This window comes from Zingiber officinale, unplaced genomic scaffold, assembly GCF_018446385.1.
Source record: "Zingiber officinale cultivar Zhangliang unplaced genomic scaffold, Zo_v1.1 ctg199, whole genome shotgun sequence".
Lineage (NCBI taxonomy): Eukaryota > Viridiplantae > Streptophyta > Magnoliopsida > Zingiberales > Zingiberaceae > Zingiber > Zingiber officinale.
The window spans coordinates 26,206-98,294 of NW_024589882.1; the positions used below are offsets into that span (position 1 = coordinate 26,206).

The window sequence follows — 72,089 nt, forward strand, 5'->3', positions numbered from 1 at the left end:
TAAAAAGAAATTTCTATAATTTTAATTTTTCAACATGTGAATAATTTACAAAGAGAAAAATAAAATATCTTTCCAATCTACAAATAAGGAAAGAGATCTAATCTCTTTCTTTAATCATTTGTAGATCCTTTTACAAGAGATATTTTAATTTTAATTCTCTCCAATAAATTAAATCCTCCACATAAGAAAAATTAAAATTAAAATTCTTTTAATTTAATGGGGGCCGGCCACCTAAGCTTTGGTTCAAGCTAGGCCGGCCACCCATGAATCAAGGCTTGGTCGGCCCTAGCTTGAACCACAAGCTAGCTTGGCGGCCCCCTTATCATGGGTATGAAGGTGGGTATAGGTGGGTATAGTACTCTATAAATAAGAGGCTACGATAGGGACCAAGAGAAGGAATTGGTTTTGGTCTCCCGATAAAATTAAGCATCCCGTGTTCGCCCCGAACACACAACTTAATTTTATCAATAATAATTCATTCCACTAGAGAACTATTATTGAACTACCGCACCAATCCCAAATTATATTTTTGGGCTCCTTCTTATTATGAGTGTGTTAGTCTCCCTGTGTTTAAGATATCGAATGTCCACTAATTAAGTGAGTTACTGACAACTCATTTAATTAATATCTTAGTCCAAGAGTAGTACCACTCAACCTTATCGTCATGTCGAACTAAGTCCACCTGCAGGGTTTAACATGACAATCCTTATGAGCTCCTCTTGGGGACATTATCAACCTAGTATCTCTAGGACACAGTTTCCTTCTATAATCAACAACACACACTATAAGTGATATCATTTCCCAACTTATCGGGCTTTTGATTCATCGAACTAAATCTCACCCATTGATAAATTAAAGAAATAAATATCAAATATATGTGCTTGTTATTATATTAGGATTAAGAGCACACACTTCTATAATAACTGAGGTCTTTGTTTCTTTATAAAGTCAGTATAAAAGAAACGACCTCTAATGGTCCTACTCAATACACTCTAAGTGTACTAGTGTAATTATATAGTTAAGATAAACTAATTCCTAATTACACTACGACCTTCTAATGGTTTGTTCCTTTCCATTTTGGTCGTGAGCTACTGTTTATAATTTATAAGGTACTGATAACATCATCTTCTGTATGTGACACCACATACTATGTTATCTACAATATAAATTAATTGAACAACTACAAACAAATGTAGATAATTTGACCAAATGTGATTCTTTATTCAAAATAAATGTTTACAAAAGCTTAGACTTTCAATATACACTCCAACAATCTCCCACTTATACTAATGACTAAGCTACCATATCTTTTACCATACATCTTATTCCCATTCCCTCCACATGCCGATCGAAAGCTTTCGCCGGAAGGGCCTTAGTGAAAGGATCTGCCAGGTTATCTGCTGATGCAATCTTGGCGATGACAACTTCTCCTCGCTTCACGATATCTCGTATCAGGTGGTACTTGCGCTCTATATGTTTACTTGCCTTATGAGCTCGTGGTTCCTTCGAGTTTGCAACTGCACCGCTATTATCACAATAAATTGTGATGATTTTGGGCAAACCAGGAATCACATCTAAGTCCATTAGAAAGTTCCTGAGCCATACTGCTTCTTTAGCTACCTCAGAGGCTGCTACATACTCAGCTTCCATGGTTGAGTCCAAGACGCATTTCGCTTAACACTCCTCCATGCAATGGCTCCACCTCCCAAAGTAAACACATAGCCTGATGTAGACTTACTGTTGCCCCTATCTGATTGGAAATCTGAATCCGTGTAACCCACAGGGAGCAAATCGTTTGCTTGGTAAACTAGCATATAATCTCTAGTCCTTCTCAGGTACTTTAATATATGCTTTACCGTAGTCCAATGTTCTTGTCCAGGGTTACTCTGATATCTGCTGACCATGCCCACGGCAAAACATATATCGGGTCTAATACATATCATTGCATACATAAGGCTTCCTACAGACCCAACAATAAGGAACCGCTTTCATGTCTTTTATCTCTTTTGATGTCTTCGGAGACATCTCTTTAGATAGAGCTATTCCATGCCTAAAAGGCAAAAAACCTTTCTTGGAATCCTGCATGCTAAAACGAGCAAGGACTGTATCTATATATGAAGCTTGGGATAGACACAACATTCTTTTCTTGCGATCCCTTATTACTTTGATCCCAAGAATGTGTGCACAATCTCCTAAGTCCTTCATATCAAATTATTTGGACAACCATATCCTTACGTCTGATAATACCTTGACATTGTTGCCAATTAACAAAATATCATCTACGTATAAAATAAGAAATACCACCACGTTTCCGTTACACTTCTTATATACACAAGACTCATCCGGACTCTGAATAAATCCATATGACTGGATTACTTCATTAAACCAGATGTTCCAAGATCTTGAAGCTTGCTTTAGTCCATAAATTGACCGATTGAGTTTGCACACTAGATGCTCTTTGCTTTTTTCAATGAACCCTTCTGGTTGCTTCATATGGATGTTCTCTTCAAGACTTCCATTAAGGAAAGCTGTCTTGACATCCATTTGCCAAATCTCATAATCCATATGAGCAGCAATGGATAAGTGTCACGCCCCCAGAGGAGTCCTTACCGAAAAATTTCGGCAGCATCTCCCCTGTACGGGTGACAATCTGAGACATACATACATACAAAATACATCAACCACATACGGCTAGAATATATCTACACAACCACGCAGTTATATAATCAGCCCACTCGGCTGGAACAGAAATAAACACAACCACGCAGTTATATGATATATATTAATCAGCCCACACGGCTGTACTAAAATCAACGCAGCGGAAATCACAAACAACGATCACAAAACACAAATCAACTGACTGCGAGCCGGCTCGGCTTGACACAATAATATCAAACCAAATACAAGAGAATACAAATACATAAACAAGTACAAAATCCAAAATACAAATAACGTAAGAAATACCGAAATCGTAAGGTCATCCTCGAATGTGACGTGGAACTGGCGGACAGGATCTCCAGGCGACTCCATAAATCCTTTACCTGCTACCTGGTGAAATTACCAATATACGGGGTGATGAGTATAAAGACTCAGCGGGTAATAGACAGATAGTGCATGAGTATAGTAAAACAAACTAGAGATGCAAAGGTATACAGTCTCGTATAGAAATAGCAGATACTACAGTGATATCATAATAAGTGTTCATACCTAGAACCATATCCTAGGCTAGTAATAAAAGGTAAAGTGTAGCAAAGTCCTGCTACAGTACTGCTCATAACTACATGGTATCGTGTGAGGTATATACATGTCAACAGTAAGCAAGTCAGGGTCTAAACACATATCATAGGTATAAATCTCAACCTATGTAAGCATAACAGCATAAATAAACAACAACATAAGCTAATAACAGCAGCATAGATAAGCAACAACAGCATAAGTAAATAACCAGCAGATATAATAACAACAGCGTATGTACGGATGGTCACCCCGCCCACCTCTCTGCACCACGACCCCTGTATGGTCGAGAGGCTGGATCGATGACAAACTGTACCACCCAAAGGCCGCCACTACTCTCGAGTAACCGGATGGACAGGTGCATAGTAGCTGAATAGCTACGTCTGCGACGGGGGTCCCTGCTGCCCGCGACTCCAGCTATCACTACCCATGAGTGTGTGAGTGGGGGCACGACAGGACATGCGGCACGCTCTAGCTACCACTACCCATGAGTGGCCGAGCGTGCGGCCCTGGCCAACAACCGCCTCAACCACAAGGGAGACAGGATCGTCGGTAATGCATGCAATGACATGATGCGAACAATGCAACAGTCATCATATATATATACATGAAGCCAGCATACTCAGTAAGGTGTGTAAATAAACAACAATCAAAGCATGTAAACATGGCATCAGGTGTCTATATATAACCAATACCTAATATCTAATGTCTGGCATCTGGTATCTGGTATCTGATACCTAGTAATATAGTATCTGCTAAATATCATCGATAGCAATGAGAGACTGTATAGATACAGAAACGAGTAGCTCAAAGATTGAGTGGAAGTATCAAACGCAAGAAAAATAAGAGTGGAGTCAAGATAGATACAACAACTATCTGAACATAAAGCTCATGCACTAGGATCAAAATACCAAAGAGACAAAGTAAGAAGTACCCGCCTTTATCCGTAGATCGTTCCATGAGTTCAACGTCGAGACGCTCGTCCGAAACACAAGTCCTGCGATCACAATATGTATAACGTAGCTAATCAAGTAGGAACTAAATAACTAAATGTAATCCCTAATCTAATTAGGGTAATGCTATTCGAACATGATCCTGAAGTAATCCCCAATCAACCTTAATTATACTACAACCTAATTAGATTAGGTTTACACATGAATCATCAATTAATCCAATCATTTAATCCTTGAGTTTCTCAACTTCTTAATTAACATAAATCCATTAATTTATTTACAAGCCAATCCTAGCATCAATTATCAATAAACAACCAATCCATAATATACGAATAATGATTATGCGTCCATCTATATAACTCATTCACCAATCCACTACATAATGATATCAACTATAGTGACCTACTCTGCTAATCCCTTAATCCATGTCTTTAAACCACTAATCACCCATTAAGCAATCTACACAGGTTAGCAACCTCAATATCCAGAAATGAACCAATCCTTTGCTCACAACTAACACTTCCAACTTCAAAAAAAAATAGAATTGATCTCATATAACAAACAAAACAATGGATTTAATTGGGTACTAATCCACTTCTATGCAAATCTTACCTTAATCCAAAACCACCGCCAACTGGTTGAGGTGACTGCAGAGACTGGAGCAAAACTATGCCACTGCCTTCCAAGACAACACCCAGATCAGCGAGACAATTGCCTAAATTAGCGTCGTATAGAGATTTAAAACTCAAAGCCAACACTAGGGTTAACAATTACCTCAAAGGACCGGTCCAGATCCAAAATCACCTCTCGGATGGATGCTAACACCGCTGTGATGATGAGCCAAGGCAAGGGGACAGTGCGACATCATCACTAGGGCATCGAGGTGGCGCAACTAGTCCGTGAGAAGGGTGAAGAATCGAGGCAAAGGAAAGGATGGCGATAGTGTGTCATCACTCGATCATGCGACGATGCCGAGTAGAGCCGTGGCGAGGCGTCGATGAGAAGGAGAGGATCGCACTAGGGTGGAGGCACGCGGAGGCTGGTGTTGCTCATTCCTTCCGGCGACGGCTGCACTGGGTGACGACTGTACTCGGCGACGGAGGAGACCACAGAGGAAGAGGGTCGGCGATGAAGAGATTGGGAAAGCTCGTCAGTCGGCATCGCGTGGGAGGAGGCGGTGCTGCAGCTCCGAGGTCGGAGCACGTTGTCGGTGAGGACTTCACCGGCGGCGATCGGGAGGGGAGATTGGTCGGCGGCGTGAAGATGAGAGGGGAGGAGTGGAGATCGAAATGGGAAGAGAATGGAATCGGCGGAGAAAAGAGGAAAGGTCACTTATATACTAAAGGTTTAATCAATGTAACCCTAGTTTAACTCCTCAATCAACTCCCATTTAATTGGGACCCTAAAGAGGTTTCCCGTAGTCTAATAATTGATGCCCTTAAAATACGTCATACGAGCTCCGATTAAATCCCAGAAAATTCATAAAAATTCTGAAAAATCTACTAAGATTATTTTTCCAATAATCTTATTATTTAATTATTATTTGGGCACCATATTTTACAATAAGATTATCCGGATAGACTTAATCATGACTACCGGTGAAAAGGTTTCATCATAATCGATTCCCTCTTTCTGAGTGTACCCTTTCGCAACAAGCCTAGCTTTGAAGGTTTCTACCTTCCCGTCTGTCCCTCTTTTCCTTTTGTAGATCCACTTGCATCCAACGGCTTTTACACCATCAATTGGTTCTACAAGCTCCTAGACCTTATTAGAGTACATAGACTCTATTTCAAAATTCATCACCTTTTTCCAAGATGTGCATCTATATCTTGGAGTGCTTCATATATCCGGGGATCGGGTTCATGTTTACCGTGATCAAGTCCGAAGACTCTCCCAAAAACATGAATCTCTCAGGCTGTCTTACAGCCCTCCCACTACGACGAGGCACTGTCTGTGGTTGTGTATCTTGTGTGACACGTGTTGTAGTCTCTTGTGATACTTCATCTTGTACTGTTGGTACTAAGGTAGACGTGTCCTCTCTTAGTTCTTCTAAAATAACTTTACTACTGGGCTTGTGATCCATTATATAGTCTTCTTCTAAAAACTAGGCATTGGTGCTAACAATGACCTTCTGGTCTTTAGGACTATAAAATAAACCACCTTTCGTTCCTCTGGGATATCCCACAAACACGCGAACTTATGTACGAGATTCTAACTTATCAGCATCTGGTTTTAGCACATGTGCTGGGCTACCACAAATCCGAATATGTCTTGGACTGGGTTTTCGCCCATTCCACAATTCTATGGGAGTAGAAGAAACTTATTTAGAAGATACTAAGTTCAGAACGTATACTGCTGTTTCCAGAGCATATCCCCAAAACGAATTTGGTAATTCTGAATAACTCATCATCGATTTAACCATCTCCATAAGAGTCCTATTCCTTTGTTCTGCCACACCATTCTGTTGGGGTGTTCCAGGTGCAGACAATTGGGATTGAATCCCGACCTCTGATAAGTAATTCCTAAACTCTCCTAAGAGGTATTCGCCACCACGATCAGACCGTAGTGTCTTGATACTTTTACCTAGTCGTTTCTCCACATCAGCCTTGTATTTTTTGAACTTATCAAAGCACTCGGACTTGCGGCGCATTAGATAAATGTATCCGTATCTTGAATAATCATCTATAAAAGAGACAAAATATTCAAAACCACCTCTTGCCTGGACAGACATAGAACCACACAAATCAGAATGAACCAATTCTAACACTTCTTTGGCTCTATACCCCTTGGCCTTGAAAGGCCTCTTGGTCATTTTACCTTCCAAGCAAGATTCACAAGTTGGAAAATTTTCCAACTCTAATGAACTCAAAAGTCCATCGGCTATAAGCCTCTGAATCCTACTTAAGTTAATATGACCAAGCCTTAGATGCCAAAGATATGCTTGGTTCATTTCTGAAGGTTCTTTTCTCTTATTAGAGTTAGAAGATGAGTTATAAATTTCCATGTTTTGTTTTGTGGGAGAAATTAGATTTAAAGTATACAAATTGCCAACTAATGCACCAGAACAGATAATCACTTTATTTCTCTTAATAACTACATCGTTACTAAAGGAAACTGAATATCCATCTAAAAACAGTTTAGAAACTGAAATTAAATTCTTTCTAAAACTGGGTACATAAAGATAATTTCTTAAAACCAAATTTCTATTTCTACTAAAAACTTTGGAAGGTCGTAGTGTAATTAGGTGTTAGTTTATCTTAACTATATAATTACACTAGTACACTTAGAGTGTATTGAGTAGGACCATTTGAGGTCATTCCTTTTATACTGACTTTATGAAGCAACAAAGACCTTAGTTATTATGGAAGTGTATGCTCTTAATCCTGATATAATAACAAACACATATATTTGATATTTATTTCTTTAATTTATCAATGGGTGAGATTTAGTTCGATAAATCAATAAGCCCGATAAGTTGGGAAATGATATCACTTATAGTGTGTGTTGTTGATTATAGAAGGAAACTGTGTCCTAGTGATCTAGGTTGAGAATGTCCCCAAGAGGAGCTCATAAGGACTGTCATGTTAAACCCTGCAGGTGGACTTAGTCCGACATGACGATGAAGTTGAGTGGTACTACTCTTGGAGCTAGATATTAATTAAGTGAGTTGTTAGTAACTTACTTAATTAGTGGACATTTGTTATCTTAAACACAGGGAGACTAACACACTCATAATAAGAAGGAGCCCAAAATGTAATTTGGGATTGGTGCAGTAGTTCAATGATAGTTTTTTAGTGGAATGAATTATTATTGATAAAATTAAGTTGTGTGTTCGGGGCGAACACGGGATGCTTAATTTCATCGGGAGACCAAAACCAATTCCTCCTCTCGGTCCCTATCGTAGCCTCTTAATTATAGAGTACTATACCCACCTATACCCACCTTCTTACCCATCCCATAGGGGCCGGCCAAGCTAGCTTGGAGACCAAGCTAGGGCCGACCAAAGTTTGGTTCATGGGTGCTTCAAGGTGGTCGGCCCTAGCTTGGGTTCAAGCTTGGTGTGGCCGGCCCAAATTAAATAAAAGAATTTTTATTTTTAAAATTTTTCTTATGTGGATAATATTATTTAAAAAAGAGTTTAAAAATTTAAATCTTTCCTTTTATAAGATTCTACAAAAGATTAAGAGAAGAGTTAAATCTCTTTCCTTATTTGTAGATTAAAAGGATGATTTTAATTTTAGTAAAAACTTTCCTTTTAACCATGTTCATGATTTAAAAGAAAGTTTAAAAAATTAATAATTCTCTTTTATTAGTTTCTACAAAAGATTAAGAAAAGAATTTGATATCTTTCCTTATATGTAGATTGAAAGGAGATTTTAATTTTTAGATAACTTTCCGGAAATTATTCACATGTTTAAAGAAAGAATTAATTTATAAAATTTCCTTTTATTAACCAATCATGAAGGGATAAAATTATTGGAGAAATTTTTTTATAAAATTTCCGGAAGCAAATAAGGAAGTTTTAATTTGTGTTTAAAATTTTTATTTGCTTGGAGAATTTATGGTGTGGCCGGCCATTACAAATTGAAAAGAAAATTGTTTTTAATTAAATAAATTTCCCTTTTCAATGGCAAAAGAATTAAGGAAGTTTTTATTAAATTTTCTTTATTTGCCAAAACCAAGGATTATAAAAGAGGAGGTAGAGGAGCCTTCATGAGTGCAACCTCTATTCTTTTCCTTCCTCTCTTCTTTGGTTTTGGTGGCCGACCCTATTTCTCTCTTCTCCTCTTGGTGACCAGCCCTATTTCTCTCTTCTCCTCTTGTGGATAACATGGTTTTAAAAGAGAGTTAAAAATTTAAATCTTTCCTTTTATAGCTTTCTACAAAAGATTAACAAAAGATTTGATATCTTTCCTTATTTGTAGATTGGAAGGAAGATTTTAATTTTGAAAATTTTTTCCCTTTTTAACCATGTTCATGTTTTAAAAGGAGAGTTTAAAATTAAATATTCTAATTCTATATAAATATTAGTTATTGTTGGTTGCTACTCGGAAAACCTAGAGGTTCCACTGTACAAAAATATTAGTAGAAATAGAAATTTGGTTTTAAGAAATTATCTTTATGTACCCAGTTTTAGAAAGAATTTAATTTCAGTTTCTAAGCTATTTTTAGATGGATATTCAGTTTCCTTTAGTAACGATGTAGTTATTAAGAGAAATAAAGTGATTATCTGTTCTGGTGCATTAGTTGGCAATTTATATACTTTAAATCCAATTTCTCCCACAAAGTAAAACATGAAAATTTATAACTCATTTTCTAACTCTAATAAGAGAAAAGAACCTTCGGAAATGAACCAAGCATATCTTTGGCATCTAAGGCTTGGTCATATTAACTTAAGTAGGATTCAGAGGCTTATAGCCGATGGACTTTTGGGTTCATTAGAGTTGGAAAATTTTCCAACTTGTGAATCTTGCTTGGAAGGTAAAATGACCAAGAGGTCTTTCAAGGCCAAGGGGTATAGAGCCAAAGAAGTGTTAGAATTGGTTCATTCTGATTTGTGTGGTCCTATGTCTGTCCAGGAAAGAGGTGGTTTTGAATATTTTATCTTTTTTATAGATGATTATTCAAGATACGGATACATTTACCTAATGCGCCGCAAGTCCGAGTGCTTTGATAAGTTCAAAGAATACAAGGCTGATGTGGAGAAACGACTAGGTAAAAGTATCAAGACACTACGGTCTGATCGTGGTGGCGAATACATCTTAGGAGAGTTTAGGAATTACTTATCAGAGGTCAGGATTCAATCCCAATTGTCTGCACCTGGAACACCCCAACAGAATGGTATGGCAGAACGAAGGAATAAGACTCTTTTGGAGATGGTTAGATCGATGATGAGTTATTTAGAATTACCAAATTCGTTTTGGGGATATGCTCTGGAAACAACAGTATACGCTCTGAACTTAGTACCTTCTAAATCAGTTTCTTCTACTCCCACAGAATTGTGGAATGGGCGAAAACCCAGTCTAAAACATATTCGGATTTGGGGTAGCCCAGCACATGTGCTGAAACCAGATGCTGATAAGTTAGAATCTCGTACAAAAGTTCACGTGTTCGTGGGATATCCCAGAGGAACGAAAGGTGGTTTATTTTAGAAGGTCATTGTTAGCACCAATGCCCAGTTTTTAGAAGAAGACTATATAATGGATCACAAGCCCAGTAGTAAAGTTGTTTTAGAAGAACTAAGAGAGGAAACGTCTACCTTAGTACCAACAGTACAAGATGAAGTATCACAAGAGACTGCAACACGTGTCACACATGATACACAACCACAGACAGTGCCTCGTCGTAGTGGGAGGGTTGTAAGGCAACCTGAGAGATTCATGTTTTAGGGAGAGTCTTCGAACTTGATCCCGAGTAAACATGAACCTGATCCCCGGACATATGACGAAGCACTCCAAGATATAGATGCAGCATCTTGGCAAAAGGCGATGAATTCTGAAATAGAGTCTATGTACTCTAATAAGGTCTGGGAGCTTGTAGAACCACCTGATGGTGTAAAAGTCGTTGGATGAAAGTGGATCTACAAAAGGAAAAGAGGGACAGACAGGAAGGTAGAAACCTTCAAAGCTAGGCTTGTTGCGAAAGGGTATAATCAGAAAGAGGGAATCGATTATGAGGAAACCTTTTCACCCGTAGCCATGCTTAAGTCTATCCGGATACTCTTATCCATTGTTGCTCATATGGATTATGAGATTTGGCAAATGGATGTCAAGACAACTTTTCTTAATGGAAGTCTTGAAGAGAACATCCATATGAAGCAACCAGAAGAGTTCATTGAAAAAGGCAAGGAGCATCTAGTATGCAAGCTCAATCGGTCCATTTATGGACTGAAGCAAGCTTCAAGATCTTGGAACATCTGGTTTAATGAAGTAATCCAGTCATATGGATTTATTCAGAGTCCGAATGAGTCTTGTGTATATAAGAAGTGTAACGGAAACGTGGTGTTATTTCTTGTACTATACGTAGATGATATTTTGTTAATTGGAAACAATGTCAAGGTATTATCAGACGTAAGGGTATAGTTGTCCAAACAATTTGATATGAAGGACTTAGGAGAGTGTGCACACATTCTTGAGATCAAAGTAATAAGGGATCGCAAGAAAAGAATGTTGTGTCTGTCCCAAGCTTCATATATAGATACAGTCCTTGCTCGTTTTAGCATGCAGGATTCCAAGAAAGGTTTCTTACCTTTTAGGCATGGAATAACTCTATCTAAAGAGATGTCTCCAAAGACATCAAAGGAGATAGAAGACATGAAAGCAGTTCCTTATGCTTCGGCTGTAGGAAGCCTTATGTATGCAATGCTATCTACGAGACCTGATATTTGTTTTGTCGTGGGCATGGTCAGCAGATATCAGAGTAACCCTGGACAAGGACATTGGACTGCGGTAAAACATATATTAAAGTACCTGAGAAGGACTAGAGATTATATGTTAGTTTACCAAGCAGACGATTTGCTCCCTGTAGGTTACACGGATTCATATTTCCAATCAGATAGGGACAACAATAAGTCTACATCAGGCTATGTGTTTACTTTAGGAGGTGGAGCCATTTCATGGAGGAGTGTTAAGCAGAAATGCGTTTCGAACTCAACCATGGAATCTGAGTATGTAGCAACCTCTGAGGCAGCTAAAGAAGCAGTATGGCTCAGGAACTTTCTAATGGACTTAGATGTGATTCCTGGTTTGCCTAAAATCATCACAATTTATTGTGATAATAGCGGTGCAGTTGCAAACTCGAAGGAACCACGAGCTCATAAGGCAAGTAAACATATAGAGCGCAGTACCACCTGATACGAGATATCGTGAAGCGAGGAGAAGTTGTCATCGCCAAGATTGCATCAGCGGATAACCTGGCAGATCCTTTCACTAAGGCCCTTCCGGCGAAAGCTTTCGATCGGCATGTGGAGGGAATGAGAATCAGATGTATGGTAGATGATATGGCAGCTTAGTCATTAGTATAAGTGGGAGATTGTTGGAGTGTATACTGAAAGCCTAAGCTTTTGTAAACATTTATTTTGAATAAAGAATCACATTTGGTCAAATTATCTACATTTGTTTGTAGTTGTTCAATTAATTTATATTGTAGATAACATAGTATGTGGTGTCACATGCAGAAGATGATGTTATCAGTACCTTATAAATTATAAACAGTAGCTCACGACCAAAATGGAAAGGAACAAACCATTTGAAGGTCGTAGTATAATTAGGAATTAGTTTATCTTAACTATATAATTACACTAGTACACTTAGAGTATATTGAGTAGGACCATTAAAGGTCGTTTCTTTTATACTGACTTTATAAAGAAATAAAGACCTCAGTTATTATGGAAGTGTGTACTCTTAATCCTAATATAATAACAAGCACATATATTTGATATTTATTTCTTTAATTTATCAATGGGTGAGATTTAGTTCGATGAATCAATAAGCCCGATAAGTTGGGAAATGATATCACTTATAGTGTGTGTTGTTGATTATAGAAGGAAACTGTGTCCTAGAGATACTAGGTTGATAATGTCCCCAAGAGGAGCTCATAAGGATTGTCATGTTAAACCCTGCAGGTGGACTTAGTCCGACATGATGATAAGGTTGAGTGGTATTACTCTTGGACTAAGATATTAATTAAATGAGTTGTCAGTAACTCACTTAATTAGTGAACATTCGATATCTTAAACACAGGGAGACTAACACACTCATAATAAGAAGGAGTCCAAAAAAATGTAATTTGGGATTGGTACGGTAGTTCAACCCAATAATTTCCTGCTACTTCCTGTCAAAAGAAACAATAAAATACTATTGTTTTTCAAGCTAGAATGACTTGCTGATGGGTACGACAAGGACTGAAATTTTGCTCACCAATGCTCTATCATGTTTGCTCACATATACCTCCTTTCCTTGTGTGAACAAACTGATGAGATGTATTGATGATTATGTTTTTCTTTAATTTTTAGTTCTATCGAGTACTTGGAGAAGCAGGAAACACCAACAGGAGTTGAGTTTTCTAAGAATGAATTCATTCTTCATGTTGAGGGCACTTCATGGACACACAGAGTGGTGAGGCACATCAGAACAACTAGTTGGCCAGGTAATTTTTTATGGTTTCTCATTAATCTTCTGATCTATTGACACTATTTAAGGTGTTATCTCTTAGTCGTGATTATAAAATTTGTCATTTCTATTAATTTGATATTGTGTGCTAGGAAGATTTACCCTTACCAATCAGGCTCTCTACTTTGAGGCATCCGGAGTAATGTCATATGAAACTGCTGTAAAAATCGATCTTTCAAGAGCAGATGCTGATCAAGTTAAACCAACCTCAACTGGGCCATGGGGTGCTCCCTTGTTTGACAAAGCAATAGCATACGAGACGTCTGAATTGTAATTCATTTACTAATCTTCATTATGAACATCATCAGCTTGAATGTTATGACATATCTCTAGGACAATCGATGTAATCTTTCTATAACTTTGCAGATCAGAACCCTTGGTGATAGAGTTCCCTGAGATGACTAGTTCCACTAGACGTGACCACTGGCTTACTCTAATAAAAGAAGTCATCTTGCTCCACCGCTTCATATTGAAATTTGATATTCAAAACCCTATACAGGCATGGGAGATCCATGCTAGAAGCATTTTGGGGATCTTCAGGCTTCATGCAGCTCGGGAATTGCTGAGAATATCATCACTGTCTCCTGCAAACTTTTTGATTTTTTTGCTCTACGAGGAACTACCAAAGGGGGACTATGTTATGACAGAATTATCCAATACCATAAAGCAGAAAACTAGCCTAAGGCCATGTAGTGCAAATTCCATATTAAAGGGTTAAGCATCTACCATGTTGATTCCTTTTCCATGGAAAGAAGTCCTGAAGAAAACACGAACAATCAAACAGATTCTCTAATGTCTCTTGGGCCAACCATCAATCAAGGGAGGAAGCGAAGGAGGTTAGCGTAGCAAAAGCTACTGTTGAACAGATGAAAGGAGGAGGAATTGCGGATAGTCTTCTTGTTCTAGTTGTAAGATGAAAATTTGATATGTGCATGTGTCGACCATCCAGAGCTACAAGCTAATATTAATAGGGGATATTTCTTGTTAAATATTATTATTTTTCCTACAGAGGAGATGTTAAGTTCTTGATAAAACAATATTTGTTGAAGAAGCTTGTTGTTGTTAATTATCATAGTTATTTGTTGTTATGTAGTATTTATGGAGGCTTGGTTTACTTCTTGTAGTAAATAAAAGCAATTCTAATCATCTTATCGTTTACTTCTGGTATATTATTAACCTGACTTATGTCTTCTTGTAACATGTAGAAGAAAATACCAGAGACAACTAGTGATTATGCTGCTAATCATATGTTGATTTCCTTTTCTTCTATGCATATTTGCTATTTTTGCTAATCGAAACGATTGAAAAGAGCCATTTCAGATCCAATGCAGATTTGATATCATTAAACCTTGGTATTTAAATTACTTTGAGTCATTTCAGTGTATAGTATACGAGAAGCAGCCAATCGCAATCTAATTAAAAGCACTTTTATCTTAGCTTCTCAGGAAACTTGACTTATCAGGAGGATTGCCACAATCACCGATCGAACCAATTCCTAATATACAATATCCTCACATTGCAAGATAACATTCCGAACAGTCCAAATGGCGAGGGAGATATTTGACCCCAATGTTTTCGACGCTATCCTCACTTGAAGTTATTGCCAGTCATACATGAAGGTTATTTCCCTAGAAATCTCTTTATCTATGCTACTTTCTATTCAAGAGTTACTGGACTTGACAAACTCAATAATGATAGACAATACGGAATAACTTAAGAATCATATCTAATTTTTTAAGCTGATTTTTTTTTATTTTTCATATATTGATAATCATGGAATAAATTAGATTAAACACCTCAAAGTTTGTCTTTAAATTGTTTGCTAGAGTTTTAGAATTGTCAAACATATCTTTAGGGTACGTTTCGTTGAGAATTATCTTTGATAATCTTAATTATCCATCTAAGATTATTAACGAAAATCCTATTTGATTTGATAATCGATGATTTTTGAGTAATATTTCATGTTCGACACGTCAGCAAATTAAAGGAGCATGCACGGAAAATCTTGAAAAACTGAGATTTTTCTTAATTTCGAGGTTAACGAATTTTTTTTTATCCAAAATATATTCGGATAAAAGAAAAATGTGATAAAAATGGAAAACTTAAAAAAAATAAAAAATAAAAATTTAAAAAACATAAAAAAAGAAAAAGACGTTAAAAAAACATTAAAAAAATAGAAAAAACGTAAAAACTAATAAAAAATAATAAAAAGTGTAAAAAATAAAAAATAAAAAATAAAAAATAGAAAAAACATAAAAAAAATAATCATCATATAATCAAGATTATATATAATAACTTCAACCTTAATCTATTCTCTCAAAATATCATGGGCATTTTAAAAAAATAATAAAATAAAATTCCCCTAAAATTTATGATCTTCATTGATTTTTATAGTGTTGCCTTACTGTTTGTTTGTTTTCATATCTAATTTCATCTCCAGGAATCAAATGCATTAAGTACAATGGTCAATTTCTATTCCCCATTGCCTACGATGACATAAGGAAGTCAAAGCCATCAATTTGTGGTTGACCAAGTCGATCCGCACCTGGTTGGTATGTTAATTTTTTATACTTTTATTGTCCTTTTTAAAAAAAAAGGTCGTGTTATTATTTTTATACTCGTCAACAGTGTGTTTGAAAATATACATATATTTTTGCATCAGTAGCTAGGTTATGTAATAAATCAATATTGCCGTGCTATGGAACATTTTTTTTTGTTGGTAAAATTTCTCTCTTTACTTAATTTACCCTCGATTTTATATTAAGAAAATCATCAAAGTTTACATTTTTAGATTTGAAGTTCTGTTTTTTTTTTACCTTTATTTAAAAATTACAAAGAACTAAAATTGATGAATTATCCTCAAGTGCCTGGCTTAATTTTAGAGAGAGAATCTGTTAGGTTCGGAGCGAAGTGAAAGACATATACTAAATTATAAATTTTTTCATGATACATATAGTTTTATAAAATAATATAAAAACTTATCTCGAATTCTCGATAGGCTTGAATGATATCACAGACAGATAAAAACCTCACGTGTGACTCCTTTAGCGGTATCCATGTGTACTAGATCACGAACTCGATACGATTCGTTAGGTGCTAGCCTCTTAAATCTAAAACCTTGCAAGAAGGATTTCCAGAATTTCGATGGAAAAAAATGAATGTTGCAAAAAGAAGAGAAGAAATTTATCATTTGAATTTTTCCGAGAATGACTACTTATAATCTCTAAGAAATACAAAGAGTTAAATTATTAATTAATTCAACATTTATGATATTTATTATGATAACACTTAAAATTTTTCATTAATCATTATTATGATGATTTTTCGAATTCGTCAACTGAATACAAACTATATGTTTGTACTTTTGCGTCATCAATTGTTCATTTGATCTCTTAAACCGGCATATATTATTAATTAACTTCGACATGTTAAACAATGTATATTTTTATTGAGTTTTTAACTCGACGTGAGGCACAATTGTGTGCTGCTATATATATATACACTGCACTTGTTCTTCTCCTTTCATCAAATTAATTTTGATTGCAAATGATTCCATCTGGAAGTTGAGTCGGATGAAGGCGGGTGTTATTGTACGGAAAGTTGACAAAAAGTCGTTGAAGCCTGGGATCCCCCTCGAAAGGCTAGCACGACGGCTGACGAAGAAAGATGACCAGGACGATGACGCTGTCGCTCTGCACACACTCAGACGAGCCCACCAGTCGTTAGAGACCATAAACCAGGGAAAAAGTCCCCGGATTAGGCCCTCCGACGCTCAAGTCAGGTGCTTTTTCCCCAGAAAGCACAGAGAAAGGATGAAAAGTAAAGACTAGTGAGAAATGGTGAGTGAGCGTACCTGCGTAAGGGACAAAGCATCCCTTTTTATACTACAACGGAAGTTTCTGGGTCTGACGGGTGTCAGGGAATGTTGGCTGTCAGACTTTGTCTGGCGGTGGATGACAGGTGACATCAGGACAGATCCAGCATGTTGGTTAGTCCTAGGAAGATCGTACCGGTTCCACTGTAGAAAAATTTTGTACAAGTGTCGAACCTTTCCTAAATAATCTATTGTGTTCTTTAGAAGTTAAATTAGGAATCGCAGACGGAACTTAACATCATTGATTGCAAATTTAACTTATTTGTTCTTAATGGTTTAGATTTGGATCACAAACGGAACTTAACACTATTGATCCAAATCCACCTATGTTATAAATTCCATTAAATATTAATTTCCAAAATTGACTTCCAATACTGCATGACGAGACACATGGCCTTCTTGGGTATGGGAGCATCCACCACCGCCTAGGCAAAACCTTTTAAGGAAAACGAATATTTAATTTCCTTATATAACTCTAGGTTTAACCAAAAGGAACAATCGAATCACAAATTCAAAAAATAAAAAAAAACACAACTTCGAAACAAATCCGAAAAACTAGAATCTAATGCCTCTTGTGTTTGAAATTCTTACAAAGAGAAATAACTAGCATGATGCGGAAAACAATAATTAATTATACCTTCTCTTTGTATGCTAATAACCTCGAGTTCTTCTTCCGTATTCCTCGCCTCGCCTTGGACGTCGTGTGGGCGACAATCGTCCAAGATGAACACCACCCAAAGAACTTCTTCTCCTTCTTCTAAGTTTTGGCCACCACAACCACAAGGAAGCAAAAGAGAGCAAAGGGAAAAGAGAGGGAGAGAGGGGCCGACCACCAAGAGAATAAGAATTGATATCTCATGAGACCTCCCCTCCCCTTCTTTTATATTATTTGCCCAAGGCAAATAAGGAAAGACTTTTTACAAAAATTAAAATCTTCCTCTTGTTTTTCCTTGTCCCTTTTATTTTTCCTTTTCTTTCCTCTTGATTTAATCAATCACCAATCATTTATTGGTTTTATTTGATTGCCCGGCCCCTTCACTACAACAAAATCGCTCATAGACATCAGTGGAACAACAACAATTTTAAGCAAAAACCGATGTCTTTGAGTATTTTACATCGGGTTTTTCCAAAAACCGATGTCTATGAGTACAGATTTTCGCTAATAGACATCGGTTTTTTTAGCCGATGTCTATGAGCGCCTTTTTTTCATTAATAGACACCGATTTTAACCGCGGTTTTTAAAACCGGTGTCTATGAACTAAAATTCTGGCGGACTTTCTTAGCGCCCTTTCTTTTGGGTTTCTCCTCGCCTTGGATGAAGCAACCAGCCAATTTATCTCCTCGCCTTGGGTTTCTCCTCTTCCTTTGATCCCATTTCTCGCTCCCTCTTCCCCCTTCTTTTGTTCCTTTTCATTCCGTCGATCTGTTGGCCAGATGAAGAAAGGCCGAGTTCTGGTGGAGCCAGCGGCGGCAGTAGCGGAGACGCGGTTCCGCGACGTGCAGAAGCGGCCGTGGGGGCGGTTCGCGGCCGAGATCAGGGACCCCTGGAAGAAGGTCAGGGTGTGGCTCGGAACCTTCGACTCGGCCGAGGCTGCCGCTCTGGCCTACGACTCCGCCGCTCACGCGTTCCGTGGTTCCAAGGCCAAGACCAACTTTCCCCTAGCCGCCGCCGCCGCTGCGTCTCCCACCCCTACTCCTGCATTCCGCTGCCCTCCCTCCGCTGACCCAACCCTAGGGTTTTGATAAGATACAAATTGGAATTAAGCCGACCCACCTCATTCTACGCACTCATCACCGAGAGGTCCGAGACCTTGCAACAGCGGCATCGTCGTCTGCAAATCTCGAAGCGAAGATGAAAATTGTGGCGGCTTATCTCCTGGTCGTCCTCGGCGGCAACCCCAACCCCTCCGCCGATGATATCAGATCCATCCTTGAATCAGGTCGAACTCTCTTCCCTCTCATATTTATCTTGGTTTCATTTCGGTGATCCTTGTTTCTTGCTTGTAGTGGGAGCGGAGGCAGAGGATAAGAGGATCAACCACTTCCTCGCGGAAGTCAAGGGCAAGGACATAACGGAAGTCATCGCTGCCGGCCGGGAGAAGTTCGCTTCCGTGCCCTCCGGTGGCTCTGTGGCTGCCATCGGGGTCGCCGCCCCTGGTAGCGGCGGCGCGGGCGGCGCCCCAGCTGCAGAGGAGCCTAAGAAGGAGGAGAAGGTGGAGGAGAAGGAGGAATCCGACGAGGTGAAACTCCCTGTCTTTCCCTCCCGCAAATTTTCGTTTCCGACATAAATTTGTGGTTTTTTTTCTTTCTCGTTTCCAATTTCTGTTTTTGGAAAACACAAGCTATGGAGATTGGTTTGATTGCTATTTGTTGTAAGTTTTGAAGGTAATGGCAATCTTTTTTATTTTATATACTAGCATATCACTTAAACGGCTACAAGTATGCCACTTTTTCCAAATTTAATAGCACATGGTAAAGTCCTATCTTGTGATCAAGGTTCACAAAGCATATACAGAGGCATAAAGTCATGCAGACAAAGACTGAATATTGTTAGTAAAGTGCATAAACTCTCAAGTATTTGGATTAATTAGAGTTGAAGATGTAAGGGGTGGAGGGAAAAAGGAAATCTTTGTTAGTATTAATGATAAGTCGCCATGATGATTACCATTGTTATTGCTAAATTTGTTGATCTCCTATGTTTAACTCATACCTCAAGTATGTAATTAAATGGTTTAATTTCATACTTTTTCGTATTGTTGTGCATACGTAGGATTTTGTTTCTCTGCAGGGAGTTAGATGAGTGGTTTATAGACACCTAGTTGCATCTCTTATTTTCCTCTACATGTATGCACATTTTTTGACATCGGTTGGCAATTCATGTGTATTTATCTTTATTTTAACATACTTCTAACTTTTAACTATGACCAGTGCTTCTTGAATTATCTTTGAAGGTTTGGAATCTTCAACCCAGCAGTCGTGTATGATCACCTGGGAGAAATTTATTCAGCACTTATTCTGGGAAGCTTAGTGTTCTGCATTTTGTTATACTTGAAAGTGAGCTTCTGTAAATTTCAATCTAGCTTTTCCTATGGTTATTACTGTCCTTTGTTCCTAATTTGAGAGCAAGGAAAGGAGTAGCAACACTAAGCAGTTCAAAGAATTTAACTGCTACGAGAACTGTTTCAATTCAAAAACCATCTGTTTTAAAGGAGAAAAGCAAGTTGTCCTCTGGCCAACCTTCAAAAAATGCTAAGAATGTGACCAAGTAAGGATTTCGATTTTGCAGATATTCTATCATGAATTACCATGACATGTTTTTATCTATAACTGGTGTCCTGGTAGTGTTGCTGCAAAGAATATAACGTCTATTGGAATTGCACAAGAAAATCAAGCTATTAAAAGGCAAAAGCTGGATGATGGAAGATCCAAACAGGTTAATACTTTTGAAATATTTTTTCTAATAACCTTTTTTTACTTGGGACAGTATAATTATTAATATTTCATTTTGATATGGTCATAAATAGATACACAATTTGAAAAATAGAGTTCTACTCCATAAGTCGAGATTGGGTTTAGCTAGTGCTCCTGACGTGCACTCCTCTGGTGCTAAAGTTGGCCAGGGAGAGAAACCATTGCAGCAGGTACATGATAATATGGTCAACTTTATTCTTCTGATAATTAGATGAGTGTTGAAACCATTCAGTAAGACCTTCATTTGCTCATGCATCATCATCTTTAGGATGATGCAGATTGAGTCAAACAAAGACTCTCCTTTCTTTGCCCTAGCCTTTCCCAGAGGCAATCGAATAATGGAGTCTGCTTTTTTTTGGTTGTCTAAGGCGGAGGCGGGTATGGATATTTGCTGGAACCTCTATGGTGGATCGGGATGGTCACCAGTAAGCACCCTTTTCCTTCAATTACTCTCACCTTTCTTATTTTAATTTGTCTACTGGATTTTTTTTTTCAGTGATAATAGGTGAAATTGTGAATTTTGTTGCATACATCTTTGCCCCAGCTGTCCTTGTTACACCACTGGGTGCGTTGAGCATCATTGTGAGGTAAGAGTTGCCAAATTTTGTAGATCGAGGGGGCACATATTTTAATTAATGGTAAGAAATATTTTTCATGCTGAGAAATGGTGGGTGTAGTGCCGTTTTGGCCCATTTCATTTTGAAAGAGAGATTGCAGAGGATGGGTGTCTTGGGTTGCGTGCTCTGCATTGTGGGTTCGACAGTCATCGTGCTCCATGCCCCAGAGGAAAAGACGCCGAGTTCTGTTGAGCAAATTTGGGATTTGGCAACCCAGCCTGGTATTCTGTAATGATTATTATGTGATTGATATATTGTATATATAATTTAGATGCCTTTGCGATTCAATCTACCTGCTAGATTTTCATGTAAATGCGTATCTGATCCATGATATATTCCTTGTTTTCCCAGCCTTTCTATTGTATACAGCATCTGCAGTTGCAGTATCCCTGGTGCTCATGTTGCATTGTGCTCCACGAGTCGGGCAAACAAACATACTGGTTTACTTGGGTATTTGCTCTGCCATTGGATCTCTGACGGTAATGATTCTATGATGATTGTACTGCTATGTGTTTCTTTTCCTTGCTTTATTTAATTTCATTAGCTGTGCAGGTGATGAGTATTAAGGCCATAGGAATAGCAATCAAGCTCACGTTAGATGGCATCAACCAAGCTGGTTACTTCCAGACATGGGTATTCGCTATGCTGGCAATCTCCTGCATTGTAATTCAATTGAATTACTTGAACAAGGTTGGTAACTGAAGACTCGCTACGGCTTGATCTCACTCTGTTTGTTCTTTTAATATGCATGTTCTATGCACTACAAGATGTATGGTATCTGTGTACAAAGTAAATTATGATCATACATGAACAAGTTAGGTTTCTATCTTTTCTTCATTTCACTATGTATCTATGTTGGAAGTAAATTATGATCATACACGATCAAGGTAGGTTTCTATCTTTTCTTATTTTTAGTGTGGTATCTATATAGGAAGTAAATTAAGATCATACATGATGAAGGTTGGTTTCTATCTTTTCTTCGTTTTTGCATTTTATAATTTTCTTCTTCCATTTTATCAAAATATTTTCATCTTTTTTGTACTCTAAGCTTGATATACAATGGCTTTTCTATTCCTAACATGAGGTCCAGCTCAGGGCTCCACGAATATTTTGCTAGATCAAGGTAGTTTATTTTTTATGATCAGAAATAGCAATCAGGGGTGACTTAAGGATTAGATTATTATATAAGAAAAATTATAGCCTTTCATTTTAAACTTACACAAATATGTTTTATGGAAGACCCCATTTGTTTGAATATCATTATTCCTCAGAGAAGCTGCAAACAACTCGAACTGAAAACTTATATGTTCATGCTAAAAGACTGCAACTTGTGTATTTGGTATATTTCCTAGACAAAAGATAGACAATCTAAGTAAATAGAAATAAATTCTGTGATTTGTCTCCATAATTTGGAAGACCTAGAAGAAAATTCTCAAACTTGTATCAAGTGTTTTGTGCTTAAATTATCCAAGAGCTTCTTCTTGTTGTGCAATGCGATTGAGTTGCATGTGACTTGCTTAATCAATATTTTCTTGTGGAAGGTCTATTAATCATTCAAATACATGATTTGGTTTTATATCTAAAATATTTCTGTTTGTGGCACCAGGTTCCAAACTATTCTATTTGAGTGGTATACATTCAGCCCATTTAGCTATAATTCTCTAGTGCTGTTTAAGAAGACCTCTAGTATAATGAATTGCTGGTTAGATCTAGGTCTTGATCATCTGAAGCTAAAACTGACGCATTTGTATAATCTCTAGATAACATTAGAGGTGATGACATTCAGCAAGTTCATTCGTGTTTTGTTTGAATTAATTTCCCTCCTCTTTTGTTGCTTCTAGATAGTTTTTGATGTTTCAAGGTGGTTCTGACAGTTTTAAGTTTGTTAGAAATTTATCAGTTGATTATATTTGCTCTGTTTTAAGGAGGTTCTATCTGCAGGGTGATCTTAGCTGTTACTGATCAATCTCTTATTAATTTCAAAAAGAAAACTTTGGTTATATTGTTCAGCCATGAATGACAATCAGGTCAAGGTTTGCCCTTGAAACATATCTTTCAGTAATACACAGTTTAAACTTTCCTCGATATGCTTTTGTTTGGTGCAGTTGTATTCTAGCACATGATTTGAGTGAAAGAAGTCTTCCAGATATATATGTATATAAGAATATACTGGAAGTCTTGAGAAAATATCAGTGGAAGAGAGCAATTAATATCCAGGTCCTATCATGATTAGGAAATACACTCCCTAACCCACATCGAGAGGAGTCTCAAGCACCAGAAGTACCCTTTGGGTTCTACACAAAAGGAGCCTTGCGACCAATGCTCTAACTAAATTTAGTTTATGAGCCTCCAAAAATGCTTCTACATTATGTCCAACTTGAAAAATTAATTGCTCTCTTCCAAGTCAGATATGGATGTCAACCACTAGAGAGAGTTCTAAGGACAATTTGCCAACTTCTCTTGTTGGGAATGGACATTGGAACTTGTACCAAAAGGTTCAAATTCATGAAATTCAATTGATGTTCCAACTTAAAATATAGGAGTTTATTGTCTTTGTTGGGCTTTGTTGTATGAGTTCTGAAAATAAATTAGTTTCCATTAATGTATTAGTGTATATTGCAATTTCAATTTGCATATAAGGTATTTATCTCTCAAATCCTAGCTATTTTACAAATTTTCGTAATAATATAATTTTCTTCCTTAAGCTATTACTCTATTTTTCCTATTCAATTCAGCTACTTTACGATGTTTCTCTACTTTTTTTTTTTTGGCCGATACTTTTAACACTGCTGTTGTTTCTCCAGTCTACTATGCCATGTTCACAATCCTCACTATATTAGCAAGTGCCATCATGTTCAAGGTACTAAATACAGGAGAGCTGGTAATCTTTCATGATCGTTTTGTTTTTCTATTGAGGTTTGCCTATTGCTGACTTCTTTGCAAATCCAGGATTGGTCCGGGCAGAGTGCAAGCAATATTGCATCTGAGATTTGTGGGCTCATTACAGTAATTTCTGGAACCACAGTGTTACATTCTACAAGAGATCCGGATCCTCCTTCCTCAGGTAAACTGACTTCGGATTGTATAGTATTATTATTATTTTTTCATTAGGTCAATCATGTTTCTAGCTCAAGCCTATTGAAATTACTGCTTAAATTTGATAATTTCTTTTTTTGCTTCAATTGACAATCTGGTGGTTCGCAGAATCTGGAGTGTGGACAATCTGTTAAGGTTGTCTTTAATCAGATTTCAATTGTGCTAGTAGAGATTCATAAATGAATATTTGTCAATCTAATCAGCTGGTTTGGCTTAAGAATAAGATCAGTAATAGCCAACCAAAGTCTAGTAAAAATGCCCTCAAAAGTAAATAGAGTGGCCGAAAAGAGGGAATTAGAATTGGAGAAAGAGATGGAGATTATTAAGGATATCAATGTATATATTAGTCTCTTTCTCTCTTTCCTAACAACTTAGCTTTTAGGATAAATAGTCAGCCAATCAAATTTGAGAGAAAAAGAGAGGAGAACCTTCACTAGTGCAATTGGCGACCATGCACCACTCTTGTTGTCCGCTGTGCTGTAAGGCAGAGTTGACGGATGTAAGTGTGATATGTTAGGATCTTTATGTTCTTGAATTTGGGATCGTTTCCAAGGTTTTTCTGAAGTAAAATTGCTGCTTAGGATCTCAGCGTCCTATCATAATCGATGTTTCTGAGTTTTGTGACCTTGTGCCCTATGATTACAGTAATTGGCTAGTTTGCATCAAGAAAATTCCCTGCTCTTGATAAGAAAGAAGACCATTAAATAGCTTCCTGATTGTGAATACTTCATTACTTGTAAATTAACCAGATATACACTTTTCAGTTGATCTGTTACAGTAAAAGCCAGTAATAGAAACTACTTAACCAGATATACACTTTTAGACCCCCATCTTCATGCACATGGCTAACTGTACTGATGATGCAACATAGAAACAGGTAATTTGCTGCAGTTCCACTTAATTAACACTTTCACTGCATATCAACCCACCTTGTGTTTGCCTGCTTCATTGATTGCGTGGTGATGGTGAATTTTATAGCTTTTGCTCCTTATTGTATTATGTCTATTAGCCATGTGTATACAAAGGGCACAGTTGCATTCTTGCTTATGAGATTTGGAAGATGGCATCAGAGGTAGTACAATAAATAGTATATCTCTTCATTTGCTTGTTAACTATGAACATTTTCTTTGTTCTTCTATGCTTCCTTCACTGTTATATTCGTTATCTTCCACAGCAGCCTTTAAAAACTCAGTATTCTATTTTATTTGATACATGTACACATTTGTTTTAGTTATTTGACATATGGTGGATTTATGTGTTTTTACAGTTTACAAATCTCAAGTACTCCAGAGTTGAAATTGATGAAGTGCGGTTCGAGTGGGCTGAATGCATGCTAGATTACATTTGAGACAGTTGTACCTTGATGTGTTAAAAGAATGTTATACTTTGATTTTGATATCTATTAGCTAGCTTTTGATGTAAAAAGAATGTTTGGGTATTTTATGGATATTGTTGTAAGAAGATTATTTATATAATTTGTGAATATTTGTGTATTTTATGGATATTATTGAATGAAGAATATTGGTACAATTTGTGAATATTTGTGTATTTTTTTTTGTTATTGTCGGTTTTAAAATCAAATCTGTGCTGTTAAAAAATATACATATTACATCGGTTTTCCACCGATGTAAAACCGGTGTTATAAACTAATATTACATCGGTCATTTACTGCTGCCAAAACTGGTGTTATTAACATACAATATTACATCGGTTTTACACCGTTGATGAAACGGTGTCGTTAAGTGATACTACACCGGTTAATAACCGATTCGAAGACCGGTGTCGTTAAGTGATACTACACCGGTTTTAACCCGATGTCTAAAATGGCAGACTTTTAACATCGGCTTCATAGACATCGGTCGAAAATCAAATAGACACCGGTGGAAAACCGATGTCTATGAAGATTTTTGTTGTAGTGAGGTGTGTCTGGATCGGTCTGCAGACCGATCCAGGCACCTGGAAACGCTGGATGCTCTCTGTTCGGTGCTGGATCGGTCGGACGACCGATCAGATAGCATACAGTAGCATATTGTATGCCTCTGGATCGGTCGGCTGACCGATCCAGGATCCTGATACTGCAACGGATCGGTCGGCAGACCGATCCAACTCTGATACGAAATCAGAGTTTCTGATTTCAGAACTTTCAGGCACTGGAACGTACCACAACTCACAGACATAGTTTCTAGATACATGAAAAACAATCTAACATTAACCTACATGCGTCCTAAACTGAACAAACTGAATAGTGCATAGTTTTACTGGATTAAAACATTTAACCAGCTAAGGATTTAAACCACAAACAAACTAACAACGTAAATACTGGAATTAAGCTGTTTCGACCCCTAGGATCTTTATTCCAAACCCCTTGCACACACACACCTCCATAGCATTGTCCTCCAGCCTCCGTTAGTCCACTTTTCTTTTACCTGTATCTGCAGTATAAGAAAAGTAGTACCTGTAAGCTAAAGAGCTTAGTAAGAAACCATCTACCTCACAAAAACATGCAACGATGCGAGTATGGTTTCAAAACATGCTATTTGAAAACTGAACTGAGCATGGCAACATGGCATGGCATACAAACATGTACTGAACTGATCATGGCATACAAACAAGCTGAGCATAGCATACTGTATCTGAAACTAAGCATGAATACTGAACTGGTAATGCATATACATCTAACTGGTCATGAACTCAAATCATGAAACTTAACTGAGATAATTAACTGAAACTGAAACTAAGTTAGTGTTTCCATCACTGATTACATATTTGGAAAACTATATATAATAATAGATGAAAATACTAAACATGCTGCTGGGGCCCTGGCAACTGTACTTACTGTGCGCGCATCCCTACGAGACCCGGGATTGCAAGTTCCGAATCCAGCAGGGTTACTAGGTTATCTGAACCTAGGGACGACTGTGGGAGTCCATCCCATGGATATCTGATCCAAGTACAGTGTCAACTGAATAAAAGTAAAATACTGAATACTGTTTTATTTTACTTTGCTGTTCTAGGTTATCTGAACCTAGAGCTAGGTTATCTGAACCTAGAGGCTACTGTGGGAGCCTACCCAATGGATATCTGATCCATAAAGCTGTAATAACTGATAAATAACTGAATAAAATGTTTCTAATATATTTGCATGCTGTTAGGACGCCTACTAGTGCATCCTTCTGAACTGGGCATTCTACCGAATGCTTGGTGTGCACTAAAAGCACACCCTAAAACTGAAAACTGTAAAATTACTGAACTAACGCCAAAACTAACAAGCGAGAGCAATTATACTGCAGGTGAGGGGTTTCTTACCTCAATCGCAAGGTTTTCTTACGATTCTAACCGCTAGGTTTTCCGGAAAACTGCTCCGTTCGATGAACCGCTTATGTCCTCGCGTTCCTCTCGCGGAGAAGAACCTTTTTCGTGTTGGAGTCGTCGCCGGAAGATGTTCCCTTGACCCTTAGTTTGGTGTGTGTCGTGCGTGAGGAAGAGGGGAAGAGGAGAGGTGCGGCGGTGGTGTTAGGTCTCGGTGGAAAAGATGTTGCCGAACCAAGTTCCCCAAATAACCCAATTCCAACTTAAGTTAATTATTCATATCAAGTGGTTTAATGAACCCAACTCTAATATAAATATATTTGGTTCTCCTTTCTTTCAGCACGGCCCTGCTGGGTTCACCGATTACTAGCGTTATCCCTTACACCATAGGTCTCGGGTTCGATTCCCGCCTAAGCTATTTTGGGGTTCTAATTATTTTTGCTACTTCCGATACTCAGAAAATTCCGGAAAAATATCTAAAAATTCCAGAAAAATCATAAAATAATTCTAAAATAAATTCGGGAATTTTTCGGGCTTTACAATCCCCCATACCTTATAAAAAGTTCATCCCCGAACTTAAAATAATTCTGGGTAATTCTGTCTCATGCTGGCCTCTGTCTCCCAAGTCGCCTCTGCTGCTGTGTGATTTTGCCAGCTGACTTTGACTAATAGTACTTGCTTGTTCCGTAATTTCTTTACTGCTCGGTCTATTATCTGAATAGGCCGACTGTCATAGCTGAGATCATCACGGACCTGTACCAACTGGGGCTCAATCACCTGGGTGGCGTCTGAAATATGCTTCTTCAGCATGGAGACATGAAATACGTTGTGGATAGCTGACATCTCCTGAGGTAGCTCTAGCTCATATGCTACCTTGCCCACTCTCTTCGTGATAAGGTATGGTCCCACATATCTGGGAGCTAGCTTGCCCTTCTTCCCAAAACGCATGACTCCCTTCATGGGAGCTACTCTGAGGAAAACTGTATCCCCAACTGAAGACTCTAGGGGTCTGCGTCGTGTATCGGCATAGCTCTTCTGACGGCTCTGTGCTATCTCTATCCTCTGGCGAATCTGCTGTATGGCTGCTGTGGTATCTGCTACTAGATCTGTCTGAAGCTCTAGTTCCTTCTGTTCACCACTCTCATACCAGCAAATTGGTGATCTGCACCTCCGCCCATAGAGTGCCTCATAAGGTGTCATGCCGATAGTGGCCTGATAACTGTTGTTGTATGTAAATTCTGCTAGACTCAGATATTTACACCAACTTCCCTTGAAATCTAGGGCACAAGCTCGGAGCATATCTTTGAGTACCTGATTTACTCGCTCCGTCTGACCATCGGTCTGAGGATGGAAGGCTGTGCTAAATTTTAACTGGGTGCCCATAGCTGACTGCACACACTTCCAGAAGTGTGATGTAAATCTGCTGTCTCTGTCTGATATAATGGTTCGTGGGACTCCATGCAGCCTGACAATCTCCTTGAGATACAACTGAGCTAGCTGCTCCATGGAATAGGATATTCTAATAGCTAAGAAGTGGGCTGATTTAGTCAACCTGTCGACTATTACCCAGATGGCATCAAAACCATTCGTGGTTCTGGGTAATCCCACTATGAAGTCCATAGAGATATCCTCCCACTTCCATTCTGGAATCTGGATCGGCTGCAGAACTCCTCCTGGTCGCTGATGTTCTGCCTTAACCCTCTGACAGGTTAGACAGATGCTGACGTATCTGGCGATATCTCGCTTCATCCTAGGCCACCAAAATCGTTTCTTTAGATCCTGATACATTTTGGTGGAACCAGGATGCATCGCATAGGGAGTCCTGTGAGCCTCGTCTAGAATCTGTTTCCGTAGTTCCTCCTGATCTGGAACACAAAGTCTGTCACCACAGTACACTACCCCACTGGCGGACACTCTGAACTCTCCATTTTCTGATTCTGCTAACCCTTGCTTGATTTTCTGGATTTCAGGATCCTGCTCCTGAGCTGTCTGGATATCATCAAGCAAGGTAGATGCTAAGGACATAGTGGAAAGCTGTCCGACTATAAGCTCGAGACTAAAGGCTGTAATCTCCTTCCTTAGGGGTGGTGACATAGCTGCTAAAGATAATAAGGTAGCACTGGACTTCCTGCTGAGTGCGTCTGCTACCTTATTAGCTTTCCCTGGATGGTAGAGGATATCTATGTCATAATCCTTGACCAGCTCTAACCATCTGCGCTGTCGCATATTCAGATCCTTCTGAGTAAAGAAATACTTCAGACTTTGATGATCTGTATATACTCTGCACTGAGCTCCGTACAAATAATGTCTCCAAATCTTGAGAGTGAACACCACTGCTGCAAGCTCAAGGTCGTGAGTAGGATAGTTCCTCTCATAATCCTTGAGTTGTCTGGAGGCATAGGCGATCACCTTGCCCTGCTGCATCAGTACTGCTCCTAATCTCAATTTAGAGGCGTCACTGTAGATATCGAAGCTGTCTGTGTTTTCTGGTATAGCTAAAATAGGAGCACTGGTCAATCTCCGTTTCAGTTCGCTGAAGCTGTTCTCGCAGTCCTCTGTCCACTGAAATTTCTTGTTCTTCCTGGTGAGAGCTGTCAGTGGGGAGGCTATTCTGGAGAAGTCCTCTACGAACTTCCTGTAGTAGCCCGCTAATCCCAGAAAGCTTCTGATTTCACTGGCGTTCCTGGGTCTCTTCCAGTTACTTACTGCTTCTATTTTGTTGGGATCTACCATAACACCATCCTTGGAGATGATGTGACCTAGGAAGGCTACCTGGTCCAGCCAAAATTCACATTTCGTGAATTTGGCGTACAGCTGGTTCTGCTGAAGGATCTGCAAAACTGTCTTCAGATGCTCTGCATGGTCCTCCTGAGTGCCTGAATAGATAAGAATGTCATCGATGAACACGATGACAAACTTGTCTAAGTATTCTCTGAATACTCTGTTCATGAGGTCCATGAAAGTAGCTGGAGCATTTGTCACGCCGAAAGGCATGACTACGAACTCGTAATGTCCGTATCTGGTCCTGAAAGCTGTTTTAGGTATATCACCTTTCTTGACTCTAACCTGGTGATATCCTGATCTGAGGTCAATTTTAGAGAACACTGTGGCTCCCTTTAGCTGGTCAAACAGGTCATCTATTCTGGGGAGAGGGTACCTGTTTTTAATTGTGACCTGGTTCAAGGCACGGTAGTCTATGCATAGACACATGCTTCCATCCTTCTTCTTCACGAACAACACAGGTGCTCCCCATGGTGAGTGACTAGGGCGTATGAAACCCTTGTCAAGAAGCTCCTGTAATTGCTCCTGAAGTTCCTTCAGTTCTGCTGGAGACATGCGGTATGGTGCCTTGGAAATTGGATTTGTGCCGGGAATGAGCTCTATCTCAAATTCAATCTCCCTGTCTGGTGCTAAGCCTGGTAGCTCTTCAGGGAAAACTGCTGGGTAGTCACAAACGACTCGAACCTCTGATAGCTGTTGGTTCTTGTCCTGGCTGGTGTTGACTACATTTGCTAAAAATCCCATGCATCCTGAATCCATTAACTGCTGTGCTTTCAGTGCTGAGAGAAACTTCCTGGCTTTTCTCTTTGGTTTTCCTATGAACTCAAACTGTACTCCTGCTTCAGGTTGGAATATGACCTTCTGTTTACGGCACTCTATAGAAGCGTCGTATCTGATCAGAAAATCCATTCCAAAGATGACATCGTAGTCCGTCATTTCTAGCACTATCAGATCACCAAAAAGTTCTCTGTCTGCTATAATGACTGGCACTGCTCTGAGCCAGTGTGTAGATGCCATAATGTCTCCTGAGGGTAGTGTTGTCAGAAACTGACTATTGAGTACCTCTGGAGGTGTTGCTAATTTCTCGGCAAATGCCCTGGATACATAAGAGTGGGTTGCCCCAGTATCGAATAAGACAATTGCATTATGCTGTAAAATATTGATCTGACCTGTGACAACTGTCGAGGCATTTGCTACGTCCTCTCTGGTCAGTGAGAAAATCCTGGCATTTGTGTTAGCTGTGGGGGCTTCTAATCTGCCCTGACTGATCTGTGGACCATCTAAGGCAGCATACATCTGGTGTAGCTGCGCTGGCTGAGCTCCATACTGTATCGGCTGAGGCTGAGGAAGACTGTTCTTGTTCGGGCACTGCTTAGCCATGTGCCCTTCCTGTCCACATTCAAAACAACCTCGCGTACCCTTGCGGCAAACTCCTGGATGATGTTTCCCACAAGTAGTACATTTGGGATGTCTGGAATGTTTTCCAGCTGGTCCTCCTTTTGGGTCACTGCTTGCCTTGCGTTTCCCCTTCCAGTTGGAGCTATGTCCCTGTTGTTTCTGCTGAGTACCTGAGCTAGCTTGTCCCTTGGGCTCTGTGGAAACCTGCTTCTGCTGGGTGATATTGTGCTGATAGTGCTCGGTGATCAGAGCACTACTCACTAGCTCCTCTGTGGTTTGTGGCCTATGAACGCCACCAGCCACATTCATTGCGATCTCTGGTCTGAGCATCTTCAGCATCAAGCGTACTCGTTCCTTCTCTGAGCTGACTAGTTCTGGACACAGACGGGCCAACCTGTTGAATTTCTTCACGACCTCCTGAACTGATAGGTTGCCCTGACGAAATTCTGTAAACTCGTCATAGTGTCGGTTCGTGACCTGCATGTGAAAGAATTCCTCGAAGAATTCTTTCTCGAAGTTGGCCCATGTCATCTGGTTTACTGGCCACTTCGATTTAATCCGCTCCCACCACATGCGTGCATCTCCTGTTAAACAGAAGGAGGCACACTTCACCTTTTCGTGCTCTGGCCAGTCTAGAAGCTCCATCGTGCTTTCCAGTGTTTTAAACCATGCCTGAGCATCCCATGGTTCGCTGGTGCCTGAGAAGTTCTCGGGCTTAATTCTCTGCCACTGGATAAGGTAAGCTTCTCTCTTAGCCCCTGCTACTGGGGCCACTGGGACTGGTACTGCAGGCTGAGCTGGTACTACCTCTGTGATTACTGGAGTTACTGGAGTCGTGAGGTTCGTTACTGGAGTGACTGGGGGAGTAGTTTGCTGGTTAGCCTTTAAGGAGGCTATCTCCTGTTGCTGATCAGCTAACTGCTGTTGTAGCTGAGCCACTAGTGCTGTAAGGTCTGGGGGAGGCACTGAACTGCCTGCCTCATGCTGGGGCTCAGCCGCTGATGCTTTCTTAGCTGGACGTCCTCGTACCATTTTCTAAATAGCAGAGAACACATATATATAACTAGGCTATCATGTTATAGTTAACTACTGGTAACATGTTAAATACTATCACTGTAAACATGAATTAATTAACTACCAACATGAGAGCAAACATGAAAGCACTTATCACTGATATGAAAGCTGAAAACAAAATTGAGTGAGAGATGTTCTTACTTGGAAGCTGTAGGCACAATGCTGATGTGTGTGTAGGAAGTAAGGAACTTGCTCTGATACCACTCTGTAAAGACCCAACTCCTGGGAACAACACAGGTGCTCCCCATGGTGAGCCGGATCGCTACATTAACTACTGAAGCTACTGTGCGGAAAACTGGGTAAAATAAAATTTCACTAACTGACTCGGTTAATCTGACAACTGATACACCTATGCTGTTATAAGGAAGGATTCAAGACCCTTTCCGGTTGGTGTACATGTGCTAAGGAGGATACTTGATCTCCCATCTGAGCTAGGAACTCAGAACTAACTTCCCAGCTAGCTGCTGATCGATCCACGGATCGATCAAACTTGCTACGATTCTGTGCCCTGCTGGATCGGTCTGCGGACCGAACCAGCAAAGGCTGGATTGGTCGGCAGACCGATCCAGGTGTGTCTGGATCGGTCTGCAGACCGATCCAGGCACCTGGAAATGCTGGATGCTCTCTGTTCGGTGCTGGATCGGTCGGACGACCGATCAGATAGCATACAGTAGCATACTGTATGCCTCTGGATCGGTCGGCTGACCGATCCAGGATCCTGATACTGCAACGGATCGGTCGGCAGACCGATCCAACTCTGATACGAAATCAGAGTTTCTGATTTCAGAACTTTCAGGCACTGGAACGTACCACAACTCACAGACATAGTTTCTAGATACATGAAAAACAATCTAACATTAACCTACATGCGTCCTAAACTGAACAAACTGAATAGTGCATAGTTTTACTGGATTAAAACATTTAACCAGCTAAGGATTTAAACCACAAACAAACTAACAACGTAAATACTGGAATTAAGCTGTTTCGACCCCTAGGATCTTTATTCCAAACCCCTTGCACACACACACCTCCATAGCATTGTCCTCCAGCCTCCGTTAGTCCACTTTTCTTTTACCTGTATCTGCAGTATAAGAAAAGTAGTACCTGTAAGCTAAAGAGCTTAGTAAGAAACCATCTACCTCACAAAAACATGCAACGATGCGAGTATGGTTTCAAAACATGCTATTTGAAAACTAAACTGAGCATGGCAACATGGCATGGCATACAAACATGTACTGAACTGATCATGGCATACAAACAAGCTGAGCATAGCATACTGTATCTGAAACTAAGCATACATACTGAACTGGTCATGCATATACATCTAACTGGTCATGAACTCAAATCATGAAACTTAATTGAGATAATCAACTGAAACTGAAACTAAGTTAGTGTTTCCATCACTGATTACATATTTGGAAAACTATATATAATAATAGATGAAAATACTAAACATGCTGCTGGGGCCCTAACAACTGTACTTACTGTGCGCGCATCCCTACGAGACCCGGGATTGCAAGTTCCGAATCCAGCAGGGTTACTAGGTTATCTGAACTTAGGGACGACTGTGGGAGTCCAGCCCATGGATATCTGATCCAAGTACAGTGCCAACTGAATAAAAGTAAAATACTGAATACTGTTTTATTTTACTTTGCTGTTCTAGGTTATCTGAACCTAGAGCTAGGTTATCTGAACCTAGAGGCTACTGTGGGAGCCTACCCAATGGATATCTGATCCATAAAGCTGTAATAACTGATAAATAACTGAATAAAATGTTTCTAATATATTTACATGCTGTTAGGACGCCTACTAGTGCATCCTTCTGAACTGGGCATTCTACCGAATGCTTGGTGTGCACTAAAAGCACACCCTAAAACTGAAAACTGTAAAATTACTGAACTAACGCCAAAACTAACAAGCAAGAGCAATCATACTGCAGGTGAGGGGTTTCTTACCTCAATCGCAAGGTTTTCTTACGATTCTAACCGCTAGGTTTTCCGGAAAACTGCTCCGTTCGACGAACCGCTAATGTCCTCGCGTTCCTCTCGCGGAGAAGAACCTTTTTCGTGTTGGAGTCGTCGCCGGAAGATGTTCCCTTGACCCCTAGTTTGGTGTGTGCCGTGCGTGAGGAAGAGGGGAAGAGGAGAGGTGCGGCGGTGGTGTTAGGTCTCGGTGGAAAAGATGTTGCCGAACCAAGTTCCCCAAATAACCCAATTCCAACTTAAGTTAATTATTCATATCAAGTGGTTTAATGAACCCAACTCTAATATAAATATATTTGGTTCTCCTTTCTTTCAGCACGGCCCTGCTGGGTTCACCGGTTACTAGCGTTATCCCTTACACCATAGGTCTCGGGTTCGATTCCCGCCTAAGCTATTTTGGGGTTCTAATTATTTTTGCTACTTCCGCTACTCGGAAAATTCCGGAAAAATATCTAAAAATTCCATAAAAATCATAGAATAATTCTAAAACAAATTCGGGAATTTTTCGGGCTTTACACCTTCTATAATCAACAACACACACTATAAGTGATATCATTTCCCAACTTATCAGGCTTATTGATTTATCGAACTAAATCTCACCCATTGATAAATTAAAGAAATAAATATCAAATATATGTGCTTGTTATTATATTAGGATTAAGAGCACACACTTCCATAATAACTGAGGTCTTTGTTCCTTCATAAAGTCAGTATAAAAGGAACGACCTCAAATGGTCCTACTCAATACACTCTAAGTGTACTAGTGTAATTATATAGTTAAGATAAACTAATACCTAATTACACTACGACCTTCCAATGGTTTTTTCCTTTCCATCTTGATCGTGAGCTACTGTTTATAATTTATAAGGAACCGATAACATGATCTTCTGTGTGTGACACCACACACCATGTTATCTACAATATAAATTAATTGAGCATCTACATCTATCATAAATGTAGACATTTGACCAATGTGATTCTTATTTCTAGATAAATGTTTATACCAAAAGCTAGGCTTTTAGTATACACTCTAACAGTTTCCTACACGACCGACAATAGCAACCTCTTCGATTCATCTTCTATTTTGGTAAATTTATGTAATTCTATTCAATCTGTCTAGTTTTTGTTTCTAATCAACTTCGTTGGCTCGCTGCTCTTGCTTGCGACGTTAGTTCTCTTGCTTTTGAAGCATTGTGTGTTTAATGTTTTGTGCGGTTACAAAATCAAGGGAAAAGGTGAGACCGTGAGAGGGACACAAGCAATTAAGGAAGGTCAATTATTCTTGTTCTCTTCTGCTATGATACTAATCCTGCTTAATTCCTATTAACTCTATCCAATTCGATTCAATTAGTTTGCATGATTAAATTTGTTAGCTTATTGCATTTGAAATCTTTACTTCTAATTAGATACACTTCTGATAGATCATTTTAAATACTATTTTGTATTATTCTTTTAGGCTTAAATCTATCTTACCATTGAATCTTCATTAGTGCATTTCATTTTACATTCTTGTATTATATGTTTACTAATGTCTTATCTAATTTTTCTCAATGTCAGTGGCCTATTTTATCTTTGTAGCTTAGTAGCTCTGTGTGCACATTGTAATTAGTTCAAAGTTATTTATATTTCTTAATGCTTATATTTATAAATAAATCTCAAGTTATTTTCTTGATATATTTGATTGTCTGACAATTTACTATTTACTAGTCTAATACTATTTAATTATGACCAAACTAAATTTTTATTGGCTCTTGTCAGGCACTAGATTTGATAAGAGGAAAGAACTTATTGATGATAATGGATTCATCCCTGGATGGGCAATATGCTAATGAGGATGCTACAAAGTTAGTGGAACTTGCTTTAAAATGTCTACAATTCGAGGCAAGAGATGCACATAGTAATTTATAGTGTTTACTTCATATTGTTACATAATTTGTAGCCTATGATATTGATATTATTTATCCTTTTAGAGATTTGGATTATGGGTTTATTGATTTTGATAGTGAAATAAGACAAGACTTTTGGCTTTCATATTTTGAAGTGTTGATGAATTTTTACACTAAAATAGTAATAAGATATAATAAGGAGGAGCCATTTTTTTTAAGCTCGACTCAGGCCATCCAAATTTCAGGTACGACACTATAATTATGAAGGCGTGTAGTTCAATGTCAATTTATTCAAAGGCAGTACCTTAGCCTTTAATTACAATGTCAATATTCGCATGTGGTTGGTATGTTATTCTTTCTCCATCCTCATTTATTTTGTACTTTTATTCTCCGACCGTTTTTTTACGATGTCATGTTATTATTTTTATAAAAAAATTATTATTCGGCGCAAATTAATTGCCCTTTGGAAATAAGATATATACATTGCTATGTTTCAAACATTAAATTTTCTCTCTTACCTTACACTCAATTTTATATTAGGAAACATCCATCAAAGTTTACCAAATCCAAAGAACTAAAATTATTAAATTATCCTCATGTATATAGAGCGGATCCTCTGATCTAGATCCATTCTTATAAATTGCTTACCATATAATTAAAAAAGATTTATATTAGTAATAAGAAGATAAAAGGATGGTTTTACGGACATTTAATTAAAATTACTTTTTTAAAAGCATGTTGAAAATGAATAAGTTGTTAATAAGTGAGATGGAATTTCTTTGTTCTATTCCAAACAGGTCAAATATTTTTTAAGTAAGTTTCTTCTCAATTAAATTTTCTTGACTGCCCTCTAAAATTTAAATTCCAAAAGTACATATAAATTTATTGAAGCTGTGTTTGGTGAGAATAATCAACCTTGCAATATAAGTAAGATTATATTATAAAATTAATAATTTTATTTGGTATAATTTTAAACATATAATTTGATTATAAAAGATAATAAATTTTTAAAATCTGAATTACAAAGCTAATAGTACGTAATATGTACATTTCAACCCTAGGACTTAATATGTCAAATATATTCTTAGTTTATTTTTTGCATCAACCGGTTGCTGTCGTCGTCGCTGACTGCCAGTTGCTGTCGTCGCGTCGATTGTTGCCGCTATCATTGGTCGCCAACCGCTGCCACCACCCCCATTGTCGATTGCCAACTGCCGTCGTCACTGCCCCCGTCGTCGGTCGCCAGTCGCCGCTGCCTCCCCCATCGCTAGTCGCCACCATCGTCGCCTGTTGTCTTCGCCGGCCACATTCGTCGGCCACTACCGACCGCCTCCTCCGTCGGCCACCGCCATTGCCGCCTCCTCCATTGGCCACTGCAGGCCACCTTCGTTGGCCGCAACCTTCATCGACTGCCGCCACCACCATCGGCCACTGCCGCAGCCTCCTTTGTCGGTTGCTGCCACCGGCCGTTGACTGTGGACGAGCTCCGCCCGCCGATCGTCGGCAACCACCGGTGCCACTACTCGCTGTCGCCTTTGTCGCCAACCTTCGTTAGTAAAGGTCGCAGGATATTGTTGTCATTTTATAATAATATAAATTATAGTTATTATAAAAATAATAGACACCAAATAAAAGAATATAATCATCCTTGTAATTAAAGATTACATGCATACTATACAACTATTTAACCAAACATATTAATATAATATTAATTATATTACATTACAAATTTGATTACATTACAAGCTTATTAACATTACGTCTAACCAAACATAGCCTAATGGGCTCCTACAAACATGTTGATCTAGTCTAAAAACTGGAGAGATGACATGTTGGCTAGGTGCCTGTGAGGTTGATTGAGCGAAGACTTTGAGTTGGCGAGATTAATGAGAAAAGAATGTGAACTGGCGGGAAAAGGGGCTTCTTCTTACTTCCTGCACACTACAAAGAGAGTAGACAAACTTCGGCACTAAAACCAAGGAAGGGGTTCTTAGCGTAAATCCTCCAACGCTCAAGTCAGTAGCTAACCGAGCAGGTAGAAGAACAATAACAAATAGCGTAATGTAGCACAGTGGAAAATTTGCATAAACCTAGCATGAGCATACCTAGCCAACGGAGAGTATCCCTTTATATACCACCTTTCATAATCTTCCTAATCATGAGCTGACATAGAATGTTGGATGTCAGAGGTTGTCGAGTGAGGGAAGATGGATAACCTGGGAGACATGTAGTCACCATTCGAGGAATCTTCCACCACCCATATGTGTACCCCTTTTATAACTTATGTTATTAATGAGATAGTTACAGGAATATGTTGTATGTCGGTTGATGGCAGTCATTTAGTCACCCTTGGAGAAGGTTCCATTCTCTGCCTTTGTTGTAATACAAGAATATTCTCTAACAGACGGTTATGATTCACTAATAATGTTGTCCCCTAAATATATCCCTACCGAACACTTAGCTAACCGGATACATATTGTGGCGACAGATTGATATATAAGCAAGATACTAAGGCTCGTAAGGGCGTTCGACCGTTAGGGTTGCCCGAATATATGTCTTGTGATGCTAGAGATTTGATTATAAAGTAATAGAGAACCAAGCCCTATAGGTCCAACCGGTTGTATGATCGACGGACTATATGTTGGGATGCTTGCTTCTGAGGAATGGGGAGCTTAGCTTGGACAAGCCCGATCGGTACTTTTAGCCAATCATCCTTATACTTGGATGCTCATTCCAAAAGTTCATATAAATTTATCGAAGCTGGGTTTGGTGAGAATAATGGCCTTGTAATATAATTAACATTATATTATAAAATTGATAATTTTATTTGGTATAATTTTAAACATATAATCTAATTATAAAAGATAATAAATTTTTATAATATGAATTAGATGGCTAATAGTAGTACATTCCAATCCTAAAATTTAATATGTCAAATATATTCCTAGTTCATTTCTTACACCAACCGGTTGTTGTCACCGTCCCCAGCCGCCAGTTGTTGCTGCCGTCGTCGGTCGCCGGTTGCTGCCTCCATCGTTAGTCGCCAACCGTTGCCACCACCCGATCGCCGATCGCCAATTGTCGCCGCCGCCGCCCTCATCGCCGATCGTCGCCGCCTCCCCCATCGTCGGTCGCCGCCGTCATCGCCTACCACCTTCGCCAGCCACCTTCGTTGGCCACTGTCGGCCGCCTCCTTTGTCGGCCGCCGTCGTTGCCACCTCCTTCGTTGGCCACTGCCAACCACCTTCGTCGGTAATAGCCTTCGTTGATCACCGCCACCTCCATCGGTCGCCACTGCTGCCTCCTCCATCGACCGCCGCCACCGGCCGTCGACCGTGGACAGGCTCCGCCCGTCGATCATCGGCCGCCACTGGTGCCACCTCCCGCTGCTACCTTTGTCGCCAACCTTCGTTAGTAAAGGTTGCAAGATATTGTTGTTATTTTATAATAATATAACTTATATTTATTATAAAAATAATGGAAACGAAACAAAAGAATATAATCATCCTTGTAATCAAAGATTACAAACATACTATACAACTATTTCACCAAACATAATAATATAATATTAATTACATTACATTACAAATTTGATTACATTATAAGCTTATTAACATTACGTCTAACTAAACATAACATAATGGGCTCCTACAAACATGTTGATCCTGTCTGAAAACTGGAGAGATGATGTGCTGGGTAGGTGCCTATGAGATTGACTGAGTGAAGACTTTGAGTTGGCGAGATTAATGAGAAAAGAACGTGAACTAGTGGGAAAAGGGGCTTCTTCTTACTTCCTGCACACTGCAAGGAGAGCAGACAAATGTCAGCGCCAAAACTAGGGAAGGGGTCCCTAGCACAGACCCTCCGACGCTCAAGTTAGTAGCTAGGTGAGGAGCAAAACCCTGCGAATTAGTGACATGTTGGCTGCTACTCCCCTTTGCTTTTGACCACCACCTCATATTGACTTTAACTGTCATGTCATATTTTGACCCATTTATAATATACCGTATCACATGTGAATAGGTATTTTAATATTTTATTGCAAAAGGTTGTTGTGTGACTTTATAGTCATGGATTCGAATTGTGAAAAAGATTTCTTACAATGCAAGGAAAAATTACATATAAAAGACCCAAAATGATCTGATTCATGAGTGAGTAAAAAAAAAAAAAAAAATTCAATTAATCGAATCACATTTTTAAATTTTTTCATTCAATTAATTTATAAATTCATTTTTTTCAATATGTATTATTTTTCTCAATTTATTTCGTTCAATTTTGATTTTATAATTTACAAAGAGGATTAAATTAAAAAATCATCAATCCAATGTTATATGGTAGACAGTAGACAGTGATATATTTGAATTGGATAATTACATAGCTCGATTGATTGATGATGTCGTTGATTCAGTAATTGATAAAATTAAATTTATTGATTTTGATAGTAAAATTTGATCAGTTTGTCTCTTAAAAAAAAATTGATTTGATTGGTAAAGTGCGCCGATCCTTCCTCATACTAAGTGAAACGGTAAAATCATAGATTTGTGCACTTATTTAAGGAAAAATGTTAGAAATATTTTATAAAGATGTTAGGAATACTTTATGACATGTCCTTTATTAAGAAAATTTTAAAAAACATGATAATATTTTGAAATGCATATATAATACAATAATGACACTATAAAAAGATCTTTATTTACAGATGGACATGTCCTCTCGGATGGATCTAGAGGTTAGCGCATGAGGTGTTATTATAATGAGGTCTGGGGTTCCAATTTCGATAAAGCTTTGTCACAATATTTAGACACGTTTTTTATAACAATTTGTTTTCACTATTTTCTCTTAAATTGATTACATACTTAAGCGTTGGAAGATGAATATCGATCATCTCTTCTACCCCAAGTTAGGATATCATGAAGTTTTCATTCAGTCACAGAAATGGAATTTCTGAATAGCGTCTTAAAACTGCCATTTTAATTAAAAACTAAATTTCGCTATATATTTTTAATGAGCTTCTAGAGCATAACGCCAGGCTTAATTGAGCTATAAATATAGACACACACGCTGCACTTATCCCACCAAATTGGAGTTCAGATTTAAGTTTTATTGATCGCAAACAAGAGCGGAAATGGCAACTGGTCAAGTTATGTCTATTTGCGCTCCCATGATTTCCATCCTCCCCCACCGCCCGATGATCGTTGCTGCCGTCGAGCAGCGTGGCCGACGGACGTTCAGGCGAACTCTGCACGTCCGATCATGCAGTGGCACTAGTCATGTGGCTCCCTTGCGGCGGTCGGGGAATTATCACCCAAGCCTATGGACGGACAAGAGTGTGCAATCCCTCACGAGCACCTCCACAGTATGCGAGTGTAGTCGTTGTCGGTCGATCGTCGAAATTTTCTGTGTAACCTTGTTTTGTTTTCCGCAGTTGCAAAAAGAAGAGGAACGTGAGAGAATAAATGTACTGAAGGAACAAACCAGGAAGCTGATACGCGAGAAGCAGCAAGTAGCAGAGCAACTTCAACTGATCGACCACCTGCAACAGCTTGGCGTGGCTTACCACTTCAAAGACGAGATTGCAAACGTTTTAAGTCGTCTTCATGCTTCTTTAGACCATGTGAGCTCGGAGCTGAAGGACGATCTGCATGCCACATCGCTGCTCTTCAGGCTCCTGAGAACGAATGGCTTCTCTGTTTCACAAGGTAATTAATCAATGATCACTAATTAATCAATCTATCGCTTCACAGTTCTGATCATGCATGTTTGTTGCTGTATGCAAAATTAATTACTTAGATTTGTTCGAGAGATTTAGAGACGAGAAGGGAAACTTCGAAGCTCGCTGTGAGAATCAGATCAGAGGGCTTCTGAGTCTGTACGAAGCTTCTTACCTCGAAAAGGAAGGAGAGACTTTGCTGAAGGAAGCCATGGATTTCGCAACCAAGCAGCTGAAAGGATTCCTGGAGGAGGGATCTGTTCCTGAGACTGGCGGTCTCAGAGAGCAGGTGGCCCATGCGCTGCAGCTTCCACTGAATTGGCGGCTGGAGAGAGTGCAGCACAGGTGGTTCATTGAAGCATGCCGTGGCGACGACACTATCAACCCCCCTTTCCTGCTGGAGTTTGCTAAGCTCGACTTCAATCTGGTTCAGGACATGTACAAGAGTGAACTCAGAGAGCTCTCCAGGTAAATTAACTGCAACTAATCTTTCAAAGCTTTTATAATAACAATTTCAAAGCTTAATTAATTAGTTTTACATGTAGATGGTGGTCGGGGCTCGGGCTTGTAGAGAAGCTGCCATTTTTAGAGACAGATTACTTGAAAACTATCTGTGGACACTTGGTTTCACTTATGAACCAGAAAGTTGGAGATGCAGAATGATCCAAGCAAAGTCCATCTGCTTGATTGCATTGATTGATGATATTTACGATGTTTATGGAACCTTGGATGAACTCCAGCTCTTTACTGATGTCGTCGACAGGTGACAGCAGCACATTCACCATCATCGTCAAGTCATGTATATATGTTTTATCACGAGTATCGATCTAAGATCGAGTGAGTTTTGTTGCAGATGGGACTTAACTGCCATGGACAAGCTTCCAGAGTACATGAAACTATGTTTCTTTGCACTCTTCAACATGGTGCACGAAGAAGGCTACTGGGTGATGAAGGAGAAAGGCTTGGACATTGTGCCTGGCTTAAAGAAAGAAGTAAATTAAATTATAAATACTATTTCAATTTTCTTCGTTTTGCTTCTTTGTTATTAATCAATTGTTGGTATATTAATTTTCAGTGGGGAAATTATGCAAAGCATACTTTGAGGAAGCAAAATGGTTCCACCATGGACAAACTCCCAAGCTCCAAGAGTACTTGGAGAATGGTTGGGTATCAATCTCTAATCCGATCATGCTATTTAATGCTTACTGCATGAGCAAAGACTTAACTGGAGAGGCCTTGAAATTTTATCCCAATTACCATGAGATCACACGCTCCTCCAACATACTTTTTCGTCTTTACGATGATATGGGAACTTTCACGGTAATTATCTAGATATATATACATTAATTGTATCTAGTCGGAGTAATGAATCTGATTGGAATCAAACAACATTTACTTGACTTACTACAGGATGAGATAGAAAGAGGTGATGTGGCGAAATCTATTCAATGCTACATGCACGAGAAAGGTGTCTCAGAGGAAGTGGCACGTGCGAAGATAAGAGAATTGATGAGGAAATATTGGAGAGAATTGAATGGATCTCTTACTTGGGATTCTCCATTAGAGGGGTACTTCAAGAATATAGCCGCTAACATCCCTCGAACGGCGCAGTTCTTTTATGATCACGAAGGAGATGGATATGGCAAGGCAGATGGAGAAACTAAGTCTCAGATCATATTGCTATTATTCGAACCTATCCAAATTTAAAATGAATTCATATAAATTGTACCCTCGTAGCCAGAGGGATCTATAAAATATTATCGAATTAAATAAATGGAAAGTTATTCTATTGTTATGTATCAACTTTAACAAATTTGGTACACTACAAAAAAAAAATATAGGTTTATGAGAAAATATAGGTTTCTGAGACGAATTTATAAAAAAAAAATTCACTGTAAAATTTTTTGGGATGAATTCTGCGACAAAATTTTTTTCATCCCAAACCTCTTGTTGCCAACTTTTGGAACTAATATTTTTTTATTAAATTTGGCAACGAATTTGGGAACAAAATTGGCGAAGAATAATATATCCGTCCCCAAATTCGTTCAAATTTGTAACAAAAACTCTATTCGTCGCAATATTGTATACAATTTTGGAACGAATATTTATTTTATTGCAAACTCAGCAATGAATTTAGGATGAATTCGATGACGAATTATTTTTTTTTTTTGCCAAGTTTGTCCCTAATTTGGCGATAAAATTTGGCAATGAATTAGATTTTCGTTGCCAAATTCGTCGCTAATGTTCATCAAATATTATTCTTGTTGCAAAATTTGCGACGAATTTGGCAACGAAAATACTAATTTAATTTGCAACAAATAAATTTTTCGTCCCATGGATTCGTCCCAGATTCGGCAACGAAATTGGAATGAAAATGGATTTGTTGCGAAATTATCGATATACAGTATTTATGATAAATTAGCGACACATTATTTTCGTTGACAAATTCATCCCTAAATTAAAAAAAATCACAAAAACAATATATTTATACAACTCAAACAACACACACACACACACACACACACACACACACACATATATATATATATATATATATATATATATAGATATAACAAATTCAAATAACATATTATATACATTCAACAAATCCTAATTAACATTATCACATCCTATTTCACATACATCTATTAATAATTGAAATCAAATCATAATACAACAAATTCAAAGGTCTCAACAAGTTATACAATATGATAAACTTGAAGCTAGTAAAAACCATCCATTTCATAGCAATGATAAATTAAATTATAAGAAGTACCTTGAAGCTAACTACAAGTATCCTAAATATGATACAACCAATTTTACCACATCAAATTGTTATGATACAACCTATTTCACCATATCAAACAATAGCTACAAATATCCTCTTTCATCTGACATGGAGAGCATGAGATGCATTCTTAAAATTTCTATCATATGAAAATGTCTCAAATGAAGAAAACACAAACTAGTCAAGATAAATTAGTTGATACTAGTCTTTTAGTACTTATGATTACTTGGTTGCTAGACAAACTCTAATCATAATTCGAATTTGAACTAATAATGCAGTAGTAGCAAATTTCAACAAATTTATAAAAGAATGATACCCTTATTTAACTTTTCAAATGCAACTGATAAAAATAAATAAATAAAATTAAAAGTATAACATGTTCAACTAAGGGTGTGTTACTTAGTACTTACCCTTTTCTCCGATATATATTTCGCCTCACCAACTCTGTTACAAATAAATTAACAATATTAATTAAAATAAAAATTAGAAAAGTTAACAAGTCATGGATTAATGTTTAAAACACTAATTATGAGACAAATAATCATCATACATAATTAAAATCATGAACAACCATCACCACCATCATCATCGCCACCATCATCATCATTGTCATGCGAAGGAATTTGACATCACCATCATCATCGTTATTGTAATGCCCCAGCCCAGGCGGGCCCCACCTGAACCGAACTGGGCACGCCACCTGAATTGCCCATCGGGTTAACGACTAGCTCCACAAACCACCGAAGGTCCTTTCAGCGTACTTTTTCCTCACTCGCACGCACCCTAGGAAACTTCCTAGGAGGTCACCCATCCTAAAATTTCTCCAAGCCAAGCACACTTAACTTTGGAGTTCTTAAGTTTGGGCTTCCGAAAAGAAAGATGCACCTTGGTGATATAGATAGTACCATCTAACCTTTTAAGCCATACTTAACCAGAATCTCAGAACCGGGGTATTACAATCACCCCCACTTAAAGACACAACATCCTCTTTGTGTAACCACGAATCATACCACAGACAAATCCCAGAATCTCCCTCACTAGGTGGTGCCCTGGGTGCACCTGCCATAGACACACTCATGGTCGCAAGGTCGCTCTGATACCATCTGTAACGATCCGGCCTGACCCCACCCAGACCGAACCAGGAACACCACTAGAATTACCCATTGGGTTGATTACTAGCTCCACAGATCACCTTAGTGTTAGAGTGTATAATAAAAGTTTAGCCTTTTATAAACATTTTATTTTGAAATAAAGAATCATATTGGTCAAATGTCTATATTTATATGTTAAGTGTAGTTGTTCAATTAATTTATACTGTAGATAACATGGTGAGTGGTGTTACACACAGAAAATCATGTTATCAGTTCTTTATAAATTATAAACAGTAGCTTATGACTAAGATGGATAGGAACAAACCATTGGAATAGTCGTAGTGTAATTTGGTATTAGTTTATCTTAACTATAAAATTACACTAGTACATTCTAAGTATATTGAGCAGAACCATTTAAGGTAAGTTCTTTTTATACTGACTTAATAAAAGAACAAGACCTTTGTTATTATTGAAGTGTGTTTTCTTAATCATGATATAATAACAAGCACATATACTTAATATTCATTTATTTAATTTATCTAAGGGTGTGATTTAGTTCGATAAATCATTAGGCCCGATAAGTTGGGAATGGTATTATTTATATGGTGTGTTGTTGATTATAAAATGAATCTGCGTCGTAGTAATCTAGGTTGATGATGTCCCCAAGATGAGCTCATAAGGATTGTCATGTAAACCCTGCAAGTGGACTTAGTCCGACATGATAATGAAGTTGAGTGGTACTACTCTTGGAGCTATATATTAATTAAGTGAGTTGTCAGTAACTCATTTAATTAATGGACATTCTATATCTTAAACACAGGGAGAGTAACACACTCATAATAAGAAGGATCCCAAAATATAATTTGGGATTGGTGCGGTAGTTCAATAATAATTCTCTAGTGGTATGAATTATTATTGATGAAATTAGGTTGGGTGTTCGGGGCGAACACGGAAAGCTTAATTTTATCGGGAGACCAAAATCAATTCCACTGCTCGGCCCCTATCGTAGCCTCTTATTTATAAAGTGTTATACCCACCTATACCCACCTTCTTATCCAACCTTAGGTGGTCGGCCAAGCCAAGCTTGGGCCAGCCAAAGCCAAAAGGTTGAGCTATTGTAGTAGCCGGCCAATGCTTGGAGCTCAAGCTGGGTGGGCCGACCACAAGAGAATAAAAGGATTTTATTTTTAAAATCTTTTCTTATGTGGATATCATGGTTTTAAAAGAAAGTTTAAAATTTAAATCTTTCCTTTTATAGCTTTCTACAAAAGATTAAGTGAAAGGTTTGATATTTTTCCTTATTTGTAGTTAAAAGGAAGATCTTAATTTTTGATAAACTTTCCTTTTTTGTAACCATCTTCATGATTTAAAAGAGAGTTTTAAAATTAAATCTTTCCTATTATAGTTTCTACAAAAGATTAATAAGAGATTTGATATCTTTCCTTATTTGTAGATTGAGAGGAAGATTTTAATTTTAGAGAAAGCTTTCCTTTTTGGAAATCATCCACATGTTTTAATAGAGAGATTTTAATTTATAAAATTTTCTTTTATAACCAACCATGAAGGGAAAATTAATAGAGAAATTTTTATTTTTAAAAATTTTCAAAAACAAATAAGGAAGTTTTAAATTTGTGTTTAAAACTTGCCTTATTTGGAGCATGTGAAGGGGCCGGCCATGATAAGGGTTAAAAGGAATTTTTAATTAAAATTTTCTTATTAACCAATGGCAAGAAAAATAAGGGAATATTAATTTCCTTATTTGCCAAGACCAAGGAATATAAAAGAGAGGGTAGAGGTGCCTTACCTTACAACACATAATCTATTATTCTTCTCTTTTCTTTCTTGGTAGTGGCCGACCCTATCTTCTCTTCCTCTCTTCTTCTAGTGGTCGAACCTATCATCCTCTTGGAGCTTGTTTTGGTGGCCGGATTTGCTTGGTGAAGGAGAGAAAGAAAGCTTTGTTTCCTAGTTTTCCTTGGAGCTTGGTTGGTGGCCGAGACTTGCTATCTCTTGGAGAAGGTTGCTTGGCCGAAACTGGGAAGAAGGAAGGAGGAGGTTTGATGGATTCTCATCTCGGTAGATCGTTGCCCACACAACGTCCGAGATAAGAAGAGGAATACGATAGAAGATCAAGAGGTTGTTGCTTTCAAAGAAAGGTATAACTAGTAATTATTTTCCGCATCATACTAGTTTTCTTTGTATGAATTCCAAACACAAGAGGCATATGATTCTAGGTTTCGAATTTATGATTCAAGTTTATGTTTCTTTTGTTTGTTTTTTGAATTTGTGATTCGATTGTTCTTTTTGGTTAAACTTAGGGTTACTATAAGGAAATTAAATATTAAATTTTTTTAAAAGGCTTTGTCTAGGCGGTGGTGGATGATCCCATACCCAAGAAAGCCTACTACCTCGCTATGCAGATCCTGGAAGCCAATTTTAGAAATTAATATTTAATTGAATTTGTAACATGGGTGGATTTGGATCAATAATGTTAAGTATCGTTTACGATCCAAGTCTAAACCACTAAGAACAGATAAGTTGAATTTGGAATCAATAATGTTAAATTCCATTTGCGATTCCAAATTTAATTTCTAAAGAACACAATAGGTTGTTAGGAAAGGTTCATGACTTGTACAAAATTTTTGTACAGGAGAACCGGTACGATATTCCTAGTAGCAACCAACAAGTGGTATCAGAGCTAGGGTTTGCCTCTGTGTGTTTGGTTTTCAATTTAATTATGCACATGTCATACATAATTTAGGCAGGATAATAGTAGGATGTGCTAACTTTGTGGTTGCAGGCTCCAACTATTATGGCTTATAGATATTGTGTGTGATTGGACTCTTGGACATGTCAAGGGCATTTTATGTGTGTGCATGATTGTATGTATTAAATATAGCAGGAGCTGTATTAGTTATTAGGATTTTATATTTTTGTTTCGATCTAGATTACCTGTACATTCCTTTGTGGAATATAGGATCGATATATGTAAAATTCTATTTTTGTCACGGATTGTATCCTTGCGAGGCGTGGTATTATTTGTGCACCAGATGCGTAGCGGGAAAAGAAGCAAGATAGATGCGGCGACTAAACCCCATGGCGGTGGCTAAAGATGGCAGCAGCTAGGGTTGGCAACACACGGAGGACAGTGATGGAAGAAGCCATAATAGTTAGAAAATTAATTTCCATATTTATTGCTTTTATTTATTGTGATGTGTGTGTGTGTGCATGTGATGTATGTTATCATAGTTTAAAATTCCTCACCTTAAATAACTAAGTGGGAGAGGGATTAGTAAATAAATTCCACGGTCTCCATTACTGGTTTGTAAGTGATGCGACAAACTTGCGTGTTGGCTCTGAGTGCCTCCCTCCCCATCGGATGAGTTTGTTTGCAGATCACTAGATCAAACTTCCTTATGGATGATTATAGGAAATTATTTAGGAGCGTGTGATCTTCTCCATCTGAAGGGGCACAATCTTATTTAATGGACTAAGTATCAAGTAATGGTATACACTTAGACACAATTAATAGTATACTCCCCATCGGAGTCACTGCTATTCTTTATGCGACCGAAGGAAAAACCAACTATTAATTTTATTTGTCATAAAGTTAGGTTGACAAGAATAAAATTAATGGGTAAAACCTCCTCTTACAAATATTTAATTTTGTATATGTCCACACTATCGTAGCATGCAAAATTCACAGTGTTTGAGGTGTTGGTAAATTTAAATAATATTGTTTGAGGAATCAATATTATTCTAAATTTAGAGTCATGACCAAAGTTTATTTTGTAATTCTTAGGATGACTTTCAACCCACTGGCCATTATACTGAAAGAGAACAAACTTACTGGTCCAAACTACATAGATTGGAAAAGAAACTTGGACATTGTCCTAACTGCTGAAGGCTATAAGTTTGTACTGACAGAGGTTTGCCCTAATGCACGTAATAGTGATTCTAGTGAAGAGGAGATTGTGTATCATAATAAATGGGTAAAGGCAGATGAGATGGTGCGGTGTTACATTTTGGCTTCAATGTCAAATGTACTGCAACATCAGTATCAGGACTTACCAATAGCTTATGATATAATGAATAATCTCAAGGAACTCTTTAGACACCAGAATCAGGCTGCTAAGCAAGAGGCAATGAGAAAATTAATGACAACCACCATGATAGAGGGTACACCCGTTAGGGATCATATCCTAAAGATGATGGCTTATTTAAATGAAATACAAATCCTTGGAGCTGAAATCGATGGGGAAACCCAGGTCGATATTATTCTCCATACGCTACCCAGAAGTTTTAAGCAGTTCCGCCTGAACTATAATATGAATAAGAGGATGTATTAATTGGCAAAACTACTGACAGAACTTCAGGCAACATAAGGGTTATTTTATCATAATTCTCAAATTCACTTTGCTAAAAATGTTTCAACTTCTAAGTCAAAAGGCAAGAAGAAGAAGAAACATGCTGGCTCAACAAAGAAGGTGAAAAAAATCTCTAGGTACTGGACCTAAAGCTGGAGTGAAGAAGCCAAAGGGCAAGTGCTTCATCTGCAAGCAGACTGGACATTGGAAGGCAGACTGCCCTCGTAGGAGAGAGAACAATAAAGGTATATCTTATTCTCTAGTAGTTGAAACATGTTTAGCGGTATTATCTACCAGCACCTGGTGTGCAGATACAGGAGCCACTGATCATGTCTGCAATACATTGTAGGGGTTCCAGGAAACCCGTCGACTATATGAGAGAGAGATAACCATCTACATGGGAAATGCTACGAAAGTGGAGGATGTTGCAGTGGGAGACGTCTACTTATCATTTGATAGGAATAGAATTTTGATTTTGAGAAATTATCTTTATGTACTAACTTTTAGAAAGAATTTAATTTCAGTTTCTAAATTATTTTTGGATGGACATACTATTTCTTTTGATGACAAAGTGGTTGTCAAGAAAAATAGAGTTATTATCTGTTCTAGTACATTAGTAGACAATTTGTATACTCTAAATCCAATTTTCTCACAAAGCAACAAATGGAAATTATTAACACATCTTCTAATTCTAATAAGAGAAAGGAACCTTCGAAAATGAACCAAACATATCTTTAGCATTTAAGGCTTGGTCACATTAACTTGAGTAGGATTCAAAGGCTTATAGCCGATAGACTCTTGGGTTCATTTGTGTTGGAAAACTTTCCAACTTGCGAATCTTGCTTGGAAGGAAAAATGACCAAGAGACCTTTTAAGACCAAGGGGTATAGAGCCAAAGATTTGTTAGAACTGGTTCATTTTGATTTGTGTGGTCCTATGTCTATCCAGGCAAGAGGTGGTTTTGAATATTTTGTCTCTTTTATAGATGACTATTCGAGATATGGGTACATTTACTTGATGCGCCTCAAGTCTGAATGCTTTGATAAGTTCAAAGAGTATAAGGTTGATGTGGAGAAATGTCATGGTAAAAGTATCAAGATACTACGGTCTGATCGTGGTGGCGAATACCTCTTTGGAGAGTTTAGGAATTACTTATCAGATGCCAGGATTCAATCCCAATTATCTGCACCTGGTACACCCCAACAGAACGATGTGACAGAATAAAGGAATATAACTCTTATGGGAATGGTTAGATCAATGATGAGTTATTCAGAATTACCAAATTCATTTTGGGGATATGCCTTGGAAACGGCAGCACACATTCTAAACTTGGTACATTCTAAATCAGTATCTTCTACTCCCACAGAATTGTGGAATGGGCGTAAGCCTAGTCTAAGACACATTCGGATTTGGGGTAGTCCAGCACATGTGTTGAAGGAGAACCACCGACAAGTTGGAACCATGAACAGAAGTTTGTCTGTTTGTTGGATATTCCAAAGAAATGAAAGGTGGTTTATTTTATAATCCTAAAAATCGAAGATCATTGTTAACACCAATTCTCAATTTTTAGAAGAAGATTACATAATGGACCACAAGTCCATGAGTAAAATTATTCTAGAAGAAATAAGAGAGGTCACGCCTGACTTAGTACCAACAGTACAAGATGAAATATCACAAGATTCTGCAACACGTATCACAAATGATACACAACCTCAGACAGTACCTCGTCGTAGTGGGAGGATTGTGAGGCAACCAGAAAGATTCATGTTTTTGGGAGAGTCATCGGACTTGATCCTGTAAACATGAACTTGATCCCAGATACATATGACGAAACACTCCAAGATAAAGATGCAGCATCTTGGCAAAAAGCAATGAATTCAGAAATAAAATCTATGTATTCTAATAAGGTCTGGAGCTTGTAGAACCATCAAATAGTGTAAAAGCTATTGGATGTAAGTGGATCTACAAAAGGAAAAGAGGGACGGATGGGAAGGTGGAAACCTTCAAAGCAAGGCTTGTTATGAAAGGGTACACTCAGAAAGAGGGAATTGATTATGAGGAAACTTTTTCGCCGGTAGCCATGCTTAAGTCTATCCGGATTCTTTTATCTATTGCTGCTCATATGGATTATGAGGTTTGGCAAATAGATGTCAAGATAGCTTTCCTTAATGGAATCTTGAAAAAAGCATCCATATGAAGCAACCAGAGGGGTTCATTGAAAAAGACAAAGAGCATCTAGTATGCAAGCTAAAACGGTCTATTTATGGATTGAAGCAAACTTCAAGGTCTTGAAACATCCGGTTTAATGAAGTAATCCAGTCGTTTGGATTTACCCAGTGTCCGGATGAGTCTTATGTATACAAGAAGTGTGATGGAAATGTGGTGGTATTTTTGTACTATTTGTAGATGACATTTTGTTAGTTGGAAATATATCAAGGTGTTGTCGGAAATAAGGGTATGGTTGTCCAAGCAATTTGATATAAAGAACTTGGGAGAATGTGCACATATTCTAGGGATCAAAGTAATAAGGGATCGTAAGAAAAGAATATTGTGCTTACCCCAAGCTTCATATATCGATACAATCCTAGCTCGTTTTAGCATGCAAGACTCCAAGAAAGGTTTTCTACCTTTTAGGTATGGAGTAGCTTTATCTAAAGAGATGTCTCCGAAGACATCAAAGGAGATAGAGAACATGAAGACAGTTCCTTATACTTCGGTTGTCGGAAGCCTAATGTATGCAATGCTATGTACGAGACCAGATATTTGTTTTGTCGTGGGTATGGTTAGCAGATATCAAAGTAACCTTGGACAGGGACATTGGACTGTTGTAAAGCATATCTTAAAGTACTTGAGAAGGACTAGAGATTATATGCTGGTTTACCAAGAAGATGATTTGCTCCCTATAGGTTACACGGATTCTGACTTCCAATCAGATAGGGACAATAGTAAGTCTACGTCAGGCTATGTGTTTACTTTAGGAGGTGGAGCCATTGCATGGAGGAGTGTTAAGCAGAAATGTGTTTCTGACTCAACCATGGAAGCTGAGTATATGGCAGCCTCAGCTCCTGCTAGATCAAAAAGGAATGTATAGCTCCTGCTGTATTTTATAATACAATCATGCACACATATATAAATTCCCTTGACATGTCCAAGGGTCCAATCACACACATAAAACTATAAGCCATAATAGTTGGATCCTGCATCCACAAAGTTAGCACATCCTACTATTAACCTGCCTAAATTATGTATGACATGTGCATAATTAAACTAATACCAAATATACAGAGGCAAAACCCTAGCTCTGATACCAATTGTTGGCTGTTACTCGGAAAACCTAGAGGTTCCACTGTACAAAAATTTTGTACAAAGGTCTGAACCTTTTCCTAGCTACCATGTGTTCTTTTAAATTAAATTTTGGATCACCTGCGGAACCTAACACTTTTGATCCAAAACTTAATCTATTTGTCCTTTTAGGTTTAGACTTGGATCTCCTGTGGAACTTAACACGTTCGATCCAAATCACCTAAGTTATTAATTCCATTAAATATTAATTTCCATAATTGGTTCCCAGTACTTACGTGGCGAGGCACATGACCTTCTTGGATATGGGAACAACCACCACCGACTAGACAAAACCTTTTAAGGAAAGCTAATATTTAATTTCATAAAATAACTTTAGGTTAACCGAAAGGAACAATCAAATCACAAGGAAAAGAAGAAAACATAAGAACACTACATCGAAAATAAATTCGAAATACTAGAATCGTAAACCTCTTGTATTTGGTATTATTTCCAAAAATAACTAGTATGATGTGGAAAAGAAAAATTACTAGTTATACCTTTTAGAAAGACCTCTTGATCTTCTACCGTATTCCTCTTCTAACCTCGGACGTTGTGTGGGCAACGATCTTCCGAGATGAGAAACCACCAAAGCACCTTCTTCTCCTCCTAGCTAGGTTCGGCCAAAACAAAAGCTTCACCAAGGAAGAAGAAAAACCACCAACCAAGCTCCAAAGGATGCAAGCTTTCTCTCCTTCTTCTTCTTCTTCTTCTCCAAGTAGTATCCAGCCACCACAAAAGCTCCAAACAAGAGGAAGGATTCGGCCACCACAAAGAGGAAGAGAGGGAGAGAGGATGGCCGCCCACAACACCAAGGAAAAGAGGGAGAAAATAATAGAGGTTGTGTCTCATGAAGGCACCTCAACCCCCTCTTTTATATTCCTTAGCCTTGGTAAATTATGAAATTTAATTACAATAAAATTTCCTTAATTTTCCTTGACAACAATTAATTAATAAAAAATAAATAAAATTTCCTAATCAATTGTATGTGGTCGGCCACCTCATGTAGAGCAAATAAGATAATTTTTAATCAACAATTAAAACTTCCTTATTTGTCTTTAGAAATTTTAAAAAATAAAATTTCCATTTAAAATCCCTTCATGGTTGATAAAAAGAAATTTCTATAATTTTAGTTTTTCAACATGTGAATAATTTATAAAGAGAAAAAATAAAATATCTTTCCAATCTACAAATAAGGAAAGAGATCTAATCTCTTTCTTTAATCTATTGTAGATCCTTTTAAAAGATTTATTTTAATTTTAATTCTCTCCAATAAATTAAATCCTCCACATATGAAAAATTAAAAATTAAAATTCTTTTAATTTAATGGAGGCTTGGCCGACCCTAGCTTGAACCACAAGCTAGCTTGGCCAGCCCCCTTATCATGGGCATGAAGGTGGGTATAGTACTCTATAAATAAGAGGCTACGATAGGGACCGAGAGGAGGAATTGGTTTTGGTCTCCCGATAAAATTAAGCATCCCATGTTCGCCCCGAACACACAACTTAATTTTATCAATAATAATTCATTCCACTAGAGAACTATTATTGAACTACCGCACCAATCCCAAATTACATTTTTTTGGGCTCCTTCTTATTATGAGTGTGTTAGTCTCCCTGTGTTTAAGATATCGAATGTCCACTAATTAAGTGAGTTACTGACAACTCATTTAATTAATATCTTAGTCCAAGAGTAGTACCATTCAACCTTATCATCATGTCGGACGAAGTCCACCTGCAGGGGTTTAACATGACAATCCTTATGAGCTCCTCTTGGGGACATTATCAACCTAGTATCTCTAGGACACAGTTTCCTTCTATAATCAACAACACACACTATAAGTGATATCATTTCCCAACTTATCGGGCTTTTGATTCATCGAACTAAATCTCACCCATTGATAAATTAAAGAAATAAATATCAAATATATGTGCTTGTTATTATATTAGGATTAAGAGCACACACTTCCATAATAACTGAGGTCTTTGTTTCTTTATAAAGTCAGTATAAAAGAAACGACCTCTAATGGTCCTACTCAATACACTCTAAGTGTACTAGTGTAATTATATAGTTAAGATAAACTAAATCCTAATTACACTACGACCTTCCAATGGCTTGTTCCTTTCCATTTTGGTCGTGAGCTACTGTTTATAATTTATAAGGTACTGATAACATCATCATTTGCATATGACACCACATATTATGTTATCTACAATATAAATTAATTGAACAACTACAAACAAATGTAGATAATTTGACCAAATGTGATTCTTTATTCAAAATAAATGTTTACAAAAGCTTAGGCTTTTAGTATACACTCCAACAATTAATTGTTGGTTGCTACTCAGAAAACCTAGAGGTTCCACTGTACAAAAATTTTGTACAAAGGTCTGAACCTTTTCCTAGCTACCATGTGTTCTTTTAAATTAAATTTTGGATCGCCTGCGGAACTTAACACTTTTGATCCAAAACTTAATCTATTTGTTCTTTTAGCACTACAACAAAATCGCTCATAGACATCGGTTTTCCACCGGTGTCTATTTGATTTTCGACCGATGTCTATGAAGCCGATGTTAAAAGTCTGCCATTTTAGACATCGGGTAAAAACCGGTGTAGTATCACTTAACGACACCGGTTTTCGAATCGGTTATTAACCGGTGTAGTATCACTTAACGACACCGTTTCATAAACGGTGTAAAACCGATGTAATATGTATTTTTTCTAACAGCACAGATTTGATTTTAAAACCGACAATAACAAAAAAAAATACACAAATATTCACAAATTGTACAAATATTCTTCATTCAATAATATCCATAAAATACATAAATATTCACAAATTATATAAATAATCTTCTTACAACAATATCCATAAAATACCCAAACATTCTTTTTACATGTTTCAACAGCTAGCTAATAGATATCAAAATCAAAGTATAACATTCTGTTAACACATTAAGGTACAACTGTCTCAAATGTAATCTAGCATGCATTCAGCCCACTCGAACCGCACTTCATCAATTTCAACTCTGGAGTACTTGAGATTTGTAAACTGTAAAAACACATAAATTCACCATATGTCAAATAACTAAAACAAATGTGTGCATGTATCAAATAAAATAGAATACTGAGTTTTTAAAGGCTGCTGTGGAAGATAACGAATATAACAGTGAAGGAAGCATAGAAGAACAAAGAAAATGTTCATAGTTAACAAGCAAATGAAGAGATATACTATTTATTGTACTACCTCTGATGCCATCTTCCAAATCTCATAAGCAAGAATGCAACTGTGCCCTTTGTATACACATGGCTAATAGACATAATACAATAAGGAGCAAAAGCTATAAAATTCACCATCACCACACAATCAATGAAGCAGGCAAACACAAGGTGGGTTGATATGCAGTGAAAGTGTTAATTAAGTGGAACTGCAGCAAATCATGACTCAAGTCTGAGCACTATTTTAACAATACATTGCAAGGATATCTGAAGGATGTGAACACTGTATTAGAATTGTACAAGGCATCACAAATCAAAATATTTCCCTACGAGCAAGGTTTAGACAAATTAGCCTCCTGGTCAAGAATGTTTTTGAAAGAAGCATTAACCACCAACCGAAATCACGAACAGTACCAGATGCGTTTACAAGAGGTAAATGGATATTACTTGCAAAGAAAAATCATGTCTGAACATTCATAAATTTGGAGTTTTGTTCAGGTGGATTCTCAAAACTTGCAAGTTCTCAAAACTTCATACGAGTAAGATTCCAATATAATGTGTAACAACAATGTCTGTTGTCAACTTTCTGCATATTATGCTCCTGATTTTTTTGAACCTGTAAATAGGCGTTATAGCATAAAGGATAGGGATCTAGTGGAATTGGCATTGGTTTCCTTTGAAACTTCTCAGCGTATATATCAGGAAGAACTCCAAATACTTGACAAGTATTTCCACTGTTCTATTACCTACATGACTAGATAGTTTAATCCTCCTCTTTTTCTTTTTCAGTGATCATATTTCTTGAATTTGACAGTTGGGTGAAAGATAACAAACTAGATCAACTGGAACATAAAGAACATATCCCAAATTCAAGAACATAAAGATCCTAACATATCACACTTACAAAAAAAACTTTCTCTAATAAAGAAACATGATAGCATCTAATAAAGTAGGGTCATACTTGATGGTAGATGTACAAAAAAAAATTGGTTCTCAAAATTCAGAAAATACACTTAAACAATAAAAAAAAACTTAGTTTAGAGTCACAAAATGAACCTAATCTCTAATTCCTTTCTTCTTAGGCAATCATTTAGTCTCCAACTAGTATATGGTTTGTAACAAAAGCATAGCATTCGGTTTGTATAAAAAAAATCATTGTAACAAAAGCATAGCATCCGGTTTGTATCAAAAAATCATAGCAAGCACCAGGGGAACTAAATCAAAATTATCAAAATCACCAGGGGTAAATATTTTATTATTACCATTGTTGGAAGTGAATCCTTGTGGTCAACTCCAAAATTTTCAATTAAATCTTTCATATATCGCATGATATAGAAACCACATTGCTCCGCATCCGGTTGTTGAGGAGCCTATGTTAGAAAAGAAATATTGGAATAACTCCTTCAAGGATAGTGAAACAGTTGCTAATCAAAAGGACATACCTTGACAGCTACCCATGTTGGTTGTTTTTTCCCTTTCCTTCCAGCCTCCGCATTATACATTTTCAAGGCCCTACATGCATATAACCCATGGGAATTGTATTGCCACATCAAAATACTTACATGTTTCAACAAAGGTAAGAAAAGAAGCCAAAAAACTTACATGTTGACAACATATTTCCAATCTTGATCACGAATGCGGTGACTAAGAGGATCCAACAAAAAAATAATCTCCTTCTCAACATTGATGATAGTCAAAATCCAGTGAAAACTACACAAAGAAATATAATTAGTGTATATATGCATCTTGCAAGTTCTCAAAATATGCAAGTGAGAGTGATATATAATGTTATTCTTACTCACCCAACGTTGCATGGCACAACAACCAATTGACCAGATGAGGTACCAATTAGCCTACTGCTCAAGTAACAAGCCCTTTTATTCAACTGTTCTTGGATGAAATCTCTATTCTGATTTCTTGATGGTACATATTCCACAGGCACTGGATCCACCAATCTGAAATCTTGCAGCAACATCTTTTCCTGCATCTTTCTATATAGATGCCTACAAAGAGTGGATCTGAGCTCAAGAATGGCACAGGTTTTGGTACTAACATCCATGTGATTAGATAATCTTGCTATCAAGTAGACATGGCAATAATTCATATTTATGCTTTAAAATGCTTCATGCCTTTCGGGAACTGACATATGTTTTGGTACTAACATATGCTTTCTGAAACTATTGAGTTCACAAATCTGTAAATTAGAGATATAATTTCCTAGGAAGTTGTACAAAATGTGAAACATAGGGAGGCAGCATTTGGTGAAGCTGTGTAATGAGATATAGTAGACAAGCCATGATTCATCAAAATGTCAAACATAAAGACGACTAGGATTACAAGAGAGGAGACTAGTGAGACAGAAAATATCCCAAAAAAATGATGAAATATAAATTAATGAAACACATAAATAAAGTCCAATTCAATTGAAAGCTTACCACATATACACAACTATGCAAGTGTCTGTGATTGGCTTCAATTCACAAAAGGGAAATATGTCATCGCAATTAACATGGACTGTGCGTTCCATGCCAAATACATCAGGAACTAATTCCAAAATCACATTCTCTGTTTCATCAAGACGTTGAAAATAACTATATAAGATGTGTAAGGGTCTTGGCACATTGGACGATTGTAACTTAGACTTCTCTTGTCTGTTGTCAACTTGTTTCTTCCTGGTCTTCTACATATGTAGATGCAACCATATATATATTAGATATGTGACATACTTTAAATGTACACAAAATTTACACAACACTTTATCACATTTACCTCATCCCGCATGCTGATTAAGTGCACAGGCCAAGCCACATGGCCACCTACAGCATCCCCAATACTCTGACATTTGGACGGGATTGCAACAGGCAGGGGTGCTGATTGATCAATTGCTTTATCAATGGCAATCCTCATGCAATTCACAGGTAATGGAACATCATCAATAAAGTTGCCAGGTCCATTAACAGAGACAATTGTCCCATATGCAACAGTCTTGTCGTTAGGCTGCAATAACAACATCACTGCTTTTCCCTATAAGACAAACAATTTATGAATCTTCAACATCACTGCCAAATTCATTAGATACTAACGATGGGATAATAATATCAACGTGAAATATAAATTTAACCTGTAAAGCCGAATCCTTCTCAATAACTTTCACATCATCATCATCATGTTCTTCTAGGCCTTCATTTGAGAGGCGCGTATGACGTTCAACTTCAGGTTTTATATCGATCAGGCATTGTGGTTTAACTGAGCAGCTACCCTTCTCCTCACTCTCAAATTCTCGACCAGAAAGTTTCAACACCATTGCTTCCAATTTTTCTAGTCTGTCGCCTTGATAAGAAAGCATAGCTTTTGCCTCCTTAAACTCTTTCTGTTGGCTTTCATAGGCAGCCTTATCAATTTGCACCTTCCCTCTAGCAAGCTTGAAGAAGGATGATGGAGTGACATTTGCTCCTATGCCTCTCACACGTCCACCATGTTCGTTAGAATTCAAGGCCTTCGTGAGAATATCCTCAAATGGTTTGGTAAAGGGCATCTTACCATCCTTCTTTTGGACAATATAATCATCCTGTCATGCATCCAAATACAATAACTTTAAATATATACATATATCATATATGTACAAAATAAGCAATTTATGTATACTTTTGCTTACAATCTTATTCACTGTTTGCTTCAACTCATCGCCAACATATTCCCCAGCTTTGTTGAGCCGCCCTTTCTTCCAGAGGATGGCTCTGTTTATCTCTTCGTCATCACATAAAACACTGGACTGATACCAAAAACCACATGAAGTCAACGTACTCAACAACCATAAGTAGGAATTTATTAATGTTAACTAAATACTTACTATTTCTTCAGACAAACCCGCATATCCTTTTCGAGAAAGACGATGAGGGTATAAGTTTTCCTTGCTTCTCTGACTTTGTAGTTCACTTTTCCTCTACATAGTGATAGATGAATTATAACCACATATATCAACTAGAATTTAAAAAGACCACCTTAAACAACTTACTATAAAGTCTTCAGACATCCGATTAATCACAAAACTACTCCAATCTTCACGTGAAATGCAATGTCCTTGAGGTACCTTATTGAGAAGCTTCGGATTATTTCTGTTTGGATGGATGAATTTCCTGGTGAGGTGAGTTTTATACTGACGCCACTTGGTGTTTGCAGAGATCAAACACCCATTCCTCCATTTTGGGTCCAGTTCGTATGTCAACTACACAAACAAATATCTTAAGTATATAAATAACAGAACAGAAAAAAATGCATCACATAAGAAAGTTTCATGTTACTTACATTGACGGATTCCCATATCATGTTCTTAACTTCAATCGGCACTTGCTTCCAAGAGTTGTAATTAATATTAACTTTTTCTCGAGCAAGCACACCAATAAAACTTTGCAATGCAGAAGCCTTTTCGCCAACTGGCTGTCCATACTCATTAAATTTGACACTTTGTTTGACTCCGTGAATCCTTTGAACAACAAGCTTATTCATTTGTGTACGACCTCTTTTTGATCTTGTTGTTTGGGCCGTCCCGGCTGATCCTATGTCCTGGCTATCCTCAGCACCCTCTTTTTCATCCTGTTCTTTGTCTTTTGCATTTGTGTGTGAATACTTATCATCTTCACGTGCTAAATGGGCCTTTTTTCTAGTGTTCATTGTGTCGAAAACCTAATCATAACAGTGAGAATTTGAAATAGAGCAGAGCATATCATTCAAAATCACAACAAAGTAAACATTCGTATATTTTAAAAAAAACTACTACCAAACAATGAACCAAAGTTACCAAAATAAAGTAAATAGTCACATATATAAACCATACATAAAGTTACCAAACTAAAAATTCTCATTGTCAACCCAAATCCCATCACAATCTCCACGAATACAGGATGGTTCATTGTCATCAGTTTCGTCAATATCCATTGATGGCATCCCTTTTGTGAAGCATTGGTAGTGGATTGAAGGATCTCCCAACTTATCATCAGTGATGTATTCAAAATACTCTCTATTTGTAGTTGAAAGTACAATAGACCATGTGGGATCTTGAGGGTCTTCTACATAAAATACTTGCTTTGCTTGAGTGCCCAAGATAAATGGTTCGGATTTGAATCCCATTCTCTTAAGATTTACCAAGGTGAAACCATTATCATCTACTCTAATACCAGTGTTATTCTCTACCCAATCACACTTAAACATTGGAACTCGAAAATCATGGTAATTGAGCTCCCATATTTCTTGTATCACACCATAATACATCATGTCTGTTATAATTGGATTCTTATCCTTTGAACTTGCAACTTGCATTGTTTGTGCCAGCAAGCTTACACTCGAGTTTTGAACAACTGTAACATTATCACGTTCTTTCGTGTAATAAGTGACCCCATCGATCATATAACTAGAGTATTTTAGCACTTGCTTGCTAGGTCCATTTGCCAACAGCTTCACTCTTTTTGATAATTGATTGGAGGAAGATGATGTTGTATTTGTAACCTACAATTCATCATAAGGGGGTTTAATTATTAAAAGTCTTAAAGTTCTTGTGTTCAATAATAAACATGCTAATATTTATGGTACTTACATGTTCATGGAACCAAGAAATAAAACTTCTGTGGTGTTTATCTTGTAACCACTTTGCACCTTTAATAGGAAATTTTTGCTTCAAGTGTGTCATATGTTCCCTAATCAAAAATTTTAAAGAGATTAATCATATATTTTTTTAAACAATTTCAGGAGATTATTACTGAATTAGAGGGCTTACACAATGTAAGGATCAACCTCAGCTTCATTTTCCAATACATACCGATGTGCTTGTTCCCACTCATCGTGACAACATAAGTGCACCTTGGCACCTGACAAGGACTTAGTGAGTATTGTTTCACGATGCTTTGATGGAATCCCTATCGTGTTCATATTAGATAGAAATTCTGAGCAAAACTCTACAGCTTCTTCAGCAATATAACATTCAGCCATGCATCCTTCTGGTCGATTTCTATTCCGCACATAACCTTTCAATGTTTTCATATATCTTTCAAATGGAAACATCCATCTATACCAAACTGGTCCACACAACTTGACCTCACGCACGAGATGAACTGTTAAGTGAACCATTATATCAAAAAATGAAGGTGGAAAATACTTTTCAAACAGACACAACGTCGTCACAATTTCTATTTGTACTTTATCCAACTTTGAGGCATCTATTACTTTGTTACATAACACATTGAATAAGAAACAAAACCTTGTGATAGCATTTCTGACATGCTTGGGTAGAATACCACGGATGGCAATTGGAAGCAAATGTTGCATTAAGGTGTGGCAGTCATGTGATTTAAGACCAACCAGTTTTAGGTCCTTCATTGAGACAAAGTTTTTGATGTTGGAGGAGTAACCCGTGGGAACCTTAATTCCGAACAATGAATTACAAAGTCTTCTTTTCTCATCCTTGCTTAATGTATAACATGTTGGGGGCAAAAATGTCCTTTTCTCCCCTTTTTGTGGTGCTAATTCTCCCCTAATTTTCATATCCACTAGGTCGTTTCTTGCTGCAATTCCATCTTTTGTCTTTCCTGGCATATCAAGTAATGTACCAATCAAACTTTCGCAAACGTTTTTCTCTATGTGCATCACATCAAGAACATGTCGAACATGCAGATCTTTCCAATACTCAAGTTCAAAGAATATTGATTTTTTTTCCAGCAGGACTTACCATCATTTTCCTTTGATTGAAAATTTGCTCTAATTTTTCCCCATCGGCATGTAATTCCTTCTACTTTTTTTAAAACTTCATCACCGCTTAGTGGTTTTGGGGCCATAGTAAAGTCTTGCGTCCCATCAAATGCCTTCTTCTGCCTTCGATAAGGATGATCTCTACGAAGAAACCGTCTATGACCTGTAAATGACATTTTTTTACTATGCTTCAACCTTTTTGCACAAGTTTCCTCACCACAGATAGGGCATGCTTGATATCCTTTTACAGTGCATCCTGCCAGGTTTCCATATGCCGGAAAATCATTAATTGTCCACAATAGGACAGCTCTAAGCAAGAATCTTTCTTCTCGGTGTGCATCATATGCTTCAACACCAACTTCCCATAATTCTTTTAAATCATCAATCAAAGGCGCCAAGTACACATCAATGTCATTTCCCGGCTGTTTGGGACCAGAAATCAACAACGTGAGCATCATATATTTTCTCTTCATACACAACCATGGAGGAAGGTTATAGGTGATCATTATAACTGGCCAACAACTATATGTAGAACTCATCAAACTATGAGGATTGATCCCATCAGCTGCTATGGCCAACCTTAGATTTCTTGTCTCAGAAGCAAAATTTGGCCAATTATGATCCACAAGTCTCCAACAAGGTGCATCAGCTGGATGTCGCATATAGGCATCACATACTCTTTTATTAGCATGCCAAATTAACTCCTTAGATATTTCCTTGCTCCAAAACATTCTTTGAAATCTAGGAATAGGAGGAAAGTACCATAAAATTTTTGCAGGGACTCCTTCAATTATCCTAGAATTCTTGGCCAACTTCCACCTTGACACCCCACAAGTAGGACAATCGGTAAAATCCTCATACTCCTTCCAGTATAAGACACAATCATTAGGGCAAGCATGTATTTTCTTATAAGTCATCCCCATTGCACATAAGCTTTTCTTTGCATCATATAAAGATAAAGGCAATTCATTGTCAACGGGAAGCATTTCTCCAAACAATACAAGTAGTTCAGTAAAACTATTATCACTCCAGCTGTATTTCGCTTTCAAGTTATATAATTGCACAATTGCAGATAACTTTGTAAATTTAGTACACCCAACATACAGGGGTTTCTCAGCATCCTCAAGTAATTTTATAAATTGATCTGGATTCTCTGAACTTTCATATGCAGCGTGTACCATATCTATAGGTTTATCAGCAAAATAGTTTTCACTTTCTCCAGCTGCATCATTCTCTTTCTTTAAATCTCCTAATACAGATTCTTCCCCATGCCATATCCATTTTTTGTATGTTAAGTCTATACCATTACAGTACACATGTGCCCTTATGCTGTTAATATTAGTGTTCCATAGATTGCCACATTTCGTACAAGGACAAGGTATACTAGTAGGATTAGTAGCATGTTGCAGCGCAAATTGCAAGAAAGATTCTAGTCCAAGTTCAAACTCATGTGATAATCTATCCTTTGCCATCCATGCCTTGTCCATTTTGTTGTACTAATGAATCTAGAATCAATCAAAAATATCAAGACAATTACAACACTGAGCCAAAATTCTTAATCCATCATTATACAAATAAATTAACTATGCGGGTCCTCCAAGAAACCAACTACGCTTACCAAGGAAAGGATACGAATAAATTTCATAAACCAGAAACCAACTACTTCATCATTATACCAATAAATTTTATACCAGAAACCAACTACTTCATCATTATACCAATAAATTTCTAAACCAGAAACCATGACATTTCAGTGAAAACAATTAGCCTAGACATAAAAGAAACTTGATAGTTCAAGGATTACATAAACCCTACTTAGCAACAGGAACTAACAACTCCTCAATCTATCAAACATAAATGATCAAATCAACTCAAGGTAGTGTTTGAGGAAATTCATCAACCACATTGCATGCATCAATCAATTAATACTTGCAAACAAGAGATCAAGAAGAAGAAACTGTCGAAGATGAGGAAGAAATTCAGTAGCGATGATGTATAAAGGAAAAATTACCGGAATGTGAAGAAGGGCTCGAGCGGTGGCAGTGAATGCTGGACCGGAGATGGATGAAGCAAAAACTACTGGAATGCGAAGAAGGCCTCGTCTTCTCAACCAAATGGAGGAGTTGGAGGAGATGCAGTGTGGTTGGACGGAGAAGCAAGTTCGTCGTGTCTTGATCCTGATCGGGAGAGGATCTAGGAAGGGGGGAAGAGGGAGATGAGGTTGAGAGAGATGGTCGAACGACCAGCGGCTAGGAGGAAAGTCGTGGTGGTGTCGCGTGGTGGTCGGATGGTCGGATGGTCGGAGGTTTAGGTTATCGCGAGAGAGATGTCGCGCGGAGGAAGGGCGGGATAAAGATTTAGGTTTGGAGGGAATTCACAGTGTGCAGATTTTGGCATGTGGGGAAAAATTAAAATATTTAAGAAGGGGTTTATTAACATCGGATTTTAAAAACCGATGTTAAAATCGGTGTCTATTAACCCAAAAAAGGGCGCTCATAGACATCGCCTAAAAAACCGATGTCTATGAGCTAAAATCTGCGCTCATAGACACCGGTTTTTAGAAAAACCGGTGTAAAATACTCAAAGACTTCGGTTTTAGCCTAAAACCGTTGTTGTTCCACTGATGTCTATGAGCGATTTTGTTGTAGTGTAGGTTTAGACTTGGATCCCCTGCGGAACTTAACACGTTCGATCCAAATCACCTAAGTTATTAATTCTATTAAATATTAATTTCCATAATTGGTTCGATCTTGACGTGGCGAGACACATAACCTTCTTGGATATGGGAACAACCACCACCATCTAGACAAAACCTTTTAAGGAAAGCTAATATTTAATTTCCTAAAATAACTTTAGGTTAACCGAAAGGAACAATCAAATCACAAGGAAAAGAAGAAAACATAAGAACACTACATCGAAAATCAATTTGAAATACTAGAATCGTAAGCCTCTTGTATTTGGTATTATTTCCAAAAATAACTAGTATGATGCGGAAAGGAAAAATTATTGGTTATACCTTTTAGAAAGACCTCTTGATCTTCTACCGTATTCCTCTTCTAACCTCGGACGTTGTGTGGGCAACGATCTTCCGAGATGAGAAACCACCAAAGCACCTTCTTCTCCTCCTAGCTAGGTTCGGCCAAAACAAAAGCTTCACCAAGGAAGAAGAAAAACCACCAACCAAGCTCCAAAGGATGCAAGCTTTCTCTCCTTCTTCTTCTTCTTCTCCAAGTAGTATCCGACCACCACAAAAGCTCCAAACAAGAGGAAGGATTCGGCCACCACAAAGAGGAAGAGAGGGAGAGAGGATGGCCACCCACAATACCAAGGAAAAGAGGGAGAAAATAATAGAGATTGTGTCTCATGAAGGCACCCCAACCTCCTCTTTTATATCCCTTAGCCTTGGTAAATTAGGAAATTTAATTACAATAAAATTTTCTTAATTTTCCTTGACAACAATTAATTAAGAAAAATTAAATAAAATTTCCTAATCAATTATATGTGGCCGGCCACCTCATGTAGAGCAAATAAGATAATTTTTAATCAACAAATAAAATTTCCCTTTAAAATCCCTTCATGGTTGATAAAAAGAAATTTCTATAATTTTAATTTTTCAACATGTGAATAATTTACAAAGAGAAAAAATAAAATATCTTTCCAATCTACAAATAAGGAAAGAGATCTAATCTCTTTCTTTAATCATTTGTAGATCCTTTTAAAAGAGATATTTTAATTTTAATTCTCTCCAATAAATTAAATCCTCCACATAAGAAAAATTAAAAATTAAAATTCTTTTTAATTTAATGGGGGCCGGCCACCTAAGCTTGGGTTCAAGCTAGGGCCGGCCACCCATGAATCAAGGCTTGGTCGGCCCTAGCTTGAACCACAAGCTAGCTTGGCCGGCCCCCCTTATCATGGGTATGAAGGTGGGTATAGGTGGGTATAGTACTCTATAAATAAGAGGCTACGATAGGGACCAAGAGAAGGAATTGGTTTTGGTCTCCCGATAAAATTAAGCATCCCGTGTTTGCCCCGAACACACAACTTAATTTTATCAATAATAATTCATTCCACTAGAGAACTATTATTGAACTACCGCACCAATCCCAAATTATATTTTTTGGGCTCCTTCTTATTATGAGTGTGTTAGTCTCCCTGTGTTTAAGATATCGAATGTCCACTAATTATGTGAGTTACTTACAACTCATTTAATTAATATCTTAGTCCAAGAGTAGTACCACTCAACCTTATCATCATGTCAGACTAAGTCCACCTGCAGGGGTTTAACATGACAATCCTTATGAGCTCCTCTTGGGGACATTATCAACCTAGTATCTCTAGGACACAGTTTCCTTCTATAATCAACAACACACACTATAAGTGATATCATTTCCCAACTTATCGGGCTTTTGATTCATCGAACTAAATCTCACCCATTGATAAATTAAAGAAATAAATATCAAATATATGTGCTTGTTATTATATTAGGATTAAGAGCACACACTTCTATAATAACTGAGGTCTTTGTTTCTTTATAAAGTCAGTATAAAAGAAACGACCTCTAATGGTCCTACTCAATACACTCTAAGTGTACTAGTGTAATTATATAGTTAAGATAAACTAATTCCTAATTACACTACGACCTTCCAATGGTTTGTTCCTTTCCATTTTGGTCGTGAGCTACTGTTTATAATTTATAAGGTACTGATAACATCATCTTCTGTATGTGACACCACATACTATGTTATCTACAATATAAATTAATTGAACAACTACAAACAAATGTAGATAATTTGACCAAATGTGATTCTTTATTCAAAATAAATGTTTACAAAAGCTTAGACTTTCAATATACACTCCAACAATCTCCCACTTATACTAATGACTAAGCTACCATATCTTTTACCATACATCTTATTCCCATTCCCTCCACATGCCGATCGAAAGCTTTCGCCGGAAGGGCCTTAGTGAAAGGATCTGCCAGGTTATCTGCTGATGCAATCTTGGCGATGACAACTTCTCCTCGCTTCACGATATCTCGTATCAGGTGGTACTTGCGCTCTATATGTTTACTTGCCTTATGAGCTCGTGGTTCCTTCGAGTTTGCAACTGCACCGCTATTATCACAATAAATTGTGATGATTTTGGGCAAACCAGGAATCACATCTAAGTCCATTAGAAAGTTCCTGAGCCATACTGCTTCTTTAGCTACCTCAGAGGCTGCTACATACTCAGCTTCCATGGTTGAGTCCAAGACGCATTTCTGCTTAACACTCCTCCATGAAATGACTCCACCTCCTAAAGTAAACACATAGCCTGATGTAGACTTACTGTTGTCCCTATCTGATTGGAAATCTGAATCCGTGTAACCTACAGGGAGCAAACCGTTTGCTTGGTAAACTAGCATATAATCTCTAGTCCTTCTCAGGTACTTTAATATATGCTTTACCGTAGTCCAATGTCCTTATCCAGGGTTACTCTGATATCTGCTGACCATGCCCACGGCAAAACATATATCAGGTCTAATACATATCATTGCATACATAAGGCTTCCTACAGCCCAACAATAAGGAACCGCTTTCATGTCTTTTATCTCTTTTGATGTCTTCGGAGACATCTCTTTAGATATAGCTATTCCATGCCTAAAAGGTAAGAAACCTCTCTTGGAATCCTGCATGCTAAAACGAGCAAGGACTGTATCTATATATGAAGCTTGGGATAGACACAACATTCTTTTCTTGCGATCCCTTATTACTTTGATCCCAAGAATGTGTGCACAATCTCCTAAGTCCTTCATATCAAATTGTTTGGACAACCATACCCTTACGTCTGATAATACCTTGACATTGTTGCCAATTAACAAAATATCATCTACGTATAAAATAAGAAATACCACCACGTTTTCGTTACACTTCTTATATACACAAGACTCATCCGGACTCTGAATAAATCCATATGACTGGATTACTTCATTAAACCAGATGTTCCAAGATCTTGAAGCTTGCTTTAGTCCATAAATTGACCGATTGAGTTTGCACACTAGATGCTCTTTGCTTTTTTCAATGAACCCTTCTGGTTGCTTCATATGGATGTTCTCTTCAAGACTTCCATTAAGGAAAGCTGTCTTGACATCCATTTGCCAAATCTCATAATCCATATGAGCAGCAATGGATAAGTGTCACGCCCCCAGAGGAGTCCTTACCGAAAAATTTCGGCAGCATCTCCCCTGTACGGGTGACAATCTGAGACATACATACATACAAAATACATCAACCACATACGGCTAGAATATATCTACACAACCACGCAGTTATATAATCAGCCCACTCGGCTGGAACAGAAATAAACACAACCACGCAGTTATATAAATATATTAATCAGCCCACACGGCTATACTAAAAACCATCACAGCGGAAATCACAAACAACGATCACAAAACACAAAGCAACTAACTGCGAGCCGGCTCAGCTTGACACAATAATATCAAACCAAATACAAGAGAACACAAATACATAAACAAGTACAAAACCCAAAATACAAATAACGTAAGAAATACCAAAATCTTAAGGTCGTCCTCAAATGTGACGTGGGACTGGCGGACAGGATCTCCAGGCGACTCCATACATCCTTTACCTGCTACCTGGTGAAATTACCAATATACGGGGTGGTGAGTATAAAGACTCAGCGGGTAATAGACAGATAGTGCATGAGTATAGTAAATCAAACTAGAGATGCAAAGGTATACAGTCTCGTATGGAAATAGCAGATACTACAGTGATATCATAATAAGTGTCCATACCTGAAACCATATCCTAGGCTAGTAGTAAAAGGTAAAGTGTAGCAAAGTCCTGCTACAGTACTGCTCATAACTACATGGTATCGTGTGAGGTATATACATGTCAACAGTAAGCAAGTCAGTGTCTAAACACATATCACAGGTATAAATCTCAACCTATGTAAGCATAACAGCATAAATAAACAACAACAGCATAAGCTAGTAACAGCAGCATAGATAAGCAACAACAGCATAAGTAAACAACCAGCAGATATAATAACAACAGCGTATGTACGGATGGTCACCCCGCCACCTCTCTGCACCACGACCCCTGTATGGTCGAGAGGCCGGATCGATGACAACTGTACCACCCAAAGGCCGCCACTACTCTCGAGTGACCGGATGGACAGGTGCATAGTAGCTGAATAGCTACGTCTGCGACGGGGGTCCCTGCTGCCCGCGACTCCAGCTATCACTACCCATGAGTGTGCGAGTGGGGGCACGACAGGACATGCGGCACGCTCCAGCTACCACTACCCATGAGTGGCCGAGCGTGCGGCCCTGGCCAACAACCGCCTCAACCACAAGGGAGACAGGATCGTCGGCAATGCATGCAATGACATGATGCGAACAATGCAACAGTCATCATATATATATAAACAGAAACAGGTATGCTACATGAAGCCAGCATGCTCAGTAAGGTGTGTAAATAAACAGCAACCAAAGCATGTAAACATGGTATCAGGTGTCTATATATCCAATACCTAATATCTAATGTCTGGCATCTGGTATCTGGTATCTGATACCTAGTAATATAGTATCTGCTAAATATCATCGATAGCAACGAGAGACTGTATAGATACAGAAACGAGTAGCTCAAAGATTGAGTGGAAGTATCAAACGCAGGAAAAATAAGAGTGGAGTCAAGATAGATACAGCAACTATCTGAACATAAAGCTCATGCACTAGGATCAAAATACTAAAGAGATAAAGCAAGAAGTACCCGCCTTTATACGTAGATCGTGCCAAACGAGTTCACGTCGAGACGCTCATCTCGGAACAAAGTCCTGCAGATCACAATATGTATAATGTAGCTAATCAAGTAGGAACTAAATAACTAAACAGAATCCCTAATCTAATTAGGGTAATGCTATTCGAACATGATCCTGAAGTAATCCCCCAATCAACCTTAATTATACTACAACCTAATTAGATTA

At 37.9% G+C, this 72,089-nt stretch overlaps 3 protein-coding genes, 1 long non-coding RNA gene and 1 pseudogene across 4 annotated transcripts; all 5 read left to right on the forward strand.

The window, feature by feature from the left end:
* Positions 1–18,665: 18,665 nt before the first annotated feature.
* Positions 18,666–18,974, forward strand: LOC122036711 (ethylene-responsive transcription factor 3-like). The gene has a single exon (XM_042596114.1). The coding sequence runs from the start codon at positions 18,666–18,668 to the stop codon at positions 18,972–18,974; it is 309 nt and encodes a 102-aa protein (XP_042452048.1).
* Positions 18,848–19,519, forward strand: LOC122036712 (60S acidic ribosomal protein P2B-like). Its single transcript, XM_042596115.1, has 2 exons — positions 18,848–19,171; positions 19,239–19,519. The coding sequence occupies exons 1-2, from the start codon at positions 19,084–19,086 to the stop codon at positions 19,517–19,519; spliced, it is 369 nt and encodes a 122-aa protein (XP_042452049.1). The 5' UTR covers positions 18,848–19,083.
* Positions 19,520–20,370: 851 nt separating this feature from the next.
* LOC122036718 lies at positions 20,371–20,812 on the forward strand. The gene is made up of 3 exons (XR_006127429.1): positions 20,371–20,496; positions 20,574–20,664; positions 20,756–20,812. It is a non-coding gene; the product is annotated as an uncharacterized LOC122036718 (long non-coding RNA).
* A 269-nt stretch (positions 20,813–21,081) lies between these two features.
* Positions 21,082–22,273, forward strand: LOC122036716 (probable magnesium transporter NIPA6). Its single transcript, XM_042596117.1, has 5 exons — positions 21,082–21,127; positions 21,199–21,289; positions 21,380–21,540; positions 21,671–21,798; positions 21,872–22,273. The coding sequence occupies exons 1-5, from the start codon at positions 21,118–21,120 to the stop codon at positions 22,019–22,021; spliced, it is 540 nt and encodes a 179-aa protein (XP_042452051.1). The 5' UTR covers positions 21,082–21,117; the 3' UTR covers positions 22,022–22,273.
* A 19,616-nt stretch (positions 22,274–41,889) lies between these two features.
* Positions 41,890–44,344, forward strand: LOC122036713 (annotated as a pseudogene).
* Positions 44,345–72,089: the final 27,745 nt, after the last annotated feature.

What these genes read in the sequence shown, in the direction of transcription:
- LOC122036711 (XM_042596114.1), top strand. Translation starts at nt 18,666, where the DNA reads ATGAAGAAAGGCCGAGTTCTGGTGGAGCCAGCGGCGGCAGTAGCGGAG.
- LOC122036712 (XM_042596115.1), top strand. Translation starts at nt 19,084, where the DNA reads ATGAAAATTGTGGCGGCTTATCTCCTGGTCGTCCTCGGCGGCAACCCC. An exon ending in CAGATCCATCCTTGAATCAG is followed by an intron (nt 19,172 to 19,238) that starts GTCGAACTCTCT and finishes TCTTGCTTGTAG; the next exon opens with TGGGAGCGGAGGCAGAGGAT.
- LOC122036716 (XM_042596117.1), top strand. An exon ending in GGATTTGGCAACCCAGCCTG is followed by an intron (nt 21,541 to 21,670) that starts GTATTCTGTAAT and finishes TTGTTTTCCCAG; the next exon opens with CCTTTCTATTGTATACAGCA. An exon ending in CTGCCATTGGATCTCTGACG is followed by an intron (nt 21,799 to 21,871) that starts GTAATGATTCTA and finishes TTAGCTGTGCAG; the next exon opens with GTGATGAGTATTAAGGCCAT.